General features: G+C 50.2%; 1 protein-coding gene across 4 annotated transcripts; it reads left to right on the top strand.

Annotated features, from left to right (window-relative positions):
- The first annotated feature begins 36,940 nt into the window (after positions 1-36,940).
- TENT5C (terminal nucleotidyltransferase 5C) lies at positions 36,941-54,853 on the top strand. Of its 4 annotated transcripts, none has more exons than XM_025872534.2 (3): positions 36,941-37,099; positions 38,745-38,867; positions 52,933-54,853. In XM_025872534.2, exon 3 carries the CDS (start codon positions 52,957-52,959, stop codon positions 54,130-54,132), a length of 1,176 nt encoding a protein of 391 aa, XP_025728319.1. In that variant the 5' UTR covers positions 36,941-37,099; positions 38,745-38,867; positions 52,933-52,956; the 3' UTR covers positions 54,133-54,853. The 4 variants fall into 4 exon arrangements, with proteins under 4 accessions (XP_025728319.1, XP_025728317.1, XP_025728318.1 ...); XM_073896063.1 differs by lacking the exon at positions 36,941-37,099 and adding an exon at positions 37,630-37,808; XM_025872532.2 differs by lacking the exon at positions 38,745-38,867 and having other exon boundaries at positions 36,979-37,099.
- Positions 54,854-70,963: the final 16,110 nt, after the last annotated feature.

Below are 70,963 nucleotides of genomic sequence, written 5' to 3'. Positions count from 1 at the left end.
CAGCACTGTTAAGATTGGCTCTACATATGGCCAGACAGTTTTTCAGAGAGGTTATACTGATTGAAAAGTCCTCCAGCAGTGGGCAAAAGCCCTCCTTTCCCTTTGTCTTCTTCAACACGGAGAGGTAGCCTTTCCTGATGTTTCCCATTTGCCGGGTAAAAAAAAAAAAAAAAGCACCTCGCCGGGGAGATTAAACATGGTATGTCGGTTCAAGTGCAGTTTGTGGGGGCAGATTGCTGGGATGGTTACAGCCCTACCCCATATAGGCCCTGTGACCTTGGCCTCAGATTTCTTCATCTGTACATCTGTACATCTGTAGGGTGGGGAGACATCACGTAATTGTTGAAAGGTTTAAATACGATATTGCAAGCTAGGCGGAACATGGTATATGTTTAATAAATGCATTCTTTCCATTTCTTTGGCTAATGGTAAAGTTGAATTTTCTTTTGGATTTCTTGTCTTTCTTCTCCAACAAATAATATGTTTGTCTTTTGCCCATTCTTTTGGAACACAGGACTTTTTCTTACTGATCTTTGAATAAGTCTTTATCTGTTCATTATATTAACACTGGGTCTTCTAATTTTTAATACTAGATCACATTAGAGTCACCTGGGAGCTTCTAAAACTTAAACCAGTCTGTGAGTGAGGTCTGGCATTAGAATTATTGACATCCCTATTCCCCTGTGTCGCCAGGGTTCAGACACAGTGGTTGATTTAGTGTCATTGCATGCTTGCTGATTTTGTTTATGTGTGCCTTCAGATTCTGTAGTTTAAGGGTTTACGTGTGCAGCCATGTTTATCTTGCTTTTCCTTTATGATTTCGTGAGTATCCTTTATGCTCAAGAAGCTCTTTCCCACTCAACTAGTCACATATCTCTTCTGGTTTCCTGTGATGGCCTCACCTCTCACTTCCTGTGTGACCTCGACAGGTTGCTGAATCGGTCCGGGCTCCCGGCTCCCCAAAATGAGGGGGTTGGTCTAAATCAGACTTTTCCAAAGTCCTCTGAGATGCTTTGTGGAAAAATGGCTTCCTGGCCAAAGAAGGTTGGAAAATGCCCATTATGTCAAACATTCTGAGAAACCGTACAGTTGAGCCAAGTGACTCAGCAGCTCCACTCCTGGGTCTATGCCCAAGAGAACTGAAAACACATGTCCTCACACAACTCGTCCCCAAATGCTCACAGCAGCATCGTTCGTGACAGTCAAGAGGTGGGTCCATGAACTGATGAGTGGATAAACAAAATATCCAGATATCCACACCATGGAATATTATTCCATCGTAAAAAGAATGAAGTCTTGATTCGTGCTAAACACAAGCCTTAAGAACATCATGCTAAATGAAACTGGCCACGGAAGACCACACGGCATCATTCCATTGCACCAAATGCACAGATGAGGAAAATATATGCAGACAGAGGGTAGATCAGAGGTTGCCTGGAGCAGAAGGAGTTGGTGGGGAGTGAGGAATGGTGGATGATGGGGACAGGGTTTGGATCTGGGGTCATAAGAATGTTCTAAAATTAGATTGTATTGATGGTGTACAACTCCGTGAATACACTAAAGTCCACAGAACCATACAGTTTAAAGGAATGAACTTTATGGCACGTGAATTATACTTCATAAAGCTGTTTAAAGAAAGAAAAGAAAAGAAAGCTCAGGACTTTGGAAGAGCTGCTACCTCCCAGCTTTGTGCTCGCCTAAGCCCAGGACCTGGAGCAAAGCTTTTTGAATTTTCATCTTCGAGTCTTAGTTCCCTCATCGGCACAACATGGCCCCTAGCTAGCACGACTTTGCATCATGAAAGGTCACTTCCACGTCTGCTCCTCGTAGCCTCTCCAGGAAGAGGCTAAGGCAACAGAAATGAAATCTGAGGCCTTGCAAGGGTGACTTGCCTTGGTTCACGCAGCGCTAAGCGGTGGTGTCTAAGTTTCTGCCAGGCCCAGCCAGGGTCATGTGCTGCCAAGTTTGTGGCATGCTCTGGGACTCGGAAGGGGCTATGCAGTTGTGAAGTGTCTGCTAGCTCGTGACCATGGGAGAGGGGTGGCCTGGGGGAGTCACACCTACACCCGCTTCCTCTGAGGCTAGACCAGCCTCTGTTTCAACCCATGGCCCCTGATCAGCCTCTGCACTGCCCCGAGCTTTGTGTTCCTTCTTGTTAAAATGGATGGCAGGCCCTTAGCTCATGGGGGCAGGTGGCAATGGGTGACCTGATAAGTGGCCCCTTTATTGAGTGCCTCCTAGGTGGTCTGCACGCCCCCAGACGCAGTGTCTTGTTTAAAGCTGTGAGTTTTCTTGGACGGGCCCACGGAGGCTCACCAGCCAGCCGGTTTATGGCCTGCCTCTTCTCCACTTAACTTCATGCCCGCTAACAGTCTTCAAATAGGTTATCAAAGGCTATATGATATTCTGTCAGAAGCCGAAACTTCCTTTAACTATTTCCCTAGTTTTTGACATTTCTTCCTATCTTAGTTTAAATACAAGCAATGCTGTGGTGGACAAAGCTACGGGTAAAATTTTGTACGCCTCTCTGCTTATTCTCCTGAAGGCAGATTCCTGGAAGTGGATTTAGGACCAGGTGAAAGGGTGTGAACTCATTTACTGCTCCTCATATGGGTGGCCGAGCAGCTTTCCAGAAAAGAAAGGCCGAGACATCTACACCCCCACGAACAGGGTTGGTGACGCCAGAGGAGGCAGATGAGAAACCAGCCTGGGCCTCTGTTCTCTCTCTCTCTCGTCCATTTGGATGATGCCCTGAAAACTGACCTTACCCAAACTCGTGCTAGTTAAGATGTCTGTTAACTAGTAACTGGAAATAATCAATTCCATGGGTCTCTTCCGTGGGCTGTGGAAATCCCCAGGGCACCTGCCCATAAATCAAGAGCCATTAATATGCCTGCTCACGGTCTCAGGTGGCATTTTCGTGCAGCAAATGCAGGGAAAGTGGTGGTCATAGTATAGATGATGACCATATCAGACCAGTTAAGATCAGAATCTACACCTCTCATAGAGTGTACTTTATCTGTAGAGGTTCATAAGACCAGTACAGAAATAACTAAAGCAAATTTTAATAGATTACCATGCATGTGGTAAATGATCATTTCTTAAGAAAAACAGGTGAAATTCTTCTCATCTAAGAAGTACAGGCCTTTGAATCTGTCGTCCTCAAACCAGTCAATCACAACAGTTCCTAACATTTACTGAGTGCCTACTCAAGAAATTATGTGTATTAATTAATTTAAACAGGATAAGAATCCTCTGAGGTAGACTTTATTATTATGCCCATTTTAACAGTGGGATGAGCAAACGAAGGCACAAGATTGAGGAACTAAGGTCACACAGTAAGCCGGGGGTGGACGCGGGATCCGATCTGATTGCGGCCGGTCGGCCTCTATGGGCCACCGCCTCACCCCCCCCGACGCCGCATCGCTATGCTGTGTGCCCGAGGGGCAGCGAGTCCTGTTGGGCCACCCCTCTTGAATTAGCTGGAGGGTGCAGAGGCCTGAGACCCCCTGACTGGGGCCGGGTTTCTGGTAAATTCTTTTGAGAACAACACATGACAGAGGATTCAGGAACACTTGAAGTCACCTACTGAGGTGCTGGTGGTGTCCATCAGAGGCCTCAAGGTGTAACAGGTGGAAGATGGTTCTCATCCGTTGTCCTCTGTGTTCAGTGAAGGAGGACGTTCCTTGTAGCTCTTCCCTGCGCTGCCAAGAGTGAGCAGTACTGAGAGTCCATGTGGCCACCAAGATGCTCCGGTCCTGCCCAGCTGTGTGGGGTGGCGGGGGCAGCCCTGCGCTGGCCCGCTGCCCTATCAGGCTCGTGCTCAGAGCTGGAGAAAGGCTAGCACGGTTTCTTCCCCAAGTCCCCGCGAGACTGTCGGCTCTGCGCGTCCACTGCCACGTCCCCAGGACCCAACGCCATGGGGCACCCAGTAGACAGTGAAGAGTTAGGCGGAGGTGGAGCCGTGAGATCGTCAGACAGATGTGGGAAGGATTCGGTTATTTTGGAGTTAGGAAAACAGACATACAGCCACAGGAAGAGGAAGTCAGATGTGGAGGAGACAGCAGGGGGAGGAAGTGAAGGGCGCGGCTGATGTGGGGACAGAGTGACCACAAGAAGATGGTGAGAGGCCACACCAGGTGAAGGAGGCGCAAAAGCACAGCGGGGGGCACTGGTGAGGGTGTGGGCTGGTGCAGAGAGAAGAGGTTGGCCGGGTGCACGGGGGTACCTAGCTATCCAGGGACCCCACTGTCCCTGGATACATCACAGTCACCGGAAGGGCTGATTTGATTGGGGTGCTGGGTGCACCCCCACAGTTCCTGATTCTGCAATTCTGGGGAGGGCCCGAGAACTGGCATTGCTAGCTCTTCCTCCTGACAGCTGCACAGCTTTGGGCTCGGCCCTCCTGGCCGCTTTGGGACACCCTGACCCTTCATCCCAGGCTGAGCCCAGGGCTCAGGAGCATCACAACGGGTGGGGGTGGGGGGGTCCTGCTGGTACATGAGGCGGCCTCAGGCGATGGGGAGGGGGCCGGAGGAGGCATGAGGCTGCTCTGTGGTTTCCTGCCCACGCACCCGTCCTACCTGTTCCTCTCCAGAAGTGTGGTCCTTGAGAGCACATGGTGGAAATGAGATGTCAGGAGCAGCACGAAGCAGGGCCCCAGGGAGACCCAGCCCCGTGAGGCTGACTCACTGAAAACAAGACGGGCTTTCATCCGCTGTCTCCCCCAGGCTGCACACCACCGCAGATGCAGCAGCGGGTCTGGGTGCGGGGCGCGCCAGGAGGGGAGGCTGTACAGCTGGAGACTCCTCCCATGAGCACGTCCCGAGAGACGTTGGACACATGTCTGTACACAGTCATATGCTCTGGGTTGAGAGAACCAAGTCAATGCTGATCCCTGGAAGGGAACCCGCGAGGCCACTGCGACACCAGCTGGCGCTCGCCCCAGCTGTGGAGTTGGGGAGCAGGCGTCCTCTCATTGAAGACCTAGGGAATCAGGGCTGAGACCGGGAGAAGCAGTGCACCTGTGGAATGGGTTCAAGTTCTGCTTCTGCAGCTGGGCTCCTGTGCAGAAGGCCCTGGGGTTCTTGCTCCTCAAGGGCCCAGGCCCACACGCCCGGCCTGCCCCTGATCCAGCCCTCCCCTGGGGTGCTGGGGCGTGGGAGCTGAATCAGGGATCCCATGAGGCCGGAGGTGCTCAAACTTAAGCGGGAGTCGGAAACACCTGGACGGCTTGTTAAGCCAGCCTGCTGGGCCCACACCCAGAGTTTCTGATTCAGTAGCTTTGGGGATCGGCCCGCGCGCCTGCCTTTCTAATCAGTTCCTGGGTGAGTTGCCCTTTGAGAACCACGGTGTTAGGTTCGTCTCTGCCAGGCATTCTACCAATTCCGCCCCAAATGGGGTTAAGGTGTGGCACTATTCGGACCTCATGTCAACAGCATGGGGCTCTGGGAGCCTCTGCTGGTTGGTGACAGTTGACAGCTGGTGTTTCTGCCATGGTTCTGTCACATGGGCCTTCCCTTCTGCTGGTCCTCCCTGAACGGCCTTCGCTTCCTTAGCCCTCTGCTCCGGGGGGGGGGGGTGCCCAAACCTGGACTGAGCTTCTGGGGTCCCCTGTCCCATGGAGGGAAAGAACACACTCATTCTTTTCCCCTCCCTTTGCCTTTTGCTCAGGACACAGCTCCATCAGCCTTTTGGGCCTCTGCGGAGCCTCCTCCCTGGGCCCATGGGCCACACTCACCCCAGCACTGCTCCCCTCCTCCTGGTGCCTCTTTTTGACAGAGGCCACCCTCTTGTGTCTCTGAAGCTCTGCCCTCCCACACCCCCACTTCACCTCTCGGGCCTTGGGCTTTATCTTGTTTGGCTCCGTTTTGGCCGGGGCCCCTTCTCCAGAACTTTCCTCCAGCCCCACAAAGGGGGCAGTAAGGGAAGGGCTGAAGGCTGAGGAATGCGTTGGCCCTGGTGGGAAAGGTTTGCCTCCTATAAAGTACATATGAAGCAATTATTTAACAAAGGGGAAGGTAATAAAGGAGCTCAATAAATATTTGTTGAATAAGGGAACACAAAAGCTGCTTTCCATGATGAACAGTCAAAACCTCCTCTTATGGAAAAGCACTTTGATTGTGAGAGGCTTACAGGTGTGCCCGCAAAGTGGGAAACGGGAGCCCCCTCGGTGGGCATTTCTCCGGCACTGTGATTTTCAGTGAGTTCCATGGCAGCTAGTGTCCGTGCTAAGAAGTGTTACACACCCAAAAGGGGCCCCGGGGCTAATACCTTTGGCAAGCGCTCAAGTGAACAACTATCAGCCGGTGCCTGTATCAGGGGGACTTCCCTGGGCCTGCCCTGGGGAGGGGCTTGTGTCAGGCCTTGAGGACGACGCTCCAAGCCCATTGGGCCCAGGGCCAGTGTCTGCTGGATATCTGTGCAGGAACGTGGGGGCGGTTAAAAGTGAGGGTGGGAAAAAATAAATAAATTAAAGTGAGCACAGGAGTGAAAGTAGTTTTATTTTTCCACGGAGCCCCTCCCAGCCCAGAGGTGCCAGCATTTGTGCCCAGGAGGCAGAAGGTTGCCTTCAAAGCTTCTACCAGCAAGGCCAGAGAGAGGCACCTGCCTCCCCTGCCTCCCAAAGGGATGCTGGGGCCTTGGGGGTACTTGCTGAGGACCATGACTAGCCTGATGACCTGGGGTCAGAGGTCTCCTCATGCACACACACACACACACACACACACACACACATGCACTTGTGCAAACACACGTGCCTGCATGCACACACAGGCTGGGGTTGTGTGTGTGGTGAGCCCTGCAGCTCTAAGTCATCCTACCCGGGACTCATGAGCCAGAGGAGGACTCTGGTAGGAATACGGGCAAATGGGTGGACGAGAATTTGGAGGGGCATTCCCAGCACCCTCAGTTCATGCTCTTCTCCTGCCCTATCATCGGGTCGCCAAGGGAGGAGCACAGAGCAAGGAGGGGGTCACTAATCAGAGGGAAAGCTGGAAGCCAGAGACTTCGGGGCAGACAGTGACCCTGATCCTTCCCCTCCTGGACATGTCTGGCAGCTGGTTCCTTTTGTTCTGTTTGAGGACCTACAGCCCCCCCGGGGGCTTAGTCAAGGGGAAGGTGGGATGGCTCAGGAGGTCGAGAATGAAGGCCGGAGAAGGGGAGGGTGTGAGGTGGGCAACAGGGTAGGGCTGGTGACTGTCCCAATTGTTCTGGAGAGAAACTGGATAAGGGAAGGAACCCCTTCCCCTGGAGTCCCCTGAAGACCTTGATGATAGTTCCTGTGGGCCCAGAGTCCCAAATGCCTGAGTCAGTAGTCATCCGACAGGGACTCACCGGGCCTGGAACGGGCCCTTCCCCACGGTGGTAAGCGGGCGTGCGGCTGTGAGGCCTCCTTCTGCCTTCTCCTCCGCCCCCCTCCGCTGGGCACACTGTGGCCACAGGTTAGGCCTGTCCATTACAGTGGCCCCCACCCCTCAGCCCCTGGGGAGCGCTGCCCCTCTTTGTCCCTGTTTGTGTGGCAGCTGCCGGGGCCAGCCCCGAGCCCGGCGGGCTCTCACACCCACTCGCCCACAACCAGCCCCACGCATCGCCTCTCTCTGCCTCTTGTAGCCTCCCCCGGCTCCCGTCTCTGGTTCTCATCAGGCAGCCTTCAAGCGTCAGAACGAAGGGGGCGTTGGGTAGAGGTCGGGGCTGGTGGGGGGTGAAGGGAATGGCTCCCTCCACAGCCACGGGGTTAGAGTTCCCAGGTCCTTGCTGAGGAGACAGACACCTCATCACACAGACCCGGCAGGCACCCTAGCTTTCCTCCCCAGCAGGGCTGGCAATGAGGACTGCGTCTCTCTAACAGTAACCACTTCCTGTTGCCCCGGCTGTCACCTCAGAAAGCCCTGACTTGTCACCATTTCAGACCACCCTTCCACTCCTGGTGGCCCTCATTGCTTCAGCTTGTGGCCTCCCTGAGCAGACCGTCAGTGGTGAGATGTCCACACAGCCTAGAGCCCACAAGAAGCATTGCTAGGTGAGGACACTGTCCCTGGGATCTTTCTACAGAGAATCCCTCAGCTCCTGGCCTGTCTACAAGGCAGCTCTGGGGCACAGGAACCGTCCCGGCGCCTGGGACGCTCCGGTTCCCCCTGGCCTGATGTCAGTCCTGGTTTCTAGGCTCCCAGGAAGCTGTTCAGGCTGAGTTGTTGTGCAGATGTGAGGGGACCCAGCAACCTGGAAAATATCATTCTCTTGCTGGGAAACAGGGATGGTATTGAGCGCCTCCCTCATCCCTGATGGTCCCACAAGGCAGGATTGGCAAGACCCAGGAAGGCCCTGCTCTTCAAACACCTTCCTGCCGCGGAGGAGAAGACAGAGCCTAGGATTTGGGGCTTGGCTCTTCACCAGGTCAGGCCTGAGGTCTTGAGCACCGTTTGCTTGACTTTCCAGACCCTTAGCTCTCCCCTCTGAATTGTAGATCAGTGACCTGCCCTACCCTCTTCAGACTTGCCGTGAGGGTCCTGTGTAGACCCACGCAGCGGGTTTGGGCTGACAAGAGGTGGAGGCGGGGAGCACTCCAGCATCACAGACTTCACCGTGACCGATGAACCTCTGCGGTGGGAGGGCTTCAGACTGTAAAATCTGAGAGCTAACCCTTGGACAGTTGCGTGGATTCCCAGCTCAGCCCGAGAACCAGGCCAGGACTGGGAGGGACACAGCAAGAGGGACAGGAAAACACCCAGGCAAAGTTCCCTCCTTAGGACTGCACCCCAGTTTCCAGGTTTCTGGGATTTGCTAGAGCCTCTGTGCACCAACACAGCAAAGTCCCCAAGGTCCCCCAATTCCACTCCCCTAGAGTGCCTACAGATGGGCCACATGTGCCATGAGGCCTCCGCAAAGTTCGGGAAGCAGAAGGGTGCCCAGCTGTGTGTGAATTGGGGTTCCCGCTAGGTCGTGCCAGCTTCTCGAAGTGGAACAAGGGGGCAGGCTCTCAGCACCGAGACCCCCAGGGGGAGGACCTCTTGGAAATGTAAAGGCAGGCTCCAGCCCTCTTGCTCGAAACCTCAGAAACCTTCCTCCCTCCAATTCTGTCACTCAGCCCCTCACTGTCCCGCGAGGCACCGCCTGGGCTGGCCTCAGGCTCAGGCTCGCCACAGTCCCCACTCCTTCCCACCCCCTCAGCCCTGGCGACTCTCGCGGTCCACCTTTCCTCTCACCAGCCCTGCTGCTCCCTCCTTCTAGAATGATCTTCTTGCTCCTCTCTGCTTGTTACCACCCACTCTTCTCTCAGATCTCCCAGCCAGGTCAAACCCTCTTTTTATGAGCACCATGTCCTTGTTCTTTGAAGCTTTTGCAGGAAGCCCCCAACCCCAGGTGTCCCCAGTGCCAAGCACTGAGCAAGACCCTGCAGACATCTGTTGGATGGATGGATGGTTTTCACTCTCCGAATGTTGGCCGGCCCCCCGGGCTGAAAGGGATGTCCCTTGGTGGTCCCCAAACCAAATGACCGTTGGCTAAACTTAGGGCCACTTGCTTTGGCCCCAGCTACGAGCCCTGGGGAACCACAGGTGGGGAGGGCGATGTTATTCCTCCAGAGGCTGAGATCTGGCCTCCCTGGCCTGGTCTGACCCTCCGTCTTCGTCCAGGCAGGCTGCTATAACAAGAACATTACAGACTGGGCGACTTAAGCAACAGAACTTGATTTCTCACGGTTCTGGAGGCTGGGAAGTCCAAGATCAGGGTGCCAGCAGACCGTGCCTCGTGAGAGCCCCTTCCTGGTCCACGGGCGGCTGCCTTCCTGGGATGGAGAGGGTGAAGAAGCTCTGTTATTACCAGAGTACACACCCAGTCCACGCGGGCTCCGCCCTCACCACCCAATCTCCTCCCAAAGGCCCCGCCTCCAAATGCTTGGCTCTTCTGGGGATTAGGATTGAATATGTGAACTTTAGGGGGATGCAGACATTTAGCCGGGCACCCCCCCCGACCCCCCGCCGCCGGTAACTCAGCCCTTCCCCAGGTACACAAGCAGACAGGACTTGCTCAAGCCCCCATTTGCCATTTACTTGCTGTGTGACCTGGGGCCCTCACTTAACTCTTCCAGCCTCCGGCCCCTTGTCTGCCCTGACACCCAGCAAGGCCGCTGGGGCGATGGACTGCGGTCACGTGCAGACACTTGGAAGGCCCCGTCGGAAGCAGCGTGAGCCGCATGGACGTCAGAGGTCCTGCCGCGGGTGAATTATAGTCACAGGGCTGTGTGGTCCTCGGGCTGAAAGTGAAGGCTCCTGGACTCCTGTATGTTTTGGGCTCCCGTCTGCCCTCGGCTCAAACCCTTTGCTGGCGCCACTGTCCTTTCCCTGGGCTGACCCTGCTTCCCCCCAGGCCCCACCAGGCTTACTTAGCCTGGGAAACATGGCTTCTCTGCCCTGGGCCCCAGGCCCGTCCGGTGGCTTCTGGCCACCATGGCTCCACGCACCCCATCCCTTCAGCGACCACTGTCCTCACAGCGTCCCCCTCCTTCCTTCGCTTCTGAGGTGGCGCTGACCCTGGGAGCAGGCAGACACAACTTAATCTCGGTTCTGCCACCCTAGCTGTGGGCGCTGGGACTCAGCTCCTTGTCTGCAAAACTGCCACCCAGTCCCCCTGTGGGTGGCAGCGAAGATGCAATGAGGACATGGGTGAAGTGCTGGCTCAGTGCCTGCAAATGTGGGGTGTACGCCTCCCCTGAAAGTCTGCCTTCTCCTCACAGCTCTATTCTCAAGCCTCTAAACCCCAGGGACACACACAGATAAGGCCTGGCCTCCGCCTGGCAACCTCATTTAATCTCCTCTGAGTTGCTCACTAGGCTTCTTCTACCCTCCTGCCTTGCTCCTGGGGACAGAGGAGGCAGACAGACCACTAGCTGAGGCCCAGCCTGGAGGCCCCCCACCCCTGTGTCAGGAGGACGGGGAGGGAGCCCCGCATCTGCCAGGGTGTGGAAGCTCACACACCTAGCGAGTCATCGACAGGGGAATCTGACTTACACCTCGCCTCCTCATGCCCTGCCCTGGAACACGGGAGCCCCAGAGACAGGCTTGTCCCAGCCAAATCCGCAGGGAGCTTTGCTGGGCCCCAGTCCCGCAGCCTGGGGGACACCCACTGCCACAGACAGCTTTGGATCCCTTCAACGTGATTCAGCTGGAATCAACACTGTATGATCTCCAGCCAGTATATAGAGAGCACCTCGTGGGTGCCAGCCACTGGGGGAGGCCCCGGGGATGCAGAGAGGGGAAAGCACAATCTCGGCTTTCCACGGGCTTCCAGCCTAGGCGGACAGACAAGCACCAGCTACCCTGCGCGCATGCGCGTGCGCGCGCACACACACACCGGCTCTGCTCCAGTACATTGGCTCTGTCCTCTTCACCGTGGGCAGCTTGCGGCTCCTTGAACCCTGCACAACCCCACCGGCCACACTCTGGCCACCACACTTCTGTTGTCTGAGACACTCTTTTATGACATTAGGTCCACCATGCTCTCATTTATTCACGTAAGATTCTCCAGTTTTAAGTGTACAGCTCAGCGGGGTTGGACAAATGCATACGATTGCATAACCCCCACCATGGTCAAGAGGTAGAACACTTCCACCAAGCCAGGAAGTTCCCTCGGTTATCCACATGGCTGGCTTCTCACCCCCTGGGGTCTTGTGTCAGTCACCGCCGGCACTTACTCCTCTGTCCTGCTGAATCCCAACCGCACCCCCCAGTACTAAACCTCATGCACCTATATACTTAGGCATACAACTTATATGCATCTCAGATACTTCCCATCCAGGACGGAATGAAACGATGTGTTTTGTTTGCTGTCGTATCCCTGGTGCTCAGTTATTGGAGCTCAGAATTCCGAGTCTGAGAGAAAGGTCACAGGGGTGTGGGGCTGTGGAACACGGAGGGGGGGCCCTCCTGCAGTCATCGGGAAGGGACAGGGATGGCAGCAGGTGGAGAAGGAAGGAAAGGGTGTTGCCATCTGAGAACCAGAGTTCCGTTTGGTGGGAGTGATGAGAAGCAGCTGGAGAGGCACGTAAAGGGTGTCAGGTCTGCCAGGGTGGGAGTTCTCGGGCATTCGACCCGCTGCCCCATTCCCCAAAGCTGCCTCCTCCAGAGGGGTGGTGATGCGGGAGCGTCTTAAACAGGGTCTGATTTACATGTTAACAGGGACTGTCTGGGTGCGTCCCGGGGGCTGGCCTGGAAGAGCCACAGCCCTGGAGGCTGGACATTGGACATTAGGTTGGGACGGTATGGTGGCTGAGATGGAGCCTGCCTGGGGCAGTGGGTGAAAGAGGAGAGACTCAAGTGAGGGCTCGGTTTCTCCTCCAGCCAGCTCTACCGGCTGCTCCTAGTCTGCAAATGCCGACCTCTCAGTGCTGGCCACACTCTGCTCTCTCATTCTTCATGCTTCTGGCCCTTCAGATCTCCCCCTGCCGGGAGGTCTTTCTCATGGCAAGACACCAGTGGGTGACTTGTGAGCCCCTCTGGAAACTTCTTGCTGACTCCCGCTTCCTGAAGGCAGGCACGTCCTGAGGCCGTGTGATGTTTAGGGCCTTGTCTTGATGTCCATTTTAGATGTCCTGCCCCATAAAGGGCTTGGGCTGGGAGTTTCAGTTTGCTTTGCTGGGGGGGGAGGGGGGCATGAACGATTAGCCAAAAAGATGTTGTTGTTGTTGTTGTTGCTTTCCACTTTAACACATTTTAGCTGAGCTTTCACTGAGTGCCAAACTCTGTGAAAGGAACTGCGGATGTAGAGATGGATCAGACACACTCCCTGCCCCGAGCAGAGCAAAGGAAGGTGACATAGCCAATAAACCACAGCACAGAGAGATACATAGACCCAAAGTGTACTGTGAGATCCCACAAGAGGGTGTGACTGACTATGGGAGGGAGTGTTTGGGGAAAGCCTCCTGGAGGAGGGGACATTCAAGTTGGGTTTTGAAGGATAAATAGGAGTTCACTCATGGTACATAGTAGGGAAGGTTGGCAGACATTTTAGCAGAAGGAATAGCTTCTGCAGGGCCTGGAAGGTCTGACGGTTCGTGATGGGTACAGAGCTATGATCACTGAAAAAGTCCTTTCTGGGTTGCTTGGGTGACCAAGAGTGACTCCTGGGAGCCAGGTGTTCATCTTAGAGGACAGAATGGACAATTCTTCATGGATTGCTTTGTAGCTTCATCCTAGTCTGACTGCCATTCTGCCTCATGCCATCCTTTCTCTACGATCTCTTCTCCTTCCCTCTAACTCCCTTGCCTTGCTCTGCGTTTGCCCCTTCTAAGATGATCTGGTGCTGGGTGCAAGGCACTGCAGGACTTTCATAGCCAGACAGTGGCCTCTAGAGCTGCTCCAGCAGCTCATGGAGAGGCAAGGAACAGGGCAGGGACGCCAGGAGGCAGTAGATGTGCAGGGAACCTGCGGGGGTCTGTCTGTGGGTGGCAGGACTCCGGCTGTGAACCTAGGCGTAGGGAAGGAAGGACAATCTTCCCCACTGCTCCCTAATCACCAGGTGGGGCTCAGAGCAGGATTCCACTTTGGAGGGCACCTGAGGTACCAGCAGGGTGGCTGGTCAGAGCCAGGGTAGAGAAGATAGAGCTCTGCCCAGGGGCTGGGGCAGAGACACCAGTTAGGGATGCCTGCCCGGGGCAGCAACATGGGGGCTCAGTGGACAAGGAGGGAGGAAAACCAGTTTCATCACCTCAGGAAGCGGGGGGGGGGGTGTCTCATGCTGGATTGTTTTCTTCCACAGAGTGTTGAAGGCTGGGCCAGTGTGACAAGCCTACCGTTTCATGCCGATACCTCGTCTTCTTTGGGGCTTCCCATGGGTCGGGCACTCTGCTATATGTTTTGAAAACGTTGCATCACCTAATCTTCATACCGGCTCTGTGTGGGAGGTGCCACTACCATCCCTTCTCCAAGATGAGAAACCACAGCGCAGGGCACTTACCCAACTGGCCTCGCCGAGAAACCATAAGAGGGGCCGTGGCTAGTTGCTGTGCCCCCCGCCGCTGCACCCTGCCACCTCACCCCCAGGGCACACGGAGAGAGCAAACCAGGCTGTCCCTATGCTGCCTGCTGCCCCCTGCTCCCCACTCTGTCTACAGCCTTTGCTGTTGGGGGATGGGCCGCCTCGAGGGTAGTGGCTGGGAGGACGCGCGGGCTGGAAGCTAAGCCATCCTGTTCCGCCCCCTCTCCCCTCCCCCAGCTAAGCAGAGCCCAGAGCCTGGGCATCTGAAAATTGGGTTGGCCCTCCTGGGGCTGAGAAGCCACCCGGGGCTGAGTCACAGAGATTTCCTTGGGATTAACGATCCTCTGAGGTCCATGGTACCTGGTTGCGGTGGAGGCAGTTGGCTCTTCCAGCAAAGGCATTAATCCTAGTGAAATACTTGGTATTTCCAGTCATTCCGGCTGGGATTAAAAAATCAAGCCCCAAGAAAAGCAGAGCCAGGAGAATGTGAGCAAACGCGCCAAAGAAAGCAGGCAGCCGGGCTGTTCAGATGCTGGCCTCAGTTCTCGGGAACTGTGGGCCATTCATGGCCTGTGCCTGGGAAGCAGGAGGGGGAGCGAACGGAGTACCCCACTGCACTCCCAGGATCCTCCCCACCCTCGGCCGCACCTTGTGAACTAGCCAGCAGTCAAGTAACAGGCTCCTCAGCGTGGTGGCTGAGCGAGGCGGCCAAGGGCCAGAAGCTCTGGGCTCTCAGCGAGATTCTGCTGTTATCACAGTCCCCTTACCCAGGGGCACGTGGGTCTAGTTGGTGGCAGAGAGGCAGCCCAGCTTAGGGGCTGGGGCCACTGTGCCTAAACCTGACTCCATCACCCACTGATGGATGACCCTCCGGGCCTCAGTTTCTCCATTTGGGAAAACAAGAGACTAGGTGCCTCTCTGGGTGACTGTGAATATGAAGTGGGCTAATACACATGAAGAGCTAATGTTGTGAGTGTTGGGAGTGCCAAGCGTTAGCTATTATTGCTCCTGGGGCCTGGCTTCCTCACCGGCAGGGTGGAGGTAGGGGAAGGCTTTGACCACCAAGGGCCCTCTTCATGCCCAAGTTCTGTGCCTGTGACGAAGCCCTGCTTCTGGAAGGACACTCACCCTCCATGGGAGGAAGTGGGTGGACCGACAGCATTACATGCCCCACAAACCACACCCCATTCCGTGTCTGTGCATGCGTGCAATGTGCATATGTGTATGTATTTATGTATGTATTTATTTACTTGTATATGTGTGTGTATGTGTTTGTGGGTATATGTGTGTGGGTGTGTATATGTGCTCATGCATGTGCATGTGTGTCGTGTCTATATGTGTGTGCACGTGTGGTTTTTCTGTGTGTACATGTGGAGATGTGTATATACGCATGTGTATGTCAATGTGTTTGTGCGTGTGTGTATGAGCATTGTGTGTATGAGCATGTGTGTATGAGCATGTGTATGAGTGTGTGTGTATGAGTGTGTGTGCATGAGTGTGTGTGTATGGGTGTGTGAGCGTGTGTATGAGCGTGTATTTCTGTGTATGAGCGTGTGTGTATGAGTGTGTATGAGCATGTGTGTATGAGTGTATGTGTGTATTTGTGCTGCGTGTATATATATACACACACACACACGCGCGCGCATGGATACGTGTGTGTGCATAAGCGTGTACATGGGTGCATGTGCGTGTGTGTGTGTGTACCCGTGTTTGTGTGTGTCCAGGTGAACAGTACAGAGAACCAGCCCATTTTGGTTCTTTGTTGAGGTCGGATGGGAATGTGCTCCCACCTCATCCTGCACCGCGGCATGAACCTGTCTGAGTGGGCAGTGGTAACCCAAACCCGAGAAGGAGGGCTGCAGAGGTGCGCGTGGAGAGTGAAGGACATGAACGCAAGTGCTTTAACCAAAGAGACAAACCAGGATGCAGAGCGAGCGGAGGAGCTGAAAAGGGAAAGCAAGACCCATTACTCAGTGGTGGGCGCAGCCCCCTAAGTAAGCGCTTCTGTCACAGAGAGGAGCGTAAAGCTCAGAAGTCACCGGTGATCAAGCCAGGACTTGAGAGTGGGTCCACTGATCCCCCGGCTCCCTTGCCACCCTGGGCCGCCCCCTGGGGGGAGGCAGACAGACTGGACAGGGACGGTCCCTGGGGCTTCACTCCGCTGGGCCCTAATGCAGGGAGTGGTCAGCGCTCCAAAGTGCTGGAGCCCCATGCCCCAAGCCTGGCACAGGGGAGGGATTGCCGAGGACAAGAGTGCTCTGGAGCCCCCAGAAACCAGGGAAGGCCAGCGGGCTCCCAGAGGGCAGGGAGGTGGTTAGAAAAGGGCCATGCTATTGGTATTTTAGTTCTGTTTATGATATGTGCTATTTGGGCAAGTCAAGTCACCTTTCTGAGCCTCTGTTGGTTCATCGGACACTGCTCCGACCCTGGCCTCCTAGGAAGCAGCAGAGTTGTGCTGAGGTAAAGTGTAGAGCCTTTAGTGTCCCCAGAGTGACTCCCAGCCCTGACCTTTAGGAGCTGTGTGACTTTGGGCAAGTCACCCTCTCAGGCTGTTGTCTTGTATGTGAAATGAGGTTAAGAGTGGTCTCTACCTCATACGGTTGCGGTATTAACTCAAATAATGCCTATAAAACACTTAGAACAACTCCAGGCCCAAAGACAGAGGCTAGGGAATATTTACTACTGTTGCATTTGCTATTATTTCATAAAATTGTTAGAACAAAACCAGCTTGCATAGAGGAGACTGCTGAGCTGTCGAGGCACCTGCTGGAAGGCAGGCAGATGGTACTATCGTTTGCACTATCCATGCCCTCTGTCCCTTTGAGAGCAACATATATTTTCACCCTACTGATTTTGGACTTGACCCGGTGACATGATTCGGCCCATGGAAAATGAATGGATATGATGGTGTGTTCCAGGTCTCAGCAGAAACCTTACTATGCATTGATGAATGCTTCCACCATCACCCTTGCTGACCCAAATGGGGCAGCTTGGGCTCTGGAGTAGGAAGCCATGGGGCAAAGCCATGGGAGCCACAGTGGGCGGCCACCCACATGAGGTGTGAGTGAGGAAGAAATGTTTGTTGTCATTGTGAACCCCTAAGATTTTGGGGTTGTGTGTTATCACAGCCAGACTGCCACATACAGACAGTATTAAGAAGAAGGAGGGTCTCCAAGGAGGGGCCCATGACCTACTGGAGAGGATAAGAGCCAAGTCTTGGAAGCTGAAGTCAAGGAAGGGATTGAAGTAGACAAAACGCATGCAGGCCCATGCAGACACGCACACATACACACAGAACATGAGGAAACCGTCAATACTGTCTGCCCTTCATTTCCATAAGACATCATAGTACTCAGCAGGTCCCTGGAGCTAGCCAGCTCTCCCACAGGGTCTCTTCATCTCCACCCCCAACCCTAGGAGCTCCTCCCTGGCTCCTGGCCTTGATTTCTGGGTTGTTCTCATTGAGACAGCCCAAGAAGCCCTTTGTGTTGGCTTTGGTTTTGTTTGCTTTCACTTGTGCCATCCTGTTGTGGACAAGAAGGAAGCATGCCAACATCAGCCCCTGCCACAGACCAAGGGAAACATTTCCTGGCCTCCGGTTGGATGCGGTTCCCTTCCCGTGGGTCTTCCTTCCAGAGCCAGGTCTGTAAACTTGGGGAGCAAATGCTTTGTTGCGACACTCTGTCTGGCCCAGAAGAGGTTTTTCTCAGAGGGGACTAAAGCGGGAGGGGGCTGAGGCGGCCAGCCCTCTGGTCCCAGCAGTTCTCCCAGTTGGGTGCAGAGGCTCTGGTGGATGCCGCCATCTTGCTTTTGGAAGAGGGGTTGCTCACAGATCTGACCTCATTGGTCCGGGAAAGTTTTCCATTTGGACTGCTTTCCATTCCAGGAGGCAAAGCAAACATCTGGTCCCACAGTTCCCTTTTTCCCTGCCAACTACCCCACTGGGGGATGCTAGACATTTGTTCCATCATTTCTTCATTTTCTTTCCATACCATACCATCTAGCTCAGCTCTGGCTGTTGCTGTCTTTCCTCCCATCCAGGGCGCCACTCACAGTCTCTCTCCCCTCGTGTCTGCTCCTGGCCCTGACGGGAATTTTCCTGTGGCTTTCTGTGGTCTCTGACCCTGTAATTTACCACCCAGAGCTTGCAGGCTCTCCTTGCCCTGAGGACTTTCCGAGCAGATCTTGGTCCAGCTTGGTGGCTCTGGGTGACTGTCACAGAAGGCCTTGGAAAAGCCGCCTCTATGGCCCCAGCAGTGCTCCAGCCCCGCACCCAGCTCATGGCAGCTCACGGCAGCTCTGTGCTCGTGTTTGGTGTTTTGGGGGTGGGGGTGCAAGGACTGGAGGCCCACTCCAGCGCTGCTGGCAGGATGTGTGGGACGGGACCGTGGAGAGTGTCCTCTTGGCTCCTCACTGCTCAGCACAGCAGCCTGTGGTCCCTCAGATGCCACACCATCTTCTCCTGCCCTTGGATCTTCACCACCCTTGCAACTCGGCTTTCTCAGCCACTGCTTCCAAGCCTGCTACTCCAGTCTCTCTCCTCCCCATCTCATTTGCTCCTGCTTGTGCATGATGCATGCTGCTTTGTGGCTTCTGCTTCTGATGACCCCCCGAGGGTCTCAGCTCTGCTGCATTCTGCTGACTGGGGCCATCTCTGGGGCTGCCACCAAAACCCCCAAGAGGATTTGGCTGGGGCAGTTCTTTCTGTCTGGCATCTAGTCCTTGCTGGGCAGAGTTCCACGCCAGGCCACCCCACAGGTCTCTGGCGTCCTCATGACTAGCCTCTATGTGGCTCTTTTGGAGTCAGGTGCCAAGCCTTGTGTCACCTGGCTATTTATGGCCAGACTTGCATGGTCACACGACCCAACAGCATGGCAACTGGTGGGTAAGGAACAGTTGGAGGCTGCTCTATTCAGCATGTAGCGTGGCTGTCGTGGGCACTCGGGGACTCTGCAGCCACCTAACAGCACCCCCCACTGCACCAGGCCTGGTCTACAACTCAAGAGCGCCACTATCTGTCCAACTGCAGACTAGCCACCCAAGGTTTCCCCTCCTGCTGCTCACCACACGCCACCCCTGAAATAGCGTAGTCCCTCCTGTATGTCCCCATTGTCCCCTAGCCAGAGTCCCCCTGCCAACCACCCCCTGCTCAAGGGCCCGCTCAACCGTTCCAACTCCTCCTTGAGGTTTCCCTCCCCCTGCCCTTCCAGGGTGTCTATGGGGCCTACCATAGAGACTGGCCCTTGCGGTGGTTTGTCCTGCACTGTTTTCCAATGGCATCACCACACTGCTCCTCAGTGAGGCTGACGCTTGGCAAGGGCCATTGTGGAGTGTCAGTCGTCACCACCCCGGCACCCCACGAATAGTCCTGCTTTCCTTTTTGGGTCAGCTTCTGCAGACCGACGAAAGATACAGGAGCTCTCCTGGTGGAGCGATCAGACCAGAACCCAAGAAGGCTTCACCAACAACCGCAGTATTTGTGGAATCGGATTATGCCACTGCCTTGCTTGAAACCCTCCAGTGCTTTCTGTTTGCACCAGGAGTCACATGGAGCCCTCTGTGGAGCCTGCAGGTCCTGTGTGACCCAGTCCCCGCTGACATCCTCCACTTTCAAGCCACACCCCCCAGCCCACCCTGCCCCACCACCCTGGCTTTTCAGTTCCTCAAACACACCAGTCTGGCTCCTTGGCTCATCTGTAAGCTCCATATGGCAGGGGCTAGGCTTTTTGACCTCCACGGTGCCTGAAATGATGCACAGCACACGTAGGTGTTCAATAAATGTTTTTCAGTGACTAAGCGAGCAATCTGTGCGTTGATGTGGATGGAGGGAAAACCATTAGGTACATATGAGGAGCAAGGAGGAGGCGGGCCAGGCCAGACTAGAGAGGGCAGTGGTGGGAGACAAGTTGAAGGGGGTTCGAGTCAACTGTGAGGCCATGGGTGCTAGGCCCGAAGTCTGGCCTGCCCCCATCTTCTGTAGCCAGCAGCTGGGAGGTCTCACTGAGGAAGGAGCGTGAATGATTCAGGAGGAAGACTTTGGCAGTCACGGGCAGAACAGATTGAAGCATGAGAAACCTGAAAGTCAAGAGATAGGTAGGGAGCCTTTGGAAATACCCCAGGGCTGGCTGAGGACGCACACAGACTTGGGGGGCAGAGAGCAGGTGGCGTGAGAACGGACGGCTCCGGAGGCCTGGCAGTGGGGGAGGGACTGGCCCGACTTGCTGGTGGAGTGGAGAAGAGCCAAGTCCAGGAAGGTGGGGACTAGGAGTCGCCCCACAGGGGCCACAGCCTGATTTCTAGAAGGGCAAAGGAATGGTAGAGGCAGAAGCAGGGGGCAGGTGATCAGACCAAGAGCACAGGGAGGGTGGCCATGTCGGTGGGGCATGGGCTTTGCCTGAAGTCCAACCGCCCTGGTTCAATTCCCAGCTCTGTGGCTTACTAGCTGGCTGAACTTGGCTAACCCCTCAACATCTCTGCCCCTCCGTTTCCTTATGTGTCCCGCGGGAACAACGATGTCCTAGTTGCAGTGACTCGCTAAGGTAATGCAGGCAGAGAGTGCAGCGTGGGCCCCAATGTCGTGTACTCAGTCCTGGGTTAAATAGTTAAATAGTAACACTCTTTTGTAACTAATATTATGAATACAATAATAATAATGTTAATCCCACAAGCTGGTGTCCCTGGAAGGACTCATGCTTGAAGATGGATGCACAGGAGCTTGGTTGCAGAATGAGGTCCTCAGGAGAGTACGAGCAGGGTGGTGGGAACCCCCTGGCCTGCATCTGGGTTCTCTGGGAGGTTGTTAAGCCCCTCGGCGGGGGCTGAAGCACCGGGGTCCACAAGCCTGCTGATCATGGACTGGACTCAGGTGGGAGGAGCTGGGGGTGGAGACAGGTTCCCATCTGGCATCTCCCCTGCTCCTTGGGAATGCGTCCCACAAAACGCGTGACTGAGGCAGCGGGCCACCGACTCACCCCTGCGTTGCATTTGTCTGACAGCAGTACTTGGAATGGAAGTGCTGTTGTCTTGGACACAGACAAGAGCCAAGAGCAAGCCTGGGCCCTGCTGCTTCTCCACAGTGGGTTCCCGGGCCACTGCTGAACAGCTCTGCACTCCCTTCTGCACATCTAAAAGCACAGAGATGATGCTAGTTGAGTCCTTAGTCTGAAAGTTTGGTAAATGCTAGCTGGTCATTAACATTCAGCAAAAAGCTGTCACATCCCTGATCACGGTTCACCCTCACAATAAAGCCATGGTCCAGGGGAGGCAGTTATGATTAGCCCTGTTTTATAGGGAAGCCCAGAGAGGGTACGTAGCTGGCTGAATTTCACCTAAGCCTGAGTCTTTCCCCTCGAAGCTCATGTTCTGTTCCCTACGTGCAGGGTTTCCAAAGAGCCCCTCTGGCTGGTTAAGATTCTGATTTAGAAGGCATGAGGTGGTTCAAGAAATGATCTTTAACAATCCCCCTGAGACGGCAAAGTGGGGAGCATTTCTAAAGCTCTGAGCCCAGGTTGTTGGACTCAAGTCCCTCGTGAGAAAAGAAACATAACAGGTGGCCCTGGGCAAATAGTGGAAAATTCTTCGAAAGAGAAATCTGCTTCTTCCCAGGCCACAGTGCCAAGCTCCAAGAAAGGAGGTGGAAAGGGGGTGTCCCCAGAGCTGCCCAGGAGCCTGAAGGATGCCCCCTACCCTCGAAAACCCTAGAAAGGCATGGCTTTTCAACAATGGGCAGCTCTGGAACGAGATGACTGGAACCTGAATCCTTTCTCCCCAGCTTGCTAGCCTCATTGCTTTGACAAGTCATTTCACCTCTCTTGCTTCAGTTTTTCCAAACAAAGATCCTACCAAGGAAACAGCCCTTGGTACAGCTCCCGGCACGTAGTGGGCATTTCATTGTCGTGAGCTACTGCTCTGACTATTGCTGTCTAGGACTTCAGCAGCCTCTCCTCCTTTTAGCTGCTACTTCCCCGAAGCTATGGCCAGACCCAGACAGGAAGACAGAGGCACAAGGATGAGGCATCTCCGAGCGCGGAGATGAGGCCGACTCAACAGAGGACCAGGTCAGCTTTGCTCCAAAGCTCTGTAATCCCCACTCAGAGCCTTTCCTTGCATCAGTGTGATTAGGGGCCCATGGCGTGCTAGCCAGGTGCGGTGACAAGCCCCAGCCCTCTGGCTGCCATTGCCCAAAGACACCTTGGAAATGACAGCCACTGTAAAGCTAGCCTTGCTCTCCTGGACATGTGTCGCAGGGGAGGGCCACGGCAGGTGGCACAGACACGCGGTTTCTCAGCCACCCCTCAGAGCTGTGTCTCTTCTTCCCAATGCAAGACAAGTGGGGACTCTCATCAGCGCGGTGGCAAAAGGCAGAGGTCAGGCCAAAGAAGTGGGTGCCCAGAGGAGCTGTCCATTCTTTCTTTGCCTGTCCTGGTGTTACAAAACCTCGGCTAAGGTTCTTAGTGCCGAGAACTGCGTCCTCATCTTGAGCTTTCTCTGTTACCCCCAACCGTGCTCTGCTTGGATGGCTGACCTGGGGAATTTGTTCAGTGCAGAACAAATAGAACTGTATTTTGTACTGGATCATTGGTGACAAGGATGGGTTCTCACTGCCCTCTGGCCCGTGAAACCAAAAGCAAGACCAGGCATCATTCTACGGAAACTTGGAGGCCAGTTCCCTCACCCAGACATACAGACTACAGGCTAGAAGGGTATGGGACCCTCCTTCACTGTGTGGTTGGGAACCCCAAGGCTCAGAAGCCATCCTACCAAGGTCCCCAGCTTGTTTTGTGTGGAATGGACCTCGCTCTTGGATGTTTGCCAGGGCTGTAAGCTTAATGAGGTGGAAGCAGGTTTATCCTGAATTTTAATTATTAAAAAGGATGATTTTAAAGTCACTTTCTAATCTTCGAAGATTGAATTATGCTTAGCGGAGTTTGGGGGTTGCCAGGTGCTCTGTATAAAGCTGCCATCCTCAAACATTAATGTGTATAAAACCAGCCAAACAACTTTAGGTGTGGTCCTTGGCCATTCGGGTCAGAACTATCAGGGGTACTTGTCAAAAATCAAAGACCCCCCTGGGACGCCTGGGTGGCTCAGCTGGTTAAGCATCTGCCTTCAGCTCAGGTCATGATCTCAGGGTCCTGGGATCGGGTCCCGCATCGAGCTCCTTGCTCAGCGGGAAGCCTGCTTCTCCCTCTGCCTGACACTCTCCCTGCTTGTGCTCTCCACTCTCTCTCTCTCTGACAAATAAATAAATAAAATCGTTAAAAAAAAAATCAAAGACCCCCGCCTCTCAGTGAGCCCAAATCTTTGACCACACAGACTATCCTGTTTATATAATGGGTGGATACTAGTTCTTGGAATACCACTTGAATAACCGGACGTGTAGGATCTGAGAGCCCTTGCGGTGTTTGCGTGAGGTGCCCAGCACAGTTGTGATGTCAGTGTGGAAACACACTCCCTGCTGACAGGGGATCTGTTTGGGGCCAGGGGGGTGGCTGTGTAACAATGGAGCACTGAGGGCTTCCAGGCAGAGGGCCTGTCCAGTTGCCAGAGAAAAGAGGAGCGTGTGAGTGTGCTGGGGTGGGGGCGTGCTAGGGTTGACTTGCTCATCAGTGAAGATTCTGAATGGAACATCCTAAGCTGGTATTTCTTTGGAACATTAGAATTAACATTCATTCCTGTAAAAAGTGCCCCTTGACAAGTACAGTTCTGCAAGTGAGCTTCTGGTTAGACTCTGTCACCCATGCCTACCTTCCCATGCACTGAGAGCAGCACCTCCCATCATTTATTCTGCTCAATGCCCCGACGAGGTGGATATTAATCTGTTTCCATTTCTCAGAAGAGGAAACTGAGGCACATAGAGATTAAACAGCTTGCCAGAGGCAATACCATCAGCAAGTGGCAGAGCAGGGCCACAAACCCAAGCCTGCCTGACACTAAAATCTTCCTCTTAACACCAGGTTTCTTTAGGTGTGGTCCATTTGTGTCAGAACTATCTGGGACACTTGTCAAAATCAAAGGCCCCTAGAATGGAAGGCTCTGGGGTCGGGACATAGGAACGTATCACAAGTACCCCCACGGGGTTCCAACGATCTTGAAGTTTGAAGAAGAAAGTCCTACCCAAAGCAACAAACAATGCCCACGGATGGGAAGCCCTCTCTTGGTACTTCAGGTCAGGACCCCAGGGCAGGGCTCCCATCCCAGGAGTTCAGCTGTCTCCAGTGTGATTGGCACACCTCTTCCCCAGGTAACTGACACCCAGGACTGATGGGACCCTGTGATGAGATCCTCCCCCTCCTTATAGGGGGCCATCCTGAACCCCTGGTAGGTGCTCTGGGCTGACTCAGCACCATGGCCAGAGCATTTCCTGGCCTGCTGTTACAGCGGCTCACTCACTTTCTACTGTGACTTTCAGTTATCCATGCTGTCACAGCCCCCACCAGCAAGATCGAAGGAGCGGTCTCACTTTGCCCAGCTGGATGCGAGCTAGACGGCTCCAAAACAGGCCTCTAAATGCCATAGCCATAGTAGGAAGTTTTCTTCCTACTATGTAGGAAGCCTACTCCCTGGGTGCTGGGTCATGACAGGCACCTTGCCCTCTGCTTTAGTTAATTTGTACAGATTGGGGCCCACGTGGTTACAAAACCTTCTCTGTACAGTCTGCAAGCTCTAGGCCTGTGATTAGTTGAGGCTCTTTCATACAAAAACAAGCCCTTTGGGAGACAGGCTATCACAGCTCCCAGGCTCTAATAGCACAATAATACCTTTGCTTGGGGATGGCACCAGCCCGATGGGGAAGGATCTTTGGCCTGGGATGGATGGGCCCAAAACAAGACAATGAGAAAAGAGGGAGGAAAATGCCCACACCTGTATACGGCTGTGTCACATTGCTGCTTGTAGATAAGCCCACTGTCCCTGTAGTGGATGGCCCCCCTCTGCTGTTCCTGGAGCACCTGTACCCTGTGATTGCACCCAAGGGACCGCAGCTGAGCACATCTGGCCCCAGGAGGCCAACCTCGCAGCCACCAGAGAGAAAACGCATGCCCACATAGAGTTGCTGCTGCCCCTCAGACTTCTTCTCTGGGAGTTTACATTTTAGATAGCAAAGGAGTTGGGGATTTGTGGTAGAAGAAGACTCTAGAAAAAAAAAAAAGCAAAGTCTTATTAATTATCAGAGATCAGTAATATGTGCTAAGAGGACAGGGAGAAAAGTGAGCCCCTGGAACATTTTAGTTCCCCAACCAGGTGCCGAGCACTGAGGTTAGCTTTCCCCTGTCTGGGCTCCCTGGGAGCTTCTTGTCTCCTCAGTATCCCAGCAACATTCAAACAAGCCTTGTTATCTGCAGCCTAAGGAGAGAGTTTCTTTTGCTGCCACCTCAGGGGAAACTCTTTCCCACCACTCACTGCAGTGATGGCCCGTGGCCTGGGGCTCCAGAAAAAGGAAGAAAATGAGTATCGACAAGGCACCATGGTATGACAGGGACTTTCTGACATCAAGTGGGTTGTTTTACATAATTTTTATGGTCTCTGAGAGAGACAGGAGGGTGACCCTATTTAAGGATGAGCATCCTGAGGGCCCGAGGGCAGGATGACAGTATTATAGACTCTCAAGCTCCGTGTTCATGGCCCTGCTTTTCCTGTGCTGTATACGTGATGATCAGCATGAACTGGCCCTGTGTTTCTCTGCTTCAGTTTCTATACTGAAAACAAAAACAACAACAAAAAATCAAAACCGACATGGATGTCCTCCCTGAGGGCCCCGGAGACAGACAGCCCCTGCAATGCTTCTGGGGAGACAGTGTGTGAGTGAGCTCTGAGCACATGAGGCTGGAGTCCCTCTAGAGCATCCCCTGCTTTGTCGGAAGAGCACACAGAGTCCCAGGGATGTGAAGTCTCTCAGACTGTCTCTAGCTAACATTTTTTGAAAACATCCTGTTTGCCTACACATTCATGAGTATACATGAATTAGCTCATTTAATCCTCACAACACCCAGATGAGAGAGGTTGTCTTTTTATCACCTTCTTTTTTTTTTTAAGATTTTATTTATTGATTTGTCAGAGAGAGAGAGAGAGCACAAGCAGGGGGGAGTGGCAGGCAGAGGGAGAAGCCCCATCCCAGGACCCTGGGATCATGAACTGAGCTGAAGGCAGACACTTAACCAACTGAGCTACTCAGGTGTCCCTATCACCATTTTATTGTCTTGAGATAAGGACACTGAGGTTTAGCGAGGTCAGATAAAGCTCCAGAGAAACAGGCTGAGCTGGGACTTGAACCCAGTCCATCTGATCAGGAAGCCCCTCCTTCCAACCACCAGGTGAATCATGCCCTTCCCGCTGCTGCATTTGTCCTGCTACAGAGACCTGGTGCTCAAATTGGCTTAACTTGAGTGTTATGATGCATGTGGTGCTGCCCTCCCAGGCCTCTGTTTTCCTTGACACTTGAGAAACTTTGATTGTTGAGACTAACATTTCTGATGCTTAGTCACTACACGATAAAACAGGGAAAGGAGCGTTATTTGTAAAGAAAAACAAAACTAGTGTAGGAAGTGCCGATGTGTAAGGTAAAACAGGGGGACTGTGGGGCCATGAAGATGTCATTTGGAAGGTCGGCTTGAGTGAGGGTGATGTGAAATCAAAATTGTCCTTAAATTGTCAGACTTGGCGCTTTTTGTTTGGTTAACAGGACAGCTCTTTTCTCTGTCAGACAGTATTTGAAATGTAAAAAAAAAGTTATTTAATTATATCAGATGCTGTTGGTTGCTAAGTATCAGAAAATACAGTTAAATTAGCTAAAGCACAGGGAATTGTGGGTTCCTGATGAGGAAAGTTCAGTGGCAATGTGGCTTTCTGACCTGATTGTCTTGAGTTGTTGGTCCCGCCCTTGCTGGTGTGTGGGTCTTATGACACGTTGGCTTCTCTCAAGTCAGCAAAACAATGGCACCCATTCTGGGACTCACATCTACACCCCATCCTGCCCGGACAGAGATGACCATTCACCACTTCCCTTTCTCCAACCACTGAGGCAACTTCCCATCCCTAAATGATCCCAGGGCAAGGGGATAGAAGTACCCTGATGGCTTGGGCCCATCGTTGGGACACTGGGGGCATCCACCTCAACTCTGCCCAAGCATCATGGCAATTCCCCAGTTAGGGAAGGAGAAATGGATACTGGGCACAAGCCTAGAATTCCCACTACAGACATTTCCTATTTTCGTTCCACTTTTTAAAAAATTTATTAGTTTCTTAATTAAAGTATAGTTGACACACATGTTACATTAGTTTCAGGTGTACAACATAGTGACTTGACAAGTCTATACATGACGCTGTGCTCACCACAAGTGTAGCTCCCATCTGTCACCACACAGTGCTATTACAGTACCATTGACTATATTCCCTGTGCTGTAACTTTTATCCCCGTGACTTATTCACTCCATAACTGGAAGTCTGTGCCTCCCACTCCCCTTCACCCATTTTGCCCAACCCCCAACTCCCTCTCCTCTGGCAACCATTATATTGTTCTCTGTATTTATGGCTCTGTTTCTCCCTTTTGTTTACTCACTTGTTTTTTAGATTTCACTTATAAGTGAAATCATATGATATTGGTCTCTGTCTGACTTCTTTCACTTAGCATAATACCCTCTAAGTCCAACCATGTTGTCACAAATGGCAAGATCTCATCCTTTTTTATGGCTGAATAATTTTTTTCACTTTTAAGTAAGGAATATCAATTATTTTATACCATCCCTGGTGTTAGGTTTTAGTCTTTCCCCGTGATTGGCTAAACTTCATTTGCTACAATTCCCTATGTCCATTAATTAAAAAGCAACTACTATTACTTTCTCCCCATTTCATAGACTGAGAAAACTAGGGCATATTGCAATCATGTTATAAACCTTGACAGATAATTAAAATTATACTATTCTACTGAAAATTGCAAAGCCTCAAACGTCTGCTCCCTTCTCACAAACAACTACTACTAGGGCCATCTTTAAACTGGGTACTCACAAATCCCCTGGAGAATTTTAAGCCCTGATCTGGAGTGGACTTGGCCCAGCGGTTCTGGATAAGATGAACAGGGTCACCCTGGCCACAGGCAGGCCCATGAGGAGACCAGGGACAGGGAAGCCCACAGCCTACCTGAAGCCATCTTCTGCAAAGCCAAGAAAATGGGCCTGATTATTACTCTGGGTTCCTTTGGAGTCTATCATTCTCTAGTGCAGAATCTGCCTTACACGGTCCTGTGATTTAGGCAAGGAAACTAGTGGTAATAAATTTGATCCAGTAATCCAATGGGATCCCTTCCTCTGACCACTTCTTCTCCCAGGACAAGAGTAATGCAGTGGTCCTCAGACTTTTTGGTCTCAAGACCCTTTTATATGACCCCTTAGGATTCCCTTGAGAACACCAAAGAACTTCTGTTTATGTGAGTTATTTCTGTGGGTATTTATTATATTAGAAATTCAAACTGAGGACGTTTCAAAACACAGGAACATAGAGCATACATTCCATTAGCCTCAGACTGATGTCATGACTGTCTTGCAGCCTCTGGAAACTCCAGTGTCACTTTGGAGGGAATGAAAATTCAAAAGGCAGACAGCACCTTAGAATAACATTAAAGTAGTTTGATCCTGGACTTACTGTAGTAGCACATAGATTTTGAGAAAACAGGCCTTTGGATCAGACTGTCTGGGTTCAAATTCTAGCTTCACTATTTCAACTTCTCATGCCTCAGTTTTTTCAGCTATAAAATGGGGACAAGAATACAATTTCCCTCATGCGGCTGTTGGAAGATTTAATAATATAAGTACCTGCAAGGCACTTAGAACAGCACCAGGATGTAGTAAATACATTATAATAATAAATAATAGTAATACTATTATTAATAGATATCAATTACTATTGGCCTAAAAAAGGAGCTTATAAGTCGCTAGCGTAAGTGCAGAACTTCCTCCTGGGGCTTGCCTCTCTGCCTGACTCATGGGTGCTGGTGTTGTGCCCCTCAGCCCCTATGAGGCTGTGAGCTCCTGGCAGCCACTCCTCCAACTCCCCCACGGTGCCCAGCACTCTGTCTTGTATCAGGGAAGAGGCCATATTGACCGAATAACTGTAGAGCTGACTGTCTCAAATGAGCAAGTAGAGAAGTCAGAGCTAGGAGCCAGGGCTCCTAACTCACTGTGTTGAGGGCAACACCACAAAATAACAGCTCACCCACTCGCTGTGGTCAAGGAGAGAATTAACTCAGAACACTGCATCTTCTAGATCTGGAATTCTAGAAATTGAAAACCAACCGTTGTATTCATAAATGCACACAGAAAAGCATGTTGGACAGCCTCCATTTGCCCATCCAGACTCTCTCTCCTCCCTTCCAACTCCCCGCTCTGTGTCTCGGGAAGGCTGACTTTGAGGGACTGTACAGATCTGCCTTCAGCTTGAGCTTGGCTCCGGGGAGACACAGGCAGGAGATCAGAGGGCACGGGGAACAACCAGCCAGGTGTTTTCCCTCTGGCTCCCTCCCTGCTGGCAGCAGATCATTGTTCATCAAGAGGCCACGGCTCCTATCAGGTAGCCCTCCCCTAGCTGCCTGAATACATGTGTGTGAGAGTGTGTACAAGCACACACACACTAGTGTGGATGGGTAAACACCAAGTGTTAACAGGATTCGTGCTGTGTGGTCAGTAATGATTTATCTCTTCCTTCTGCTTTTCTAGATTTTCCGATTTTTATAAAATATGTATTGTTTCTGTTTAAAAATAATTGTAAGAAATAAAGGATCACAGATTTGTGAAATCCAGTTGTTTCTACCTAAGAGGGTTTGGGCTCAGGGGAGACTATAGAAGCGCTCGGATCCAGATCCTTTGGGGGATAGATCTGGGCCCTGATCCACTTTGGTTGAAGGAAACCAAAGACACTGGTCTTTACTGCCTAGATCAGATGTCATGAGGATTAATGAGATAAACATGTCGGCAGCTTGGAATTCTTAATGTGATTAAAAAGAAAATAAGAGGCCCATTATCATTCCTTGGCTTTGAGGTGACCCTTCGACCTTGGCTGCCTCAGTCTTGCTGCCATCCTGACTGCTAGGGCTATGCCAGGTGCACAGTGGAAGCAAGAGGACAAGTCGACCATGGGATGGGAGCATGGCTCAGCCTGGTGGCCTTCAAGCTTCAGCATGCATAGAATCATCTGAGGATGTACTAAGTGCAGATTCCAAGGCGTCTACCCAATAGGGCCAAGACGGGCCCCAGGAATCCCATCTCAAAGAAGCTGGCCCTCCTCCACTCCCACACACACACACATTATGACGAATGGAAGTGCCTCGGCCACTAAGTTTTAGGTACAAGTCCTGCCTCCTTTGGGCTCTCATCCTGAAGACTCAGTGAGCAGAGAAAGGGAGGAGATCGAGGAGGGCGGGGAGAGCTGGGTGGCTCAGAGGGGCAGTCAGCAGAGGCCCAAACCACCCTGGTCATCACCAGGAGGAAACCCACAAGCGGAACATTGAATCCGCTTGGGCGATTAGTGCTCCGGAAACCACGGGGACCCACTGGAGCCTTTGACTGATGCTGTGTTCTTTTCCATTTCTTCTCTGATTACATTGATCCTGTACTTTTGCTGATGTTGTGACAGTCTAATTATAGACTTCTAGGCTGCTGAGCAAACAGTCGTCCCCTCTCGGTAAATCCGCCTGTTACACAAGCCCCAGCTCTGGGACACTGTCATTATATGCAGCCAACCCCATGACGTGCTGGGCAGTGCCGCCACACACCCGTTACCTCCTTCATGTCACTGCTGGAGCCATAGGTGCTGCAAGTAAGGTAGGCCAGGTCCTTTTTTTTCCACAGGTAAACTGAGGCGCAGAGTTGTGGCTAATGCATCACAGAGCCAGGAATGAAAACTGAGATATGGTGGGGAGTGGAGGTGGGGATGGATGTTATCCAAGGCCTCTTTCTTTCTTTTTTTTCTTTTCCTTTCATTTTTCTACCAAACATCCCACTCAGGGCCTAGTCTAAGAATTTTGAAGAGGAAAAATGTCATCTGGCCAAGAGCAGAGAATACTGGCAGGGTAGCGTGAACTGGATGGCCTCCATCCTTGAAGATTCTCAAGAATCCACTTCCTGGTCCTCCAACTTGTAGGCTTCAGAAACTTGTCTGAGTCCCAGAGCTACATGGATCAAAGCATGATGATTCATTCAAGCCATGCTCACAAGAGATGGATGTAAAGGCTGCAAGGAAGAGGTACAAGTTCTGGTCAACCAGCATCTGAACATCCTTCCTCTGTTTGGAGAATCCTCTACGTTAAGAGGTAGAGCCCACTCTCCAGGATGAAAGCTGTAAAGATCACATAATCTGTTTCTGAGCCATCTTTGCAACCAGGGCTTGGACACATGATCTGGGCTCTGCCAATCACATGCTCCCTCCCAGATTATGACCCAGAAGCTTGTGGTGGGAAGAAGCAGAGACACAAAGACTCCAGTTATCAATGGGTGATGGCCATGGTGGTGGTGGCCATTACGTCCAGTTTCCAGAGACAGTAGTGGCCTAATGATAACTATGAAGTTATCATTAACTTCATGGCATCTTCCCTGGACCAGTTCTGCAATATGATCTTGGAGCCATGTTCCTGGTAGCAGAGCCAAACGGTGAAGCTCTTCAGCCAGCCTGCTGATGCTGTGGGCTCCCCAATGTTTTAAGTAAATTCCGTCTTGCTTAAATCTTCCAGAGTCATTTTCAAATGCTTGCAACTGAAAGTCCAGGCTGATGTGAGGACTGGGAGACCAATGTCTGAACATTGGGAACCACGGCTGGCAGGCGAGTTAACCATTCCTAGCAGGTGGGCATCCTCTTCCTCTGGCAAACTATGTGGGAATGATGGGAGTCTCTTCCCCAACAGGCATGCACTCCAGTGCTGGAAGTTTCAGGAATTACAACAGCTGGTGAGAGAGACATCTGGGATCTAAATGTAAGTCAGCTTCAGAGTGGACTTGGTTGGTCAGGAGATATGAAATGATCAGCTAACAATTTACATTTTCATGGAATCCCTTTTCCCTGAAGGAGGATTTGAAAACGTTAATCCTCAGATAAGAAATCTGGGGCCCCAGAAGTGAAGGGAACCACGACAAGGTGTTGGGAATTTCCCCTCCTCTGTTCTCATCCAACTTGCTTGCCAAGCCATCCTGACGGTAAAGTGAGAAAGGGCCTATGGTTGGCAGAGAGAAGTATTGTAAAAAGGCAAATGTTTTCACATGCATTCACTCCCTCATTTGATTGGGGCGCATCTCCACAAAGCAGAGAGGCTAATTGCTCTTTCCTTTTTTGGATTTGGAAGCTAAGACTCAGAGAGTTTGAGCTATCTGACAGGGATACGAGCCATCTGACTAAACCCTACATCTTTCCCCAGTGACACCGTCAAGGAGGTGGGCAGGAAGGGTGTCTAGAGACACTAGCTCAGAGAGCTAAAGTTAGCACTACTCATATTTGGCATCTTCCTTCCTCTGGCAGAGCCACCATCACTCTATCCCCCTTTCTGGGCCCCTATCTTACTCTTTTCATGCTGCCTCAGTTTCCCAGGGCCTCCACAGCCATGTTATACTTGAGCCTGCTATAAGATCACTGCCCAAAGATGCAGCCAGCTCCCTCCTCCCTACCCCATCAGATCTGACTAGTCTCAGGTCCATTCCTCCTGTGCTTTGTTCTAAATAAAATTTACACCTTCTTACTCCAAACTTCGTTCTCTTTCTGCAACACCCCAAAAAAATATTGGCCTGAGGGAGCTCGAGAAGAGATAGAGATTCACTAGTAAGAGTTCTAGGTGGGAAGTGGAGAGCCAAGTCATGCCTTGGCCTCACCAGAGACTTGCTAGGGTGTAGACAATGCCGCTGTGGTGGTTTTAAAATGGGTGCACAGTGCTGTGGTGCTCCTTTGTTTCTTGATCTACATGCTAGTGACACAGGTGTGTTGTTTGTGAAAGTTCATTGAACTGTGCTTTTATGATTTGTGCACTTCTCTATATGTCCATATACACAATCAAAACTTTACTTAAAAATCATTTTTTTTTAAAGATCTACTTATTTGACAGAGAGAGAGCGAGCCAGAGAGCACATGTTGAGGGTAAACGGCAGAGGGAGAGGGAGAAGCAGGCTCCCTGCTGAGCAGGGAGCCCGATGTGGGACTCGATCCCAGGACCCTGGGATCATGACCTGAGCCGAACGCAGACACTTAACTGACTGAGCCACCCAGGTGCCCCTAAAAATCAATTTAAGAAAGATACTTAGATGAGGGTAGTTTAATAAACATTTGTCATGATAATCCACCTTGAGATAAGGTACTACAAAAACTCAAGACTTAAGAAACTAATAAATGAGGATATCTGGGCACTAAATAGAAGTGTTTTTTTTTTCCCTTTACAAAAATAATTGATGATAGAATGTCTTTGCTTCCCTAAGTCTTTAAAATAAGATTCTATTGAGACATAAAACATTTTCAAAGTCATGACCACAAGTGAGGCACACATGCATTTTAAAAACGACTTCCTCCCTCTGCTCTTCTTTCCTTAGCTTTTGTAGGTATAGATAAGTGAACCACTCAGAATGTAAAGGTCTTTAAACCATTTTGATTGGATGTGTACTGGCAGGAGCTGGAATTTGGCAAGGAGGCTCCAGTAATCTTGGAAAGTTTCAATATCTGGTTCTGTGTCCAATGGGTAATGACACCCCGAAACTCCTTCCAGCTCTAGGATGCCACAGTTTCATGAGGTAGAAAGAACACTGTGTCTTTTATAAAACAAAACAGACAAACAAAATCAGAAACAAAATTCTAGAAAAGTCAAGTAATGCCTCGGGAATAAAAAGAGGACCAAGGAAAAATATATACATATATATGAATAATTCATTTCTTTTCTGGCTCTTGGTTCTCCCCCCTCCTTAATGATCAAAGTTACCTACTGGTCAGGAAGCTGAGCAAAATTTTACCTCCACAAAGGTAGAACCAAACCATGCCAGATCAAATTCTAGGTAAGAATTTCTGAACCATGTTCTACCCTGAGGCTACTTGTGCTAATGGTATCCACCAGGTGCTGAAAAAATAGAAATGGTCCAAGAGTCAATGTAATATAAAATTTTGCATTAAATTTATTGTGATCATGTGTCCTGGGTTTTTCTGACATTCTGGATTCTAAGTGGTTGCTTTGTTCTCTTAAATGAATTTTCATTCAACAAACATTCATTCATTCATCCACTCATTGATTCAACAAAACTGCTTGCCATTGGTGCTGAGCTAATTGGATATCCAAATGGAAAAAAAAAAAAATCTTGACCCCAAACTGCACAAAAAGTGAATCTGAGATGAATCATAGACCTAACTATGAAGGCAGCAACCAAGTTCCTAGAAGAAAACAAAGGCGATGATCCCTATGGCCTTACACCAGGCAACAATTTCTTAAACAGGACATAAGAAAGCCCCAGTCCTAAAAGATGAGATTAATAAATTAGACTTCTTTACACTTAAGAATTTCTGTTCATCAAAAGATAACATTCAGAGAATGAAAAGAAAGTCACAGACTGGGGGGAGATTTTTGTAATACATGTATTGGGCAAAGGACTTATACCCAGAATATGTAAGGAACTCTTATAGATCACTAAGATAGACAACTCTCTGCAAATGGGCAAAAGACTTGAACAGACACTTCACTAAAAGGGTATCAAATGGCCAATAGCATATAAAAAATTCCTCAACAGCACTACTCATCAGATAAATGTAAATTTATATCATAATGAAATACACACCCACTTTTTTAAATTAAAAAGACCGCTAATACCAATATTGGCAAGAATGTGGAGCAACTGGAAATCTTGTATCACTGGTTGGTATACAAATTATTATTGTCTAATAATGTATGAATATAATTGTATACAAATTATTATTATTATTTGGCAGTATATTTAAAGCTTAATATGTATATATTCTGTGATCCTGCAATTCCAATCCTGAGTATAAATCCAACATAAAAGAGATGTCTATGTAGGCCTGAGGGTACAGAGGTTCAGTTATGCCCTATGAATAAGTTCATGTAGAGCATGGGGCCTATAATTAATAATCCTGTATTATATACCTGAAATTTGCAAAGAGAGTTGATCTTAAGCATTTGCACTACACATACACAGTGTCTATGTGATGTAATGGCTACGTTAATTAGGTTGGTTGTGGTAATCATTTCACAATGTGTATCAAAACATCATGTATTACACCTTAAATATACACCAACTACATCTCTAGAAAGAAAGCTAGAAAAAGGAGCTAGTTTGTAGCAGCTTAATTCAGGATAGACAAAAACTTGATGCAACTCAAACATCCACTAGTAGAATGAGTATATAAATTGTTGAACACTTACATAATTAAATAATATACAACAATGGAAAAGAATGAACCATTGTTACATGCAACAGGATGAATATTTAGGCACACTGTTAAATGAAAGAAGCCAGACACAAAAATGCACATACATGTAATTCATCCACATCAAGTTCAAACCCTGAAAAACTAATCTTTGGCAACAGAGGTCAGAATAGTGTTTACCCTTGGGAGACACTGAATGGGAAGGGGTATGAAGAAGCTGGAGATGTTCTACATCTTGAGCTGGTTGGCAGCCACATGGGTGTATACATCGTAGAAATTCATCATTGTGTACACATCAGCTTTGTGCATTATACTGAATTTATACCTCAAAAAGTGAGAAAAAATCAGACCATATATCCTGATTTTATGTTCAACAATAGAGTCACTGTGACTTTGCCTACAAGCAGGCATACTGAAATCCTATCTCATCCACCTTCCAGGAGACCTCTCCCTCCCCCAGAGAGCTCTTGAGATCTTGGCAGACACTGATACTTCAGGCACTGATGGAAGGGGAGGGATAGGGAAATAGTGCATCTGGGAAGTAACCTTTTTCTCTACCACCCAGTAGAAGATCAGTACAAGCTCAATAAATGTTCGATAAATAACAAGAGCTAGTATTTGATATAAACAACACTTGCCACACATTTTGCATCAGACTCTGCACTATTAGCTTTCCACGTTCCTATTTAGTACTTATACAAGCCTAGAAAGGTGCTCTATTTTTAGTCTCGTCATACAGGTGAGGAAAGAGATTTATGGAGGGTTAAGTTAGTTGCCCAAGGCCTTACAGATAGGTGGTGAGTGGAGATCCCAACCCAGATTGATCTGAGTTTAGAACCTGGACTCTAGGCTGCTTGCTATGGAACGAGTGGATGGTGTCCAAGCCCCGCTTGCACGTTACATAACATACACGACACTTCGAGCAGGGCCGAAGCTGTCGCGGTTGCCCGTCTTGGCGACGGGGACTCCTCGAGACCCGCAGTCCCACTAACCTCACACAGGTGGTAACTGCGGGCAGAGAACCAACTGCGCCGGCCTTTTCCCCGATGGCCTCCAGGCAATTTGCTTGGGGAAAGAGGAAGGCTCCCTTGGCTCAGAAACCGTAAGTTTTTTTCCGACTTTGAAACACACGCCGGAGGTAGGCGTAGGGGTTTCATTCCCCACTCCTGGAGAGAGAGAACCAACGCGAAAATCCCCAGAGAAGCAAGAGAAAAAGACAGGCCTGCGAGGGAGGGGGACAGAGATGGGAAGAGCTTAGGAGGAAGAGTTATATGATGGCAATGGCAGAAAAGAGCCTAGCGGAAAGTAGGAAGAGAGTCCCAATAACTCCGAAGTTGGGGGGGGGGTGTCAACCCAGCCCCTCTTTATTGCGCCTGCGCAGTGCTACCTCCTTTAGCACCCCCCGCCCCTTCCCGCCGCCGAAGGTTTACTCGTCTCTCGGCAACCATTCACCCGAGGAGCCAATCAGAGGGCACCTTTTGCCCTGCCCTCGCCGTCAGCGCCCAGGCGGAAGGATCCCGTGGGCTCTGGCCCCGCCCCACCCCGCCCCTCGCTCCCCTGGGAGGGAAGGCTTAGGGGCGGGGGCGGGGGCGGGGGCGTGGTCAAGCCGTATAAGAACGGAGGGGGCGGCGGCAGGACCGCTCACTCGGTGCGGCTGCCCGGGGGTTGTAGTGACCGCGCCGCTCCTGCTGGGGGCTGCCCACGCCAAGGACCTGCCTCTGTCATCTCCTCTTCCGCCGCCCAGGTGAGTCCCCGGCCCCCTCCCCTAAAGGTGCGAGGATGCCGCGGCCCCACGGAGCCGCGCGCTCTGCCTTCGGGGGTCTGTCCCCGCCGAGCGGAGCTCAAGCCTTCTCAGAGCCCGGTGGGGAGCCAGAGGGGAGGTTCGGACAGGTGCCGGGCCGCGGTGCTCCCTTCCCCTCCCGCTCCGGCGACGACACCCCCACACACATCCCCCCGCCCCCGAGGGCCAGGCGAGACGCCCCAAGAGGGAGCTACAACTTTCCAGAGACTTCGACCGGGGCTTGGCAAACTTCGGCGAGTTCCTGCTCGGCGCGTCCCGCGGGCTGTGCGCTGGCGGGGGCGGGCAGGGCGGCCGAAGAGTGTGCGATGGGGGCCTTCGGCCCCTTCCCGGTCCGACGGCGCCCCCGCCGCCCCTTCTTTGCTTGCGCTCCGGCGGGCACGCACACCTCCGCAGGCCAGCCGAGCGCGAATTCGAATGCGGCGGTTTCCGGAGGCGCAGTTGGAGACGCAGCGGTCAGGGGCTCGTATCAGGCCGGGGAGGGGAGGGGCGGGGCGCTTCCCCGGCTCGGCGCCAAGCCCGGGTTTCGAGGTCAGGGCGGAGATCCCTAACTTTCGGTGGACTCACACTAGACTGTGGACACCGTGAGCAGCAAGTGGTCCAAGCGAGTGACTTCCGCGCGCTGCACTTCTCTTGGAAACTTCTCGGGAATAAGGTGTCTGTGCCCTGCCTGGTTCCTCCCCCTTTAGGAAGGAAACTTGCTTACCGTGTAGACTAAAAGCCTTGACAGTGAGTTGACTGGGCTAGCGGTGCGGCGGGTGGCTGCCCCAGATCGAAGAGGAGGGAGGGGAGGCGGAGGAGGGTGACGAACCTGACCAGTACAGGTTGGTAGCTTGTACCCCTAAACACAGAACGCAGATGGGAGAGAAAACAAGACTGCTCTACCTCAAAGTAAGGGAGGACTTCCGGAGAGAAGCTTGGCGAGTTTCTCTGGAGAATTAGAGCTCACTCATCCCCGCTAGAACCGCCTCATAGATAGGCTGGACCTCACGGGAGGGATCAGCTCAGTCCCCCTCCCTCTTTTTTGTCTGGAGGAAAGGCTTCTTCAGGGCTAAGTCCTTGGCTTAGGTAGCGACTTGCTACCGTTTAAACTTTTTTTTTTTAGTGGAGTTATAACATGCAAGCCATGGAGTGCTTTAAAGTTCACTTATTACAGTCAGCGTTTATAAAGACTGTTGTAATCATCTGTATTGTGACAGTTGGTATTCAGGATATTTGGTAGGTGGGTCAGGAACCTGAACCTCCCCAGGAAATAAAGTAAAGATTATTAAATTCTTCTAAAGTAGACTCCTGGCTTGGCTCAGCTGCCCTCCAAGGGGCGGGGGTGGGGCATGAGATTGGCCATTGTTGGCTACACTAACCTTTCCAGGGGAGTAACTTGGCAAGGAAGCCCACAAGGAAGCAAGCCAGGCAGCCTGGGGCTGCCTGGGTGGTGGTGGGGGGGGGGTGGTTAGGAGCGCTTACCAAGAATTGTGCTGTGTCTTAAATCCCCAAAGGTATTATTGAGGGAGTGAGACCCACACATGAGACCCTGCCATTGAAGGGGGTGGGGTGGAGACTAGAGAGTGCTGACTTTTCTCTTCGCTTTCAGGGAGGCAGTCTGGCTGGACCAGCGGGGGTTCTGTCCTTTGACATTCTTGTTTGTGAAGATGGAAAACTTAATATCTCTGGAGTCAAGCTTTTACTTGAGATAACTGAAACCTTGTGTCTTAAGGTATACCCATATCTTTAGAGTACATTTATTCTCAATAAGGAGTTTTTAGAAAGAAGGTTTTGGTATATTGTATATAATTGTTCAGGTAGCTGTAGGGCGAGTCCCATAACATCATGTGAAAGTTAAAAAAAAAATAGGCACACTTTCTTTTTTCTCAGCCAGGAGGCCTCTAAATTGTTATCCAAAACAAAGGTCCCTCATTTCATGACAGTGTCTGTACCCTAGAGCTCACCACAGCACTCTGTATGTGGAGTTTCTTCCACAATACCTCCCTTGTATCCAGAGATTAAGTTGGGGTACCTCTGAAGGTAAGGATGTGGATCTTGCCTATTTGTCAGAATGAGTGTGATTTAGCTGAGCACCAGTGGTTCTCCCTCCTTGGTTTGCTCACCTGTACTGTGAGTATAAGCAGCTCACGGAAATCCCATCCTGAGTTACAGAACCCCTCACCCCTGCATTTCCCAGTATGCCCCATGTAGCCTACAGCCCCCAGTGTTCAAGGCCAGGGCAAATTGTGCACATCTTGCATTACCCATCAAAGAACAGAGAAGTCCTCGTACTTCTGAAAATCCAAGGAACTGCCTAGCAATAAAGATAATGCAGAGTGGACTGTAGTGCCCTTGTTCTCCCAGTGCCGGTAATTGGACACATTTGATACAAAGTTAGAAAATGACACGGTTTTTTAAACTGCTCAAGTAAGTAGTACCTTGTCTTCATCTTTCATCTCTGATATTGTGTGCCTGGGGCCAGTCACCAGAGAATGACAAGCCAAGAGCTCTGAATGGTAAAACTTTTTTGTATTCCCAAGAGAAGTTGTGGAAGCCCAAGCCTAGTTTCATGAGTTAAGTTAAACTTGGGTTGTCGTGTTTGGGTTTCTTGGTCTCACGCCAGATCTATGGGCTGTGTGTGTGCATTACTCTGTGTGTGTGTATGTGTGTGTGTGTGTGTGTGTGTTTAGGGGTTAAGGGGAAGTAATGCTGAATCTGAGCTGTTACTTGCGATAAAACATTACTCTGGTTAGATAAGTTTCATTGCTTTCTTTGTGATGTCACTGAAGTACACAAAAGACAATATAGAAAAATGTGTTGTGCCATCCTGGTGTTTTGACCGTGGCCTGGCAAGCTGGCATAAGCTATATTATGATGAAGCAGCCACTGCTGTGTCTAAAGAAATGCTCATGTGTTTAAACAAGCCAGTTGGGTACAGCAGTAGTTCTGATCTCTTGTGATGCTTCCCAGACTTCTGTCTCAAGCCTTTTTATCCTTTCACTGCGTGCATTATAAAGAAGCTCATATTTGGAATTTAAGTGATTTGAACGAAGCCTCTTTGCAAACCCAGCTATGTAGGAAAGAGCCTTATGAATTGTTTAGAATCGATAGATTTTGTACAGCTGGTCCCTCTAGGCTGCCCCAGAACTGTTTGCAGAGCTTCTTGGAACAAGAGGAAAAAAGGAATATGAAGAAATAATTGCTGATGTTAAGTAACTCCATGGAGGAGATTTTTTTTAGTCTCAGAGCCTTTTGGAGGCTTGGTCACTATAAACTGCATAAAGTGTTTATTTCTTGGATAACGGTGATTGAGTCAGTAAGTAGTTAAGTCCTTCCCGGGTAGCAGTTGGTGCCAGGTGCCGAGGAGGCCAAGGCAGTGGTATGTAGAAAGGCCTTGTGGAAGCGCTCTGGATGCAGGAGGAGCTGGGACAGGGTCCTAATGCACAGGCACTCAGATTTTGCTCATTTGTCTTAGCCACTGGCATGTGAGCCCCAGGAAGGCAGTGATCGGTGCTCCCTGCTGAATTCTCCCTGCACCCGGAGCAGGCCCTGGGGCACGGAAGGTGCTCCTGCGAATTGGATACAGTGATCTGGGGCATTCAACTGCCAGTTCTCTCAGCGAGGGAAGTCTCCTTTAGGTAGATTCATTTTGGTGGGCCAACGGGCCGGGAGCTGTTTGGGTGGGAAGCTCCCAGCCTAAAATGCCGGGTGGTTTCTGGGCCTTTTTCTAAATGGTGGCCTCCGTTTGGTAGGCTTGGAGCTGAGGGGCCACGCCTGCTAATTGGCCAGCAGCTGAAGCTCCTTAAGCTGAGCTCCAGACCCGCTCTCTTCCAGCGTTTCCACCCTGCGCTTCCTGCCCATCCACCCCAACCCCAGCCTCACATGGCTCGCTCAGCCTTTCTCTCTCCAGTTCACTCGGCTGCTGGTTCTGCTGATCTTTTATCTTTTTCACTTTTTGTTTCCCACTGCCATCACTGACCTGGTTCAGGGGCCTGTAGACAGCAGCTCCATGAGAGCCGTATGGGGCTCTTCTCCTGCCTCTCTGGCCAATTCTTCATCCCATGCCCCCCCGCCCCCCCCCCCGAATGCCACCTGAAGAACTCCCAGGAACTGCCCATCCCTCCAGAAGCCGAGCTCCTTTTCAGGACCTGTCCCCTTCTGACCTTTTGTTCATCTTCCACCTCCCTTGGACGAGTCTTCCTGATTGCCCTCCCTTGCCTCACAGAATTCAGATTCAAATATTTGAACAAATCACTGCTCTTTCCTCACCAAACTATATTATGACCCAGCTTTAGACCTTCCTGAGAGGCTCCTGAGGTCACCCCATCTGAGGGTCTTCGTATCTCATTACTCACCTCTTTACAGCTCTGCCGTGTACCTTGTTTTCTGTTTCTACTTTCAAGTCTTCCGCTGGATGAACAAAGTCCCATATCTGTCTCCATATTCACTCTCTGTGGGCCTATTTTGAGAACAAAATTATCCATGAATCTTGAACTACGTCCGCTCCCTCACATTACCATGTGCTTCTGTCCCCTGGGCCAGTCTTTACACGAGGGTGGGAGAAAGGGTCATCCTCCACCTTGCCCGGCTGTCTACATCCTACCCCCAAGCACACCCCATTTATCCCTGACTTGTGCTTGTGGTTGAGGAGGTGGGCATCGCAGCTGACTGACCCTGTGTGGTCTCGGCCCATCGGGGCACTCATGTGGAGGAAGCGGCCGGGCGCTGCGGTAGGAGGAGTGCAGATCCAGGAGGCGAGGTGAAGTGGACACCAAGTGAGCGTGGACCCTGTGTCCAGGCCCTGGTTGGGCTTGCTCAGCTGCTACTGTCCTGAGTGTCTGGGCCTCCCACGGTCTCTCTGCTCCCCTCCTCCCTGCCTCTGAGGCCTGTCTTGGGTTGTGAGGATGGGCCTCGACCTCTTCAGGCTTCAGTTTCCTCGTTGTGATAAGGCCAGTCGACCGGTGCTGTCCAGGAGAAATAGGAGAGCCCCAGTTAAGTTTCTAGCAGTCATCACATCGAAGAGTAAAAATAAACAGGTGAAACGAATTTTAATGATTTTATTTAACCCATCATAGCAGATGTTAACATCTCTATGTAATCAATATAAAAAATATTAAGGAGATACTTTCCCCCCCTTTTTTTTTTCCTCCTACTGAGTTCTTGAAATCTGGGGTGTATTTTATGTCCACAGCACATCTCAGTGGCCTCAGTGTGGACTTGCCCCGTGTCGAGCGCTCAAGGGCCACGCAAGGCTTGCGGATGCAGTGTTGAGCAGCACGGGTCCAGACCAACTGCCCAGTGGCTCATTCTTCGGTTTTGATTCTACATGAGTTAACAGCCGCAAGTTATGGAAGGAGAGTGTGAGCCAGGGCAGAGGTCTTTGTCTCTTGCTTACTGACGGGTCATCAGTTCCTAGAACAGCGATCGGAACATAGTAGGCACTCAGATACCGGAAAGAATGAGAGGAAATTCAGTCATCGTAGCCCACTTACTGATAAGCATTCACCCTGTGAGTCAGGCCTGCCACTAAAACACAGGATATTTGATTCCTCGTCTGGTGCTCATTCTTTCATTTTTCTGTAGTTTCTTACAACATAATCACCAGGTAATAGAATTTCAAAGAATTGCAGATGAAATCTTCTGATACTGGCAGGGGACCAGGGCTCAAACAATTTATCAACAATTAAAATATATCAACAACTGACATTTGAAATTGCAAGGGGAAATAACTTTCAAGCAACAGGTGTCTGAGCTGCCAAATGACAAACACGTGACTTGGTATATGCTAATTTAATGATAATCATTCCTAGTGGGCCATATCCATGGCCTGCCCAGCTCCACACATGTCGAAACATCAAACGCAGAGTGACTTGGCTGCTCCGGTGCAGTTGGTACAGAAATAGGTACCCCATGGTCTTGCTCCTTCACTTTAAGGCATCTCCCCACCCCCCAGTGCTTCCCAGCTACCCAAATTGCCATTCTTCACAGCATTTATAATGTCAAAGGGGCCACTGAGCCTGATGATGTGTCACTCAGGCTGAGGCCATGCTCAGACCTGGAGGTCGGGTGCCTGCTACAGGGATGCAAACCTAAAACCTGGATGGAATTGTGCATAATTAGCATCCTCCCAGAAATGGAGGCCAGCTCACACTTAGACATATGTGAATGGTGTGTGTGTGTGTGTGTGTGTGTGTGTCTAAAGTATGATAAGTGCTGCACTTGAACTTGGCCCTTTCCTGATAAGGCCCAGGGATGCTGCTAGGGATGGGACAGCAAACTGAGGCCCTCCTTCTGGACACCTGACAACTGCTCCAAGTTCTAAGCTGGGAGGGTTAGGTGGTGTGCGATACTTGATAGACCCTGGGGGCTGGCAACCCTTAAACCCCGTGGACTGTACGGAAACTTAGCCATCCTTATGGTAAACAGCCTCCTAGGAATCGTTCTATTTTTCTCAGTCTAGTCAGTCTTTAAAAGAGTGGGGGCTGGCTCTGGCGATCTCTTTAAATGAGTCAGACCAGTAACATCTCTGATTTAGAAAGAGGCATTTCATAGGAGGAAGTGGGGCGCCAAGTTGCAACAGGGATTATTTCCAGTTCAAGTGGTGTATGTAGCACTTAATATTGCTGACACCCCAGAAAAATCAAGACTTCTGTGCTTAGCTTCCATCTAAAGATGTCCATGTCCTGACCTTGTTAACGTTTACATTTGCGACAATTTCTGGGTATTCCTCTAAGCATGTGCACCTCTGCGCTGTCCCTGTTACAGTATCTGGGCCCGTGTTTTGATTCTGTTTTGTGCTGTTTTGCAGCCACAGCATGAGCTCTTCCAGCGTTATCTCTCCAGCCACACTTGCTCAAGCATCCTATTTTGGAAGACGAGAAAGTGCTGTTTGGAGTCCTCTTAGGGCGGGTGTCTGTGGACAGAGCCCAATCTCTGATAACCATTCAGACCGTCTGTGGGCATCCGTGGGAAGGGAGAACTTGGGAGGGCCCCTCGAACTCAAAGCATGGTGCTGAGCCAGGCGGCCCTGGCTTCTGGTGACCCGCTTCTGCTTCAGTCCGGGACACCCCTTTCCTTCCGCTGAGGCAGCACGCCGGCTGCCGTGGGAATCACACCAAGTTTGGGGGCTGTGGCGCACATGGGTGTTCAGTGGCTAGGACCTCCTGATAACCCTGGGAAAATAGATTGAGACCTCTGGCTGAACATGACCGAGCGGAGAGTGGGAACAGGCCAGCTGCGGGATCTGTTGTGTGGCTGACTTAGAACTGTCTTCTCTGGGCAGAGTTCTGCGGCACGGTGCTGTTGTTTCTTTGAACGGAGGCAGCGTGTGTTTGTGAGTGTTCTAGAAAAAGCTAACTCACAGTATATTTTACTGGCCTTTTCATAAACAAGACATTATTTTACCTGGTTCGATTGCTTTGGGCTGTCTGCTAACGTAAACTCTTATTCCATGGACATTCACGTGAAACAAAAAAGCATGTCTCGGTTATCTCTACCATTTCCATGTGTTTGGGGGCAGAGGAGTCTCCAGAATGTGGCCTCCCCCCTGGAGGCGGGGCCTGGGCAGACAAAGGCTTCCTCAGGCTGCCCCCTGGTCCTCCATAACTCCTGGCCTTCACCACACAGTCGACACGAGGGAGGATTTCTCTCCAGAAGGCCACATCTACTTTGAGCCGGTTTTTCTCCTTGCTGCCCGCTGGTCTGGTGCTGCGTTTACCAAGTCCACGGTCATCCAGCGTGCCCGGCTTGTTTCTCGGGGGCGTAGGCATCTCAAGGGCCAAACTCTGTGCAGTTGGGGAGGTGGCAGGTGTGATGTGTGCATTCGTCAGTCTGTGCCAGGCTCTTCTGTGTTCAGTGCCGTCCCAGCTCCCCTCCCTCCCCGAGCTCGCCCGAGGAGTGCCCATCACTGCTTGCGAACTTACCTACCTTCTGTCTGCAACTCCGGTTGGGTTATCAGTTTCTGGGATCTAAAAAGTTGCCCTCTTGTCTGCAGAGTGTCCTGTTCTGTTGCTTTATCAGCAGATCAACACTGCCGATCTTCCAGCCAGCAGAGCGCATCCCCGCAACTGTCCTCACGCTCTCTGAGAACCACTGCCTGGCAGCCTGGCTGACATCCGGCAGCTCCCTCAAAGGGAGCAAGCTGGGCCTTCACCTCACAGCCACTGCTCCTTTAAAACAAACCTGAGCGTAATGATTAGCATTTCTGTACATAATTACCTTCCATTCTGGTGGATCCAGCCAGATCCAGCCATGGATCCCCGAATCCATGATGATCTGCAGGGAGAGGGGTCTCTGTACTGACAGCTGTGAGGGACTCGCGCTCCGAATGCTTCTGCCTTGCCTCCGGCACCTGCCATCTGGCCCGCCTCACTCGGGGCCCTTAGCTCATCTAGCCACCTTCCTTCCCGCCGTCCTATAAAAACCCTTCATACCTTTCACCTCTTTCCCTCCACTTATTGCTGTCTACTTTTTACAACTACCCGAGCAACTAGCTTATCTTCCAAGCCCTACCCGCGCCCAACACGTGCACCCAAGCTATCCACCTCCTAGGAAAGCCCCTCAGTCCCATTTGTGCCAATTTCCTGGCAGGCATCCTTGGACAGTTAACACTTTGTATAACCACTTTGTTCCCCGGTCCCCTTTCCTGTAAAGTAGGGATATGGTAGTGTTGGTGTACACATCAGAGGGGTTGATCTGGATAAAGCTGGATCAGATAGAGTTTGGTGATTCATGTTAGGGCACCTGGCTAGACAACTGGTCACATTTGGTCTCTCCCCCGATGAAGAGGGCCTGGAGGGCTATGTACCTGCTAATACCTGCTGGAGCTTCTAAGGAGGTAGTCAGTGGTTTCTGAGTGGATGGTATTGGTAAGATATTTAGACTATGAAACAGCTGATGTGCCTCCCCATTGAGAAATAGGATTTCCCATACCATGGGCAGTGAATTGCCGTCTCTGGTGCTTCTCTGAGGGGTACCTCTAAAGACACCTTGGCGTCCTCGAAGATGCACTGACTCATGTCCTTTGCTCAACTGGAATCTGCTCTAAAGCAGGCAATAAAGGGTGATTAGTTCAAGCTCTGCTGTTTTCAGTGTATGTGGTGGAGATAAAGTGTCACAGTTATAAGGGTAACTTTCTCCTTTTCTGGTTAGGACCAATACAATCTCTGTATGGAAGAGATCACTGTGGTCACAGCAAGAACTGGGCACTGTGCCCCTGTGGACTTGTAGCAGGAGCCTATACCCTCAACCTACCTCCCACCCAGCCAGTGGTGGAGCGAGCTTGGTGGGGACCGTTGCCAGTTCCAAAGGTTTGAATGTTCGCTCTAGAGTTGAGGATCTGGGGTCAGTTCATGTAAGCTTTTCTGATCTTTATTCCTTAATTTGTGCAAAAGGGACAGTTGTAGCTTCCTCGGAGTGCTTGTGAGGATTAAATGGGAATTGATGTGAAGGGGCTTATGCTAAGTACCCTTTCTTTTGCACACACGTTTGTACCTTCATTTTACAGGGAGTGTGGTTCTCATTCCCTCAGGTTGCTGAAAGAATTGGTGGGATAGAAGAGTATGGTGTGTATGCCACCCTCTTTTCACTTCTGCTTAAACTCTCTAGGTTTTTATATGCAGTGAGTAGTTTCTTTTTCTTGAAAGTACCCTCTGTGGTATACTGGAGGGGGAAGAGTTTGTGTGGAAGATGCCTGCCTCGCGTGCAATACTATCCCTCTCAGCCCGGAGCTGGGGATAGCAAATGTCTTTGCTCGGCATACACACCTCCCATAGTCTGTCACCAGGCTTGGTCCATTGCCCATGGCTGGGTCTCTTACCTTGAGCCTGGAAAGTGTTACTAGGAAGGTCCAGGTTTTTGAGGTAACATCCAGTAACCGTAAAAGGAAATGTTGTCACCAAAGGAATGTTGAAATGTGTTTGAGTTTCTTTTGTATTCTTAAACCCCAGCAGGGTCAGAGGAAGAGGGTGTGGCTCAGTTGTCTCTGGAGGGGATGGAGGGCCGCCATAGCTGAGAGCCTCTGTTCGCGCCTCAGCATTTCCATGAAACCTTTGGGACAGTAGCTTCTAGAGCTTTCACGTGAAATACCGCAGACTCAGACTTACATATACACTGTCCTTAACTTCACAGATGGACATTTCCACATGTACTGAGAACCCTGTGGACAGTGTCTATGCCTAATACCCGGTATAAATAGGAATCAGTGTTGATTTGACCTAGGCCCTTGACCTTAAGACCCAGAAGTGTTACGTAGGCTCTTCATGCTCATCTCCAGCTTGTCTGCCTGCCTGTCCTGCTGGCCTGCCTTGAGTCCCCTCAGGCTTTCGTAGCCTCTGTCACTCTTATTTCTGGGCTCTAGATAAGCTAGGAAGCAGGACTAGAAATGGCTTTCTCTTTCTCTCTCTCTCTCTTTTTTTTTTCTATTTTTTTTTTTTTTTCCATTAGGGCTTAATCATAGGATTTCAGGTCAACCTGCCTTTGAGGGCCTCTGGTGCAGGCCACGGGAAACAAAGGTAAGTTAGACATGAACTCGTCCTTAGGGAGCTTGGTTTATTCTTCTGTGGGCCTGGTCAGTCTTTTCCTCTCACTTTTTGCTGCCATTCCTGCAAATCTGTCTTCTTACAGTGTGTGCATTCTACCCTCCTGCTGTAGCCAGACGGTAGAAGAAAAGGGAATTCAGGGGCACCTGAGGTGGTTAGTCATCACGAGTCCAACTTGGTAGGAGATTAAGTACTTTGAACTGAGTAGGCAGTTGGTCATCCTCACTTATAAAATGGTGCCTGAATTACCAAATCAGTGAGTAATCCTGGCTCCCACCTTGCCCAGCTTCTGCTGTGCAAAATACAACGAGTCTGCTCAGTGAATCTTCCTTCTCAGTAAAAGGAAAATCAAACACTAGTTTGAACTTACCAGGCTTCATATTAATTTTGTTTTCTAGTCATCATTTTGTTAATTCTGCTAACTAGAATTTGCCTTTAACCTGTCCCTTTCATGAGATGAGAATGCGTTTCACATGATTCTTTTATATGCAGATTATATCAATGTTGATCTCAAGCGGTTAATTAAAACTCAAACTGTTACACTAAGCTCTGGTGTGTTATCTAAGCCCTCAGGGCCTATGACTTGGATTTATTCTAGTAATACCAGTGTTTGTTGGGGTCACTAAAAAAAATATACTTTTGATATTAGAAATTGTTTAGGCGAGAGAAAACAAAGAATTCCTTTGTAATTGTCATCCGAAACTTATTTTGGGCTCTTCTAATGGGCTAAGCACTGAATATGAACCCCGCCTAAATTTGAGCCTTCAGTAGCTTGAGCTCTTCCGTATCTAAGTCATGATAAACTGGAAGAATTAAGAACTACACCATGGATTGGTCATTTGTCATGTTCCACACCATGCTTTTATATGAACTACTTTTTTCTAAAAGTTAACTCCATCGTGCACATGTATGTCAGAAGAAGTTAGCACACAAGATGCCAAACACAGACATCTTAGATTCTTGGTAAAGTGTTGACTGCATTTATTAAGGTTCTTGCAACTGCAACTGATAACATAACAGCATCATGAGGGTCACTATCATATGTCTGAAATGAGAAATAGCAATTCTTATAAAACTACAAAAAACCACTTCGGGATAACAAACATTGAAAGGGTCTAGATGAGATGGCTTATCCATTATTTTGAAAGTCTGGAGGATTTTTGACAAACAATGGACATCTTCTATTAAACAGAGAAGTAGAAACTCGACTAAAAGCTATTCTAGGGGAAAAACAGTCCCTCCTCCCCTGCCTACCCCCTAGAGATCCACATTTAAGGCCTGGAGGGGAAGCTTCTATGTGTTATTTGATTTGGGGACAAAGAGATGGTGGGGAGTGATAGGAAAGGCATTGGAAGAACTAAATAAGGTAGCAGATGAGTTAGAAGGCTCATGGGGGAAAGATTTTCAGATACGGCTCCTAAGATTTTAACTATTTTCAATTAATACATGTGTAGGTTCTCAATTCAAAAAGGATAAAATAAGTTTCCTTTGTCCCATCTCCCGGTCTAGAAGGGGGTGTTTGGTATAGGCTGAAGTACTTGTGTTTCCTTCCAGAGATCTGTATAAATGTGCAAGCGTGGGCTTGTGCTTTTACACACGCACAGTTGGTTTTCTGTGAATAAATCTCGACTAGCATTTCACATTCTTACAGATAGAGAGCTGCGTCCATTCTTTGGGACAACTGCATGCAATTGTATACTGTTGTACACATGCATTAAGTCATTTCACCTTCTATTGATGACTCTGTAGCTTTACAAATTATTCTCCAGTAAATACCCTTGTGCAGACTTGCAAGTATACCCACAGGATAAAATCGAAAGTAGAAAAGTAGACTTCCCAAAAGTAGAATTGATTTATAAAGAGCACATTCACTTAACATTGAGAGTCCCACACTGTTCTTCAGAGAGAACCCATGGGCAGTGTGCTAACAGGTGTCTGCTTCTTGATCTCTGCCGATCTGATAGGTAAGAATGATACAGTGAAATTATAATATGCTCATACCTTAAGGTAAGGTTGAATGTGTTCTGCATCTGAGCCACTGTTCAGGTATTATTTTGTCCCTTCTTCTGTTGGGGTGCTAGTCTTTCTGATTTGTAGGAGTTCATTCTTCATTAATAAAATAAGTACTTTGCCTCATGTTGCGAATGTTTTCCTAGTGTTTTCTTCTGCCTTCTTTGTGGTGTTTTTACCATGTAGATATTTTTATTTTTCTGTATCAAATGTTTGACTTTTAGGTTTTATGTTATTTAGAAAGGACTGCCTACTGTACATTTGTGTGCATAAATTCCATGTTTCCCCCGGACTCTCAGGGTCTTTCATTCATCCATCTAGATCTTAGTTTGGCACAAGACAAGGAGTCGCCTTATTTATTTTTTAAATGTAGATAACTCATCTACATGTCTAAACTTTTTGTCTCTATTATTTTGAAATGCTTCCTTTATTATATATGAAATACCCCATGTATTAGATTTTATTTCTAGATTTTAAAAATTCTGTTCCAACAGTCTGTCTTTTTGTACCAATACCACACTGTTTCAATTATTGTGGCTTCAAAATACCTCTTATGGGGCTAATATGTACATCATCCTTGTTTCTCATAACTCTTCTGGCCATTCTTGCCCCTCCTCCCATACGAACCTTACAGATTTTCAATCTAAAACAGATTCTAACTTTGAACCTCCTGCAAGTTTAGAGATTTAAAAATCTATGAAAGGTTTCCGCTTATGACCTCCCCTTCTCTCCCCACTCCCTCCCTGGAGAAGGCATGATAGCTTTCATCACGTTCCCACTGGTGTTAGATGTTCCTTCTCTAAGAACTACTGTTCTAAAGGTGGGAGTAGTTCTGACTTTAATTTTAGAAACTTTTTTTTTTTTCTAACAACTCTTTTAAAAAAAAAAGGCACGAGTCAAAAGTCATTCCTATAGTTATTTTCTTCTCCAACATTATTGAGATTCTTCCTAGAGATATTCTTAAAATTAGTTGTTCATTCTCTCCCAAGTGTCGATTCACTTGCTGCTCCTCTGTCACTGTGACTTCTCATACCTGTATCATAAACATGAGACTTGGAAGCATAATAGCAGGTGATACACAGGGAGAGAAGGTTGTGTTTTTATAGGGAGATCAACATACCTGATGGAAATCTGTGTCACCAAATCATAGTTTAGCAGTATCTCAAAACAAAGCTAGAGCCAGACCGCTCTGTAGTCATTTGGACTTAATTGTGCAGTGCCCCGTGTAATAGTCACAGTGTACTGTATGCTGATCATAAAAGGGCCACAGAGAACCAAATGTACATAGAGCACCTTAGAACTATGTCCCAAGTCTGACGTGAAGCCAAATGCTAGTCACAGTGAGCATGAAGTATTTCGCCACAAATTTTGCTTGTTATCCTTAACCTAGGCCTGCTTTGGTAGAATGATCTAGAGAGCCTAGAGCTTTTTAACACTATCCAAACAGGTTCAAAGGGAAACTTATCTGCCCCTTGGCAAGTATTCTTCCGTAGCAAGCACAGAAGAAGCCCGTAGAAGCCCCAGATTGGTCTTCCTAGAGCCTGCTGGGATCACATGACCACCCTTCCTGTTGCCGGCCAAGCACATTCAACCCCTTAATGTACAGACCAAAGGGAGCCTGTGCTCCGGCTTGAGAGGTGTCTGATGGCCAGACTGGACGATACACTAGGTCTTGGCTGCATGTTGCCTTCTGGCCCTAAATCCCAGCCCAGAGCTCATGTTGCCTTTCTGTCCCTGTAAGTGAACTAACTCCTCTGTGGCCGCCTTGTTCACTCCAGTCAAGGGAACACGTTGCCTTTCTTCTACCTTTATATTCCATCTTCTTTCTACCACACACTGCCTTTTATTGCTGTGTTGTGTTCTCACCCACCTTCTTGATGGCCGGCTCCTGGAAAGCTTGTCTCGGGGTGTCCAGTGGTGCCTCCCAACACTGAGTGACAACCATCACCATCCCTCTGAGCGATTATGTCAGGCGAGGATCCCTGGCACCAGTGCAAGGCCTAAAACCCAAGCTGGAATCTCAGGACAGTGATGGCAGATGTGCGTTCAAAAGCAGTGGTTTCCAAACAGTGAAACTGCAGAAGTTGGGATGGGTTTTGTGTGTGCCTAGCAAGTCAGGAAGGTGAAGGGGCCAGGGAAACTCTGTGCTCGCCCTGAAAGGTGAGGATAGCGCCTTGACATTTTGTTTCTGCTCTTACGTCTGTCTAGCTAATGTTTGACCCACGTGGATCCACAAGCACCTTGACTTTCTAATACAGCAGTATTTGTTTTTACACATTAGGATTTCCAGGGATCTGTTGTATTTTATTTTCTGAAACATATCACTTGGTTGAAGATTACTTTGGTGTAACTACGGTTCTAGCAAGTGAAGCATGAGATGGAATGTTTTGCTCCTCATACTGAGAGCTCACTTGATTCTCAGGTAGCCTGGAGGTACTCGATTTCAAAATACAGTGAAAAGATCACACTGCCCCGAGGAAGTTTCCCACATGCTGCGGAGGGCCCTTCTTGCTGACAGAGCTGATCCACCGTAGGGCTGACCTGAACCTTTGTTGCCAGGAATCTGGTCATCCAGACGGTTCCCTGGCGTCCCACTCTGGATAATGGAGGTGCTGGTTACAGGGCAGACCCCTCCCGTGAGTGAAAAGGACGTGGGGTTCTTGCTAACAAGATATCCGTGTACCTGGTTCTAACAGGACGGATCTGACTTCCTGTCCTCGGTGTGGTTGCAGCCCAGAGTTGAATCTTCATCTCCTCATGGAGTGAAGGAAGTCTTTTCCTGGGGTGGGGGTGGGGGTGGTAGCTTAGGTAGCAGCCAGTTCAAGATGGAGGTAGGCATGCAAAGGCAGGAGAGGTAATTCTATGAAGAACAAGGAAAATTGGCCCAACCTGTAGGCCTTCGATTGAGGAACGTGTTTAGGTGACTTTGTTTAAGAAGTTTGTCTACTTCCCTTCACACAGACCACCTTCTTGCAGACAAAACAAGTGAAACAAAGAAACCAGCCCCACATAAAACAAAATTACGAAGCAGAGGGTAGGTTTCTGTATATGTTGTCCTTACTCCGTGCACATACCCCCCCCACACACACATCCGTGTAACCCTCATAGCAGCACCCAGCAGTAGGCACCCGTTGTCGCTGTTGTGTGGGAAAACATTCAGAGATTGTTGAGCATCTGCTGTGAGTCCCTTGGGCTGCCTGGCCATGTAGAAGCAAATCCTAACTCTGTTTCTTGCACCCTCACTTTCAGTTCCCCGCAAGAACACTCCCCAAGATGGCAGAGGAGAGCAGCAATACCAGGGACTGCGTGTCCTTCAGCGTGCTCAACTGGGATCAGGTTAGCCGGCTGCATGAGGTCCTGACCGAGGTTGTACCTATCCACGGACGAGGCAACTTCCCAACCTTGGAGATAACTCTGAAGGACATCGTCCAGACTGTGCGGGGCCGGCTGGAGGAGGCAGGCATCAAAGTGCAGGATGTCCGGCTGAATGGCTCCGCAGCGGGCCACGTCTTGGTCAAAGACAACGGCCTGGGTTGCAAAGACCTGGACCTGATCTTTCACGTGGCTCTTCCCACGGAGGCAGAATTTCAGCTGGTCAGGGATGTGGTGCTGTGCTCCCTTCTGAACTTCCTGCCAGAGGGTGTGAACAAGCTCAAGATCAGCCCGGTCACCCTGAAGGAGGCGTACGTCCAGAAGCTGGTGAAGGTCTGCACGGACACTGACCGCTGGAGCCTGATTTCCCTCTCCAACAAGAACGGGAGGAACGTGGAGCTGAAATTCGTCGACTCCATCCGGCGCCAGTTTGAGTTTAGCGTGGACTCTTTTCAGATCATCCTGGACTCTCTGCTCTTCTTCTACGACTGCTCCAGCAGCCCCATCTCTGAGCACGTCCACCCCACGGTGATCGGGGAGAGCGTGTACGGGGACTTCGAGGAAGCCTTCGACCACCTGCAGAACAGACTGATCGCCACCAAGAACCCCGAAGAGATCAGGGGCGGGGGATTGCTCAAGTACAGCAACCTTCTTGTGCGGGACTTCCGGCCCACAGACCAGGAAGAAATCAAAACTCTGGAGCGTTACATGTGCTCCAGGTTTTTCATCGACTTCCCGGACATCCTCGAACAGCAAAGGAAGCTGGAGACCTACCTTCAAAACCACTTTGCCGAAGAAGAGAGGAGCAAGTACGACTACCTCATGATCCTTCGCAGGGTAGTGAACGAGAGCACCGTGTGCCTCATGGGGCACGAGCGGAGGCAGACCCTGAACCTCATCTCCCTCCTGGCCTTGCGCGTGCTGGCAGAGCAGAACATCATCCCCAACGCCACCAACGTCACCTGTTACTACCAGCCAGCTCCTTACGTCAGTGATGGCAACTTCAACAACTACTATGTTGCCCATCCTCCTGTCACCTACAGCCAGCCGTACCCTACCTGGCTGCCCTGTAACTAACCTTGAGACCTGAGGGCTTCCACAGTGGGAACCCCAATAGGGCAAGGGCTCTCAGGTAGGGGAGCCTCCTTCTAGATGTAGGTGTTTGGCTTTTAAAGGGGAACTCAGCTCTGATTCTGCTCTTTTTTCTTTGTGCACCCATTGGAATGGGTCTACAGTGTATCATGAGCCAACCCTAAAGGGACCCATTATTCCAGTGCCACTTTGGAAAATGCTATAGGAAGTACGGCCTATCCACATCTTTCCAAGACAGACACTAACATGCCATGTTCCAAACAGCCGCACGGGGAGACTGGAGCTCTGTGTGCTAATGGAATCTGGGAGAATGCTTGGGCAGTATCTCTTCTCACCCAAGCCTAGCATAGGCTCTGTTGGCCTTCACAAGGGATTCTCAGCTGTTCTATGAAAGTTGTGGTTATAGTCTATTTTCTTGTACCAATTTTAGCCAGGCGGAAAATGGTGGACATGAGAGTGGTCTCGTGACTTCATTTTTGTTCAAGGGACTGAATTGCTTACGTTTATTCCCTGTTAGCAGAGCTGAGGATTTCTTTCATGAATAAACCAAAGCTGGTAGCTGGAGAATTGAGATCTGGTTGACAGTGGTTTATGGTTTAGATGCTGTGCTCTCACGAGGAATTGTGAGATATTGCTGAGGAAAAAAAAAAAAAAAAGAACTTTGCTTGAAATGTAACTTGAAAACAAAATAAAATGTGGAACATAATGTTAAAGCAGAATTGTGGTGGCGGTGGCGGGGTCGGGGAGCGGGTGATTGTAAATAGGAAACGTGAATGTTCAGTTTTTTTTTTTTCTTTAAGGAATTCTTATTGAATGACACTTTGTTTTTTTCCCTCCCTCAGCAGCTCATCACTTTAGTTTTGCTCTTCCTAAGACTAAGGATTGTGCTGAGTCTAGAGCCTTTATAGTAACTGACGTGAGAGGGTCTTCCCATGTTTTAATTGGAAACCCATTTTGGTCACATTCCAAGGATAACAAGCTGTTTTTCTGGAATACCTTCGGTGATTATTTTTTGTTTGTTTTTGTTCTTTCTTCAAAAAATAGTGATTTCCTTCTCCAGGCTTTTTTTGGGCAGCACATGAATTTGGGATTTTCAGTAGAAAGGAATGACCTGTGGAATGACCTGCTGCTGTGGGCAGAGTCCCCTGGCTTACGATTGCTCTAGAATCGATCCCTCTGTCCCTGTGCTGTGTGTGAGGTAGAGGCTTAGCACTCATTCGGGCTTGGTGTGCCACACAGGAGCTGCCAGGGCTCCTTGCAATGATTAATTCTGGTGGATTCAGGAAAGAATGGAGTAAATGGAGAATGGCCTTCCTTATTCTGGTAGATTGACCATACTTGTTTCTATTGTGCACTTTAGAAGAAAAACAGTATTAATCTCCAGTCTAAAGCAAGCTCGGTAAATGGGAGAGTTCTAGGCTACTGCTTTCCCAGTCGATTTAGGATCTCTTAGAAAGCATCACTCTAGGGTATTGAGAGCAAAGGAACTCAGTATCGCCAACCAGCTTGATCTGTAAAGTGATTTCATCAAATCCACGCTCCTGGTTTTTTCTTTCTCCTGTGGCCATAAAAAATCCCAAGCCCTGAGTGATTGCTTTCCTTTCTCCTTGCTTTAAACGATGAAGATACCTTAATGCAGAAAGGCTTAGCAGAAAATGCATGGTTTTCCTTTTTCTGAAGATGGTATTTTCAGGGTTTTTTGGGGGAATGTGATGTCTTGGTCCTCTTAAAAGCAGATTGGGTGTGACTGAACCCCTGGGCTCAGCTGGTATCCATGTTGTGTTACACTAGGTGAATAGAAGCCACTTCTGTGTATAAGTAACCAGCTCTGCTTTGCCTGTGAACCATAGTTACATTTGAACGCACTAGCTTTGAGTCTAGGCCTTTATATTGACGGGGGGGCCAGCATGCTTCAGGGTTAAAAGGGGGGGAATGAAGAGTGAATCCCAACTTTAAAAACTACGTGCTCATCCACGACATTAAAAGGCTGCCATTGTGGTCTAATGGCAACATCTTTGCGCAAAAATGACAGATCTGATTAACCAAAACTTTGAGATGTGATGAAGCCACCAACATAAGCACTTGCTAACAGAAGTCAGTCAGTATTGCCCCTACTAGAAGGCTTGAGGATCAGGGTGATGAGGCTCCAGATGAAGATAGAATCAGAACCACATCAAGTAATTAAATTTCCACTTTGCCCTTGGAGTTCTTTCTGCTTATATATATATATATTTTTTTTTTGCTAACTGGTACTAGTCCTCTTCTGAGGATGAAGGGAAGCCCAGAAGTTGTTAGAAATTCCCAGTCTCCCCTCTGCCCGCCCCCGCACCCCCTTAGTTCTTTACCACCATTGCACAATGACCATCTTGGTGCAATCTGTTCACTTGAAGTTCTCAGTCAGCCCCGCCATTTTGGAGTTTGAAAGTAGACACGTGTTCTAGAACCTCCATCGGGGTAAAAGGCTGCACTGACCAAAGCTGAGCTTTTAAAACATCACTCTGGTCCAGTGTGTCTCTACCTGCTCTACAAGGCCTTTGCCGGCCTCAGAATAGATCAGGTAACCTTGAATTTCAGGTGTTTGGAAATTCCAGTTGAAACCTGCCTTTCATGCTGCTCACACAAGCACCAGGTCCCCTGAAATGGTACCGAGACCTGTGGTTCCTTTTTTTGTGTGTGTTGAGTAACATGAAACTTGGCAGTGGTCAAGGGCACTAAAGTTCAAGTACAAATTCTAATATAAATCTAAGCAGTCTCACTTGCTTCAGGACTGAAGTTCTCTGATGCTCTCTGCAAGTATGCAGCTTGTTTTCCTGGCCTGCTTCTTGGAATCCATTTGAGCAGCAGTGAGATTAAAACAGTACCATTTCCCCTTGTGTTGGCAGAAAGGCACAGCCTGAATTCCTGGCCTTGAGCTTCAGTCTCACCCTTAAATTTTACTTTGGCAGTAAGACGTGATTCCTCACTCAACTTCAACTCTGAAACTAAGGTCTCTATCATGGACACCTTCCAATCAGGGTTCCTGCTAAGTGCATGTGGGCTGGGGTGCGGCCCACACCTGGGAGCACCTGGCAGCCGGGGCGAAATGGGTAGGAAAGATGCTGGGGCCCTGCTGTGTGCTAACATGTGGTTTGGTGGGCAGTTCTCCGCCCCCTCACCCACCCACTGCCAGTCTGAGTACCTCAAAAAGGGTACTCCAAAAGGCGCTCCACTTATTATATTGGTCAATTAATTTGCCAGTTAGCCAGGCACATATATTTCATGGTCTCCACTATTTCATCGTTTGGTTGAAAAGCAGACACACCTTAACACACCTGGGGATTTGAGTCACTTCGAGCTGTGTGTAAACCCATGTTTTGTGGTGACCTATTAATAATCAAATCTCTAATGCCCTGAATCAGCTCGTCCTTCTGCCTCCCTGCAAGCATTAGCTCCTTACCTTCGTGGTGGGTTAGGATTTTAACTAGCACTGCTTTGTTAACTTTGAGAAATGGTGCCACTCAAGAGCAACTTCTTCACTTTAGGAATACCTCCTTTCTAGTGAACTTTCTGGTACTGGAGCCTTGTTTTGGGATGCACCTACATTCAGAGCTCAAAGGTATTGATAGTTATTCATCTGTGGGAAGAGACCCTGTAGCTCCCCAGGGCCATGATTTCCTGGGTGTCTGACTGGGGCTGTCTACGAAGGAGAGCCCTTCGGTTGGATTCTGTAAGGTGAAGAACTCCCATTTGCCAGGGTTAGATCCAGATCCTTAATCTGGCAGAGACCAGAATGTCACAGCTGATTTTGGAACCTATTCCAGTTCAGCCAGTTACATTCAGAGGACCAAGGGAGGTACGTAGGGAGGACGTGTGTTAAAAGACCTGGCGACTTTTCAGGATTGCTTATGGAGACTGCCCAAGGTGAGCATCAGGAAAGAAAATGTGTTTTTGTTTTGTTTTGTTTTTTGGTGAGTTCTAAATCTTGTTTACCTATCACTTTTTCAAAAATAGTTTAAGTGTAAACTAAAGAAAACGCTTGGAGGTTTGCCTGGGCTGGTGAGAGTTGGTACAAATTGTCACGTGTGTTTGTATAGGAAGGTGAGAAGACGATTCACTAAAGAGGAAGTCATTAAATAATATGGATATATGGGCGTTTTAAAACTCTAGCCATCTGGTCTCCCCCCAGCCCCCAAAGGATAAAAAAAAAATAGCTGCTTTTGGAAAATTAAGAGTTTTTATCCAGTAATTTCCAAATTAATATAGATGAAAAGTAAGATACTTATTAGACTGAATTGGAAGCTTTTTGTTATTCTGGGTTTGCATAGCCTTCGAAATACTAATTTCTTAGTGATGCCTAAGATATGTGAGGTTTCCTCTTTGGTGTGATGGTCACTGACCTTCTTATGTGATGAAGGTGAAATCACTTGTCAATGCAAACTGTATTAGAAGTTGATGAAATAAAGCTTTGAGTTTGAGAAATAAAGATATATTTAAAAAACCCCAAAACCTTGTCTGTTATGGTCATTTCTTTGTGTCTCCTCAACAGTGGAACCTGTTTTAGGTTTCAGAAAACCTGTTTCGTGGCGGGGTGGGGGAGGGGTCAGTTATTAACATTCTCAGCCTTAGATACTTCTCTGGGAGATGGTGCTTTCTCTGGGGGAAGAGGTGTGTGCTCACCTTTCGGGCCATAATTCCCTTCATATCTGGGCTCTTCTCCAGGGTGCCTGACTGATTTAAACTGAGCCACGTTATTGACCCCAGCCTCTCGGCTAATGCCTACATCAGCTGGACTCTGTCTTCGCTGGCATCTTGTTTGATTCGGCATTAAAGACTAGATTCTCTGGAGCTTGACCTTGGCCCAAAACCCATTTTCAATAAGAACCGAAATAACTTCTGCTATCCTATATCCAACTGCTACCATGGTTTCTTCGTGCTTTAGAAGTACAGAAGTGATCTAGAACTGTTCAGGAAGGTTGGAGTGACTTTTCCTCCCCCCACCCCACCCCCCGCCATCATCACAAGAATTGGAATCGAAACTTTTCCATCTTAGGTTTGCCTCCGAGCCTGCTGCGGGGTCCTTTCCCTCCTCATCTGTACTGCATGTTCCTTCCGAAACGCCCGTTGACATCGGCCTTTTCGGTACTGCCTTAAACTCCTGCCTGGGCCACTTCTCGAGTCCTGTCACTTGTCTTGATTTACCCAAGGGCTCTTTCTAAAAAAGATGTGCCTGTGCCCCTCCCGTACATTTCAATCTGTTTAAGACCCTACTGTGCAAGGGCACCTGTCAGACTTACAAACGTGAGGAGTTCTGCAGGTCTAGCCCCAGCCTACCTTGGCAGTCCCTTCCTGCCTCTTCTGAGCGGGCCTTCTTACAGCATCCGGGCGCACAGTTCTGCCTGTGCAGCCCAGCACACAGCGGGCCTCTTGCAGCTGGGCGGAGCTGGCCCACTTCCGGCTTCCCTGGCCTGCTGTTTCTGTGGGTGGGCTGACTGGGTTGCATCACTCCTTCCCGGGGCTTGCAAACACCTGCCTGTTTCGTTTTCCCCTGACTGCCTCCCACACAGCTGACCACGATCTGGTGCCTCAGATGTTGAACCCGGGGTTTTCATCCCTGGAGGACTTGGCCTGGGGCCGCTAGCAGCGATGAGGCCCAGCTCTGGGTATTAAGCTGGCTGTGTTGTAATGCCTCCTTCCAGTGCCAACACGGGAGTCCAGGCATTGTCCAGACCAATGTTTACATGCAGAGCACCTTGTGTGGGAAGTGGGGGTGCTCAGTCCCCCGGAATGAATAGTCACGTCCTGGACGCTGTAACGTTATTGATCACCAGCTCTTGACCTCCCGAACACGGTCAGTACTTACGGCTGCTGTCTTCACACTCCGCTGCGTTCTTCCTCACTCCCCGCCCCCCGAACACCCCCACACATCTACCTTCTGGTGTTCTCGTGGAACGTTTCTTGTGTGGCCTCCAAGGGATTGTTGTTCAGCACTGGCACGGTGCTTCCATCTCCGCTTCGGACACCCAGGATTCCAGAAGTATGCTTTCAACGGGTGGGGAATGCTTTCCCCCTTCACTTGGGTGGGATAACAACATACTTGTCTGCAATTTGGGATCAATATCTGTTGGCAGACGCTAGGAGCATTAATGGAACATGAGAGGGTTTACCAAACAACCTTGGGGAGAAACAAAGGCCAAAGCTCCCGTGTGGCACACCCTCTCCGACCTTACCTTGGGGGTGCACTGTGCATCTTAGATTCCCTGTGCATCGTAGGACAAGTAGAACTGAGAGTTAAGGCAGGGGTGGAGCCCAGTCTGGGGCATGGTAAGAGGCTGGGTGGCCCCGTGGAGAGGGTCGCTTCCACCACCCACTAAGGGGGGATTGGTGAGGTAGACACGCTCCCTCTCTGAAAAATGCAGCAGCAGAGCTAGGCCCGGGGCTGGTTTCTCACCTCCGGGCCCCATGCTTTCTTCTGTACCACGGGGCCGTGTCCCTGTTCCGGGGGTAAATGCTATCTAGAAGAATGTGCTGGCCTAGCAGATGAGCCACATGTCTCTTGGCTGCTTGACTGCCATCCCTCTCTCGAGCAGATTTCTGCGAGTGCTGCCAAAAACCCAGGGAAGCCGGGCCCTGTGAGGAGGCTGAGTTTCACGTAGGTCACTCCGCACCCAGCTAGGGGGCGGTCCGGCCCACCTGGACGGCGGGCCACAATGGCACCACGGGTCTATTGACTCCGGGGCTTGCTCATCAAGTCACCACACAGGCTGCTTTTTACTGTGGGAAGTTTCTTAAAAGTGGCCCCAGAGGAAGGCGGGAGAAGGGAGTCACCTGCCGCCTTTCCCATCCTCACCTGGGATGGAGGGATGGGGGGGAGGAGTCTGGGGCTGGGGTACAGTGTGTGAGGGAGAGAGACTGGGACAGCACAGCAGCGCCTTTGTCCTGGCTCTCCTAAACCATCTAACTCCATCCACTGTGGGTAGCGTGTGAGCCTTTGCCCCAGGAGTCTGCTGGAAACTACCACCATATGAGAAAACGGAGTGACAGTCGCTCGCATTTGGCTTTAGGGTCTACCAAGTGCTCATTACAAAAATCTCAGCTTGTGGACCACAGGAACCCGGGAGGCGGGTAGCAGTAGTCCCACTTTACAGACAAGGAGTGGGGAGCTCTGAGCACCCCAGAGCTGCCCAACGTGACCTAACGTGTGAGAGGCAGAGCCTGTGCTCTAACACCTGACTCCAATGCCCCTGTTCTTCCCACCGTTAGACACCCTGAAGGCCCTCCCTAACCTGCCAATCACCGTGCAGATGTTAATTGTGCCCCCAGCCCCCTCTCAATGGCCAGAGAGGTGCTGCATTGCCTGGTAATAGATGGGCTTCCACTTGCACAGGACAAGAACCCCGTGGACCGGCCCGCAGTGTTTCTCAGACAGCCCTGCCTTTGCCAGTCAGGTCAGGAGGGGACTGGGGGACCTAGTGCAGGCTCGCTATCGTGTTTAGGGAATACCACGGAGCGCCAGGTCCTGTGCTCGGGGATGGGATGGTGAAGTTCACAGGGGAAACTAAAATGTCACACGGCTGGCAGAGCCAGGGCCAGGCCAGACCAGGGGGTGTCTGCCTTCAGGGCTCAAGCTTTTAGCCCCTCTACGATATGCTCTTCTGCTTTCAAAGCGTACTTTTCAGGGTAGCACCTGGAAGAGGCCCCTGAGAACTAGTATCCCACCTTCCAACGTCCACGGTTAGTAAGCAGCATATCAAACAGGGTCCCAAAGGACTGATTCATTAAAAGCAAAAATTAAGCCCGTTGACTGAGCTCAAATAGGGTGTCTGTATTGGATTGTGGCTGGCATAATCTGTTAAACTTGAACTGAAATGGAAACCTTTTCTTTTCTCCTTATGCAGGAAGTTACTTGGTAGAGGGGTATTTAAGGACCTGCAGGCTGGAGGGTCAGGGAGTGCAGGAGCTCTTATAGACGTCAAGAAACCGGCTTCCCCACGGCTACGGGACAACGAAACCAAGAAAGGAGGGGACTCTGGAAACTAATAGCAAAACCTGAAGTGGTTCCTGGAATGGAACACCTGTAGATTTCTGTGCGCTAAATATGGTGGAAGTTGGGTCATCTTATCCTTAAGTAAACACTACAGCTAGGCAAAGACCTTTTCAGAAAGAATCTTGACATTGGCTTATGGTAGCTGGAGGCTGGGCGAGGCAGCGAGCTTGGGGCAGCTGGGAAAGGCCCCTCCCCCTCCCCCATCCCCACCCCCGGGCCAACTCTTGCTCTTCTGCTACCTCCCTGCTGTTTCAGGTTCCCATGCAAAAGATCTCTCTGTGGTCCTTCCCTCCCCTTAGGTCCATTCCACGGATCTGACTGTCCTGGTGCCTCTCTTCCCTCCCCCAGTGGGGAGGGATCAGTTTCCTTGGCCTCCACGTGAGCAGCACGGGGGTCAGATGGGAGAAGGGCCCCTCTCCCTCGGGCACGGGCAGCGGGGGGCAGCTTTTCAGCAGGCTTATTTTCCATCCTACTTCAGCTACTACTGAGAGGAAAATGATTCTTTCTTTGCCTTTTGAGTTTTGGCCACTGCTGAACCGGGCCCAGCCCCTATTTAGGGAAATGTCACACCAGATGCTCATTGTCACAGCCCTCAGCCCCACCGGGCCGGGGGGTGGGGTGGGGGGCGATGCTTCCGGCCCCCTGCCTGAATGCCAGTTCTGGACCCAGCGGGGTGCGTGGGAACTGAGGCGAGGAGCCCCAGAGAGGCAGAAGGGCCGTGGGACAAAGGAGCAGGAGCTTTGGAACCAGAGGTCCAGACCCAGCCTGTGCCTCGTCCTCCCCTGTGCTCTCCTAAACCACTGCCAGCCCAGCTGTCCATATAGGGAGATGCAGATGATGGTGATGCTGGCTCTGGAGTCGCTGAGAATTAGAGACACAAGGTACTTGACATCAAGCCCCGAGCCCAGCAGCAGCGCCCGTAGATGCTATCTATTCCTTCATACTATCTGCCCTCTAAGAGTTTCTAGTGTGCCTGGGGAACTAAGAGAAGCTATGTGGCGTTTAAAGCACTGACCTATGTGTGCCACAGATTCTTTGGCTCTACTGAACATCAAGAAGTGAGTCATAACACTGGCTACACTTCACTGAAACCTATGCAGCTGGCTTAGGGTGTCCCTAATACTATCGCTAATGCCCATGACAGCTCTACCAGGTAAGTGGCAGGCGTCTGTCCCCCCTACCCCATGCCCGATGGAACAGACGAGGAACCAAGGCTCAGAAAGGTTGAGTGACATGCTGCAGCCCACACAGCCACGGAGTGGTCCATCAGCCCAGGCTGAGCCATTTTTACTCCTGGAGCCAAGATGGTGTGGACCATGCCCAGCTGCTGGGCTGGGAGCCTGGGGCAGTGGCCAGTGCTCCGTCCTGGCAGACCGCCCCATTGCCCATTGGCCCATGGGTTGCAATATCATCATAATTCCCACTAGACAACCAGCTAGCCTCTCTCCCGAGGTGTTTCCGGCTCACACAGTTCCCCAGAACTCCAGAAGCACTTCCCCCACCCCTGTAGCCCAGGGAGGGGCAAACAGGGAATGAAAGATGCTGTTCTGGAGAGCTGCAGTGAACTCACTGTAGAATGACGTCACTTTTGTCCTTTCACTGAACAACTTCCCCGTCCCAGGAATTAGAACCTACATAGGCTGAAAAGGCCCAGAACCCTCCTGCTTCAGTGCAACAGGCTCTTTTGTAAATGTGTGACCCGCTGGTTTTGCTGGGATGTGCACATTTCCAATAATGGTGATGATCAACAAAGAGGACTTTGCATGGAAGGGGCGTTTCCTCTCTCCAAAGCTGCTGTTTCAGATGTTCCCCCATGGCCCGGGCCCCGGGGCTAGCCCACCCCCGTCCCTCACCGGGGCCTGCTCCCTCAGACCCAGTGCCAAGCAGTCCTGGGGAGATGGCAGAAGCTGGGATTTCCCATGCTGACATTCCTGAGCACAGCTGAGTTTTCTCCGCTCCACAAGTGTCTCCCCCACCCGAGGAGCATTCAGTGACTTCCAGCACGGTCAGCAGCCAGGACCTGTGGGGAAAGAGGTAGCGAGACACGGCACAGCCATCTGAGATCAGCTCGGGCAAGTTTCTGATCCGGCCGTAGTGGAAACCAACTAGATAAATAACTTCTTGGGGGCAATATGAGGGTCTTTCTAGCTCAAGGGTCAGCAGTTTTTTCCATAAAGGGCCAAATAGATAATAGTTCAGTCTCTGTTGTAACTATTTAACTCTGCTGTTCTCACACACACAAAAAAAACCAGCAAGAGTTAATACCATGTTCCAATAAAACTTTATTTATACACACTGAAATTTGCATTTAATATAATTTTGATGTATCCTGAAATATTATGATGTTGATTTCCCCCAACCATTCAAAATGTAAAATCCATTCTTGCTTGCCGGCTGTATGAAAACAGGTGACAGGGGAGATTTGACCCGCTGGCTCTGGATTGCTAACCTTTGTCCTAAACGAAGGCTGCTTCACGGCAAAACACTCTTCTTCTTTCTTATACCCCAACCCAAACATGTCTTTCAAACAGGTGGTACTGCAGACTGCCCATCTTGTTACCTCCTTGCCAATTCCCGTCACTTCTTCTCCTCATGGTCTGGCTGTGGTCGTCTGTTGCACCTGCTAGCATGACCTGCTGTCACCACGACTGTGAGGTTGGGCCTGGAGCCTCTAGCCACGTGAGCATCACTGCCCTCCGGCCCCAGATGGTCCTCTTGGTCCACCTTCCACCATACCTCTCACCCAGCTGGGGAAGCGCCTCTCCTTATCAGGGTCACAATTTCTTCTGTGTTCCCAGAAAAGGGTGACTCCCACCCTCGGGTCTTCACAGAGCTCCCAAACGATACAGCTCCTGCTAGGAAGGCTGGTTCTGCTTACAACTCATCCCAAGGAACGTGGAACAGTTTTCTTGGGACTTTCAAGTCGCGGTCCTCGTGAAATCATTGAGTCAAGTTTATCTTTCTTGCCCATAATCCCGCAGGACCCCCAGGTGCTCCCCTAAGCCTAAAGCAAGCCCTTTGTCCTGGTGTCCTGGGGGCTGATTCCCAGGCTCTTGAGACCTTTACCACTTCTCACAGGGGGCCCTGGAACTGTCTGAAAGTGCAATGGCCCACTATACCCCTAGGCTGTCTACGCCCAGCAGGGTCTGTCCCATCTCACTCAGACCTCCCTGCCCCAGGGGCTCAGCGTCTGCCTCTGTAGCAGGCACATAGGCTGTCAGAGGTTTGAAGAAATGATGACCTGACACACCAAATGCTCGAGAAGGATGGAGGTCCCAGATGAAAAAAACTATTGATGTTGTCCCTAATGAGCTTAGAAGAGGACAGGGTTAGGGAGGGCTCTAATGAAATTGGTGGGACTCTACCCACCATTCAGGCATTCAGTGGACAAGGTAGTGGAGGGCACCATATGAGAGAGGCTCAGCCCTGCCAAGAATAAGTCAAGAAGGTTCAAGCTGTGAAAAAAAATATCTGAAAGACTCTAGGCTTTACCAAGAAGAACATGGAGGGATAGCCCCACCCCCTGGGGAAGGAGAGAGGGGAGCAGGTGATGCCCAGAAGCCACATGCTGGGTTCCTCCTGGGTGTCTGTCTTTTCCATTCAGGAGGGAGCTGGCTTTGAGCTCTGAGAAGGAGACCAGAGGGAGGGCTGAGGAGCCTGATGGAATTTGCACTGTCATTTCCCAATTCTATGACCTTTGGTAACTTACTTAACCTCTCTGTTTCCTCGACTGTGAAAAGAGGGATGGTAACCTGCTATGGTGAGTATAGAGATTGAAGGACATAAAGTTAGTGAAAAAACCCTAGCCCTAAGTAGATGGTTATTAAATGATAGCCAACACGTGTGTGTGTGTGTGCGCGCGCGCGCGCGCGTGCGTGCGTGTGTATTTAACCAGGACAATTCTTCAGTAAGTTAGTGGTCTTATTGTGGGTGCTCAGATTGCCTGAGTAAAGTCACCTGGGGTGCTAGTCAAAAATTTACGTTCCCAGGATCCCACCCCAAAATTCTATTCAGCAGGTCTGGGGAGGGGCCAGGGAATCATCCTCAGATTAGTCTCGTGTGCTCTGGAGTTTGGATATCACAGCATAAGGGTTAAGGAGGAGATGTGCCATGGAGCAGGGATGGTCAGAGGCCCCTTAAGGAGCTAGAGGGCAGGGTCCTAGCCTCAGAAGATGACATCCCATGGGATCCCGTGTCACAGTTTTCAACAAGAAGGTAAGACAACCAGAAACATCAGACCAACAAGCTAGATGTCTAACTTAGAATGAGTTTGACTTTTTTAAAGGGTTGCCCACACAGATTCCATGAGAGAGACCAATCTGCCCGTCATTTTCTTAGACTATTAGATCAGGGTGTGGAAAGACAGTTGTATTTTTGTGGTTTTAGCTGACTATTAATACTTTGCATTTTTACTTCAGATTTTGAAAACTCATATGCCTGGGGAGGAACTGGGTACTGAATAGGAATAAAATCAAGAGGATCTATGGTTCGTAGACCAAAACGGGTTTCAGGAATTCCGCTCAGATGGTGGTGCTAAGAGATTTTCACTTCCCATGATAAAATCCCCAGGCTTGAAGGTTTAACTTTGGAAGGAAAGTCCTCCAACAGGAAGGGTAGGGGCTTTTCCTGCCGCTTGGGAGCCTTTGTCCTAAGGGCCCTGCTAGCTACTTCTACTTGGGAAGCCACTCTTCCCCGCAGGGACTCCACCAAGTCCTCCGGGCTCCGCAAAGCCAGTTGAGACGAGCTGGATGTTTTAAAAAGACACCTTACTAAATTTTAAAGGAGAACAAATGGAAAATCCATATGGAAAGAACAGAATTCTAAACCTAGAAGAGTGTAGCGAGGCCTGACTCCTGATGTTCCCCCAGGTAGCAGCTGGCCAGTGCACTGCTCTGGCTCGGGGCCCACAGTTGCTGTCACTCCACCTCCTTAACCTCTTGACCCTTCCTGGGTTCGGATCCCAGAATCCAGGAACGGATTCCCTGCAGCTCTTTATCCAGGGTCTCCCTTTTCGGGTTTTGTATCTGCTGAGAGAATTCTGCAAAGACCGCTCTCTGGGGAGAGACACTCCTGCGTCTTCACTGGACGCGACTAGTGGCGGCACTCATGAGCCCCGGACCCATCACTGTGGCGGCAGCTTCTTGGGGGTGGGGTCGGTCTGCATTTCCCACCTCTCCTCTGTCGGAAGCCCTGCTCCGGTCAAGCCTGCCTCTTCTCAAAATCCTGCAGTGGTTTGAGTCCTGCATCGCAGGACGCAAATCACCTCCCAGGTCGGCCTCCCATTGGCCCGTCCCGGCGGGCCTTCACGAAGCTTCCACGGTGCTGAGAAGGGGAGACCTGGCGAGACACTCACTTTAGCTGTGAAACAGTTGCCAGTTTCTCCCCCGTTCCCTCACACGTGGGGCAAGTGCTGATGGGACACTGGTCTGGAGGCCAGGAGATCATGTCCTCTTCTGGTGTGTGAGCCCATGGAACCTCAAGTGAGCCACCAGCCCCCACGAGGCCTTGCCTTCCTCACCTGAAAGATGCAGAAGTTGGACTAGCCCATCGTTAGGGGCCTTGCCCACAGCTCCCTGCTGAGCCTAAAGCCACAAGGACATTTGTGGCTCAGAAGAGCTGGGAAGGACTCAGAGGAAGCCTGACATGATGTAGGACCCTTGCTTCTCTTGGTACTAAGAGCGTACCTGGGGCTTTTCTCTGAGCACGGCCCTCTCGCAAGGGAGAAATGGGTCAACTCTATTCAGCAAGTGCACGGCGGGTGCTTACGGCATGCCAGGTGGTGCTGAGGCACTGAGGATTCAGATGGAGGAGAAGCAGTCAGTCTCTGCCTGTGAGGGGCTCGTGGACTCCTGGAAACACTGTATAAAAGCACACAAGCATCACACTGTGCATGCATACTGAAACAGAAGGTACAATACCCGGATCTTCACAGAAGGGAATGCCTGGGAAAAACCCCTCACGGGAGGTGCCCCGGAGCTGGGCCTTGCAGGAGGAGTCCACTGACTGGGCTTCAGGAACTTGGGGAATGGGGAGGCAATGGGAAGCCATGGGTAGCTTGGAGCAGGTGAGTGACACACTCAGATGTGAGTCTGCGAACGAAGGCCATGGTCGCTGTGTGGTGGATGGAAGCACAGAGCTGAGACTACAAGTGGGGACGCCCACAGGGAGGCCGCAACTGTGGTCCAGATGACATGGGGGGAGGACGCGGGCCTGAACGTGGGCACAGAGTGGTGACACAGCCCTTTGCAAACGTGTCATCAAATATAACATCATAGAGTTCATTCTGTAGACTCGTGGGCATGTGGCACATTTGTTTATTTTCATCAGTCACCGCATGTTTATCTCCTAGAATCTTTTCACTCCATCCTTGTGATTCGGCTTCCTTCTCTGCCTCGCCCAAGCCAACCCCAAACCCTTGGCAGCCCCCCAGCCCCACTTCAAGCGTGACCAGCCTCGGAACATGACAGAGCTTCCAGTTCTTATTTCACAGATGCAATGTCTTCTGTCACTCTAAGAATAGTATCCGTAAGTCTTTGGTGTTTTCTCGTGGTCCTTGTACCTCTTTTCTCCAAGTGCCTTTTCCCTGTTTATGTGTCTTATCCCATCTTCCACTGTAGAGGCTTTCTTCAGATGGTAGGTGACCCTCGGCTGTCCATTCTCACTTGGGAACGAGTCACTTAGACATGAAGGAGAAACTCTAGCCAGTGCACGAGGCTTCCTTACAGGCTTGTAGCTGTCTCTGGAGGGGGAGTAGGCAGATGCTCAGCCACGCTTGGTTGGGAGATGCCCACTGTGGATATCTGTGGGCATTTTCTCTGGGGTGGGCCAGTCTTCCCAAGAGGAATCTGCCAGCCACACCTAGATCTGGAGACACCAGCTTGACTCACAGTAAGGTATGTGGACTTTGACTTAATTTCCGCTTTCGGAATAGCGTCTCAACCATGCCCTTAGCTATCATTGGCATCCTCAAATCTAGAGCGTTTCCAGTCTACCTTCTGCACAGAGTAAACCTCCCATCTTCCACTGATCCCCATCTAGGGTATTTTTCATTTCACACATCGTAGTTGTCATCTCTAGAGGTTTAGTTTGGGTCTTTTCGTATCTCCCACTTCTTTACTTAACATAGCCAATCTCTCCTCTGTCTTTTTGAAAGTTGGAATTGAGTTATAATAACATGTTTTGTTCCTCATGTAGTTTTTTTTTTAAAAATTACAAGACTTTTTTTTTTAAGATTTGATTTATTTATGAGAAAGAGAGCAAGAGAGAGCATGAACAGTGGGGAGGGGCAGAGGGAGAGGGAGAAGCAGACTCCCGGCTGAGCAGGGAACCTGACATGGGGGCTCGATCCCAGGACCCCGGGACCATGACCTGAGCTGAAGGCAGGCACTTGACTGACTGAGCCACGCAGGGGCTCCCTAAATTACAAAACTTTCTTTTTTTTTTTTTTTTTTTTTACAGCAGCTTTAAGTTTAGAGAAAAGTTAAGCAGAAGGTACAGAGTTCCCATTTACCCCCCTCTCCCTTCCTTGCCCACCCCTACACATTTTCCCGATTATGAATTAACATCTTCCTTAGTGTGGAATATTTGTTACAAATGATGAATCAATACTGATACGTTATTATTATTATTATTATTATTATCTGAAGTGCATAGTTTATATTAAGGCTCGCTGTGTGTAGTATAACATTCTGTGAGTTTTGACGAATATATTGCTAGATCACACGATAAAAGTATGCTTCGTTTTGTAGTAAACTGCCAAACTGTCTTCCAAGGGGCCATACCATTTGGCATTGTCACCAGCAATGAATGAGCATTCCTGTTGCTCTCTACCCTCTCCCGCATTTGGTGTTGTCAGTGTTTTGCATGTTAGCCATTCTAAAAGTATCATAACTTTTTAAATGCTCTTGTCTACCAGTTCTATCATCGATGTCCGTTCTCCATCCGATGCCCCTGAATGTTAAGGTTTTACACTCTGGCTGGTGGAGCACAGGGGATTATTCCCTCTAATCCTTTAGGGTGGTTCTTTCCCCAACGCCGAGTAGTTTCCTTACGGGTGTGCCCTGCTCAGTACTCGGCTGAAGACCTGCAGGGGACCCTCTGCAGATCTCTGGAGCTCCCTCTCCATGTAGCTCTCTCCTTTCTGGGGTTCTGCCCCACACTCTCCCAGATTCCCAGCCGCATCTCCAAAACTCAGCTCCCTTTGGCTTCCTCCTTCCCGACTAGCAGCCTGGAAATTCTCCTGCCGGTGAGCAGAGGCAACCAGGGGGGCTCAATGCCTTTTTTCCCATCTCTTGGGGATCACACATTGCCTTTCATTGCCTGATGTCCAGTGTCTTTCAGATCTTTTGTCTGGCTTTACATTTTTCAGGCAAGAGGGTAAAGATGGTCCCTTTTATTTCATCTTGGCTGGAAATGGAAGTCTAAAGATTTCTTTTGAATGGAACCAATGATTAATGAAAACAAAACTTTTATTCCCACAGTGTTCAGAATAGGTAGATTCTGCAGCAGTGTGGTCATGATACAAATACTACCATGCTCAACTCTTTAGTCTGTGGTTGGGTTCAGCTTTCATGGTGCCACCCAGCAGGCCATGTCATCTACCCACCCCCTCCTTGAAAATAATGGAGCCAGTGAATCAGCAGGGCAGGCTGTGCCTGCTCTCTCCCAAAGGCCAGGAGGCCAGATCTATCTTTGGAAAGTGTAGCAAAGTGAGGGGGGTGGTAGGGAGCAATGAAATTATGGGGAAAAGAGGTCGTAAGATCGGCGCAGTTTTTCGGATTAAAAAGCTTCATC

The sequence above is a fragment of the Callorhinus ursinus genome, unplaced genomic scaffold (genome assembly GCF_003265705.2).
Source record: "Callorhinus ursinus isolate GAN/ISIS: 27379988/994484 unplaced genomic scaffold, GSC_fseal_2.0 scaffold9, whole genome shotgun sequence".
In the NCBI taxonomy this organism is placed as follows: domain Eukaryota; kingdom Metazoa; phylum Chordata; class Mammalia; order Carnivora; family Otariidae; genus Callorhinus; species Callorhinus ursinus.
The sequence above is the reverse complement of the archived record's forward strand: the minus strand, read 5'-3'. Positions and strand labels throughout refer to the sequence as shown.

Bases quoted from the DNA above. Each gene is read 5' to 3' on its own strand.
- TENT5C (XM_025872534.2), top strand. From the start codon at position 52,957: ATGGCAGAGGAGAGCAGCAATACCAGGGACTGCGTGTCCTTCAGCGTG.